The 72,089-nt window shown below is 27.4% G+C and overlaps 2 protein-coding genes across 2 annotated transcripts; both read right to left on the reverse strand.

The window, feature by feature from the left end:
- Window positions 1-7,128: 7,128 nt before the first annotated feature.
- LOC145835467 (uncharacterized) lies at window positions 7,129-39,117 on the reverse strand. Its single transcript, XM_082943073.1, has 38 exons — window positions 39,004-39,117; window positions 37,413-37,461; window positions 36,488-36,534; window positions 34,223-34,280; window positions 33,083-33,216; window positions 31,708-31,797; window positions 29,743-29,831; window positions 29,137-29,284; window positions 28,369-28,467; window positions 27,861-27,983; window positions 27,468-27,614; window positions 26,857-26,931; window positions 26,464-26,643; window positions 25,417-25,530; window positions 25,046-25,156; window positions 24,055-24,279; window positions 23,495-23,659; window positions 23,135-23,257; window positions 22,652-22,820; window positions 21,914-22,065; window positions 20,730-20,861; window positions 19,138-19,401; window positions 18,249-18,446; window positions 17,831-17,968; window positions 16,963-17,118; window positions 16,327-16,474; window positions 15,950-16,032; window positions 15,013-15,153; window positions 14,613-14,669; window positions 14,024-14,162; window positions 13,452-13,673; window positions 12,728-12,933; window positions 12,048-12,181; window positions 11,262-11,391; window positions 10,486-10,665; window positions 9,396-9,479; window positions 7,709-7,740; window positions 7,129-7,444 (listed from the first exon to the last, which is right to left on the reverse strand). Exons 1-37 carry the CDS (start codon window positions 39,067-39,069, stop codon window positions 7,732-7,734), a joined length of 4,785 nt encoding a protein of 1,594 aa, XP_082799199.1. The 5' UTR covers window positions 39,070-39,117; the 3' UTR covers window positions 7,129-7,444; window positions 7,709-7,731.
- Window positions 39,118-39,431: 314 nt separating this feature from the next.
- LOC145836009 (uncharacterized) lies at window positions 39,432-40,700 on the reverse strand. Its single transcript, XM_082943792.1, has one exon. The coding sequence runs from the start codon at window positions 40,693-40,695 to the stop codon at window positions 40,033-40,035; it is 663 nt and encodes a 220-aa protein (XP_082799918.1). The 5' UTR covers window positions 40,696-40,700; the 3' UTR covers window positions 39,432-40,032.
- Between the last annotated feature and the right edge of the window lie 31,389 nt (window positions 40,701-72,089).

Consider the following 72,089-nt stretch of genomic DNA (forward strand, 5'->3'; position numbering starts at 1 on the left):
AAACTTATGATTATAGATGAGTCTAGAAGTATTTCAAGACAGAAAACTAATAACGAAAACAATCCTGGCTTTAAGTTTCCGGATGAAAAGAGCAACGAACCTAATGGAAACATTCTATCTCTCACTAGTTGAAGGACAGGGAATACTTGGCTAACACTTGCCAGTTAAAAATATTGTAGTAAATATTCAACTTTGCAAAAAATTTGACTGATTATCGATGAGTCGGAAATAATTTCTAGCGAGATATCTAATAACGAAAACGGTCTTAGCTTTAATTTTCGGTTGAAAACGGCTTCTACATATAATAAAAAACAAACTGCTGGTTTCAGAAGCTATAATTTTCATAGCTCATTAAAAAAGAGATTTTTTTTCCTGTGCACACCAGCTAGCTAATAATTAAACAAAAACATCGAGTATTTCTAACGCTCAGACTCCTAAAATAACAAATAGCACAAAGTCCAAAGATTCAAGCACAAATGTGAGATTCAACTCTGCAAGAAGTTGGACTGACTATCGATGAAAAACATCTAGCAAGAATGAACCTTACGACAAACATCCAGTTTTTTTTTCTGATGGACAGGTTTTGCAGTCATGTTTGATTTTCCAAAACAAGTCATTAAAGTAAATGCTAATGGTCGCAATTGAACCTTTTAAAGTACAATCTGTTATGAAAACGGCTCTTGCAAAATTGACTTCTGTAAATAAAAAGTTATATAAAAGAACTCCAGTAAATCAAAGAAAAACCAAAAGATGAAACGATTTGTAAAAAGAACTAAGATGCTTTTATACCGCTTGTGAACTTCTAAAAGCTTTGAAAACTTTAAAGAAATCATTAACGAGATTTATACTACTTTCCTTCAGACAATAAGAATAAGTAAATCTTTTAATGATGTCTTTTATATAATGTCCATAGCATCACTGAAAACTTTTTTGTTTAGACGTTTTTCAGAGTAAGATAATATACTAGATAAAATAAACTCCAAATAAAAGTGTATTGTCAAGTCCAATGAAATTAGATTACAAGAAAGTTAAAAGTGAGATGAAAAAAATCTATTAAAATAAAATTTAAAAGATATCAGAAAAAAATGTGTGTGTACAACTTTTTTGCCACTCTGATAACCTGTTGTTATTAGATAAAACTTGGTTGGAGAATTTAAAAATTCATGGACTATTCAAGTGAACACAGATTACAGAGTTTCAACAACAGTTTTGTCTTTGTTGTTACAATGAAAAAGTTTTAGAGAATATTTAAATTTAAACCAACCATATTTTGTATCTTAAATAGGAACATGATTAGTTCAAATTCCTATTAAACAACAAGTAAGATACTGTTGATTCTCTACAGAAGACATCTTAATTATTTAACCTTTATAAACAAACCCTTTACGTTGGAAAACAAATCAGATTTTTCATTGATATTTTCCAAAAACAATAAGACAAAAAGATTGAAACTCAGCTTAGTAAACAACAAATAAAAAACAAACAACTTTACAACCAAGACTTTCAAAATAAACTGATGTGTAAAAGTTTTGAAGACCAAAACAGCTTTACTATTATTACGTAACTATATTTTTTTAGCAAAAATAAAATCAAGTTTGAATATTCAAATCACCCTTCTGTTCATTAGAATTAAAATGTTAATAAGTACTATCTAATTATATGTTATTCTTCAATATATTTTATTTGGATCTTAATAAATAGATTTAATTCACTAGTTTAAACTGAACAGCATTAATCTATTTCTTTTTTTTAATTACGTGCTTTGTAAATGTTTTAAAAAGGTAGATTAATATTCATTTTATTTTATACAGCGTAAAATAAATAAATTAAAAAAAAATAATTAATAATGTTACTAATGAAGTTAAACGTTACTTTCTATCAAAGTAACTGTACACACCTAGTTTGTAGGTATCTACATTTTTAGTCGAGTTATTTTTTCATGTTTAAGGAAGCACAACTTAAAAAACTAAAACTTTACTAATTCTACAACTTCTTGTTCTTTTTTATACTTCGAAAATTGTTTTTAACTTTTTAAGTACTCCTTATTGTTTATAGTTAAAAAAGCAGGTTGAAAATTAATTCAAGTTATAAACAAAAGTATGTTTTAATTATTTTAAAGAATATTTTGTTGTAGAGTCTTATTTTATAATATTACTTAGAAATAAGCTTTACATAAAAGATAATACATAGTGGCTTTATTAGGTAGTATTGATTGTTAATCGCAGGAAACTGAATGACTTTAATTATAGTATGTCTTAAACGTTCAAATGCAGTTGCAATTATATCATAAATAAAGCTTTAAGTATCTAGCAATGGTTTGTTAAAAATCAAATAAGTTTCTACTTAATTTAATTTAAATTGAAATCACTTAGTTGTAGTGTAACACAGTTTTTTTTATGAGTAGAAACTATTTTTTTAATGCAGATTTTAAGATAGTTTAACTACAAGTTTTAGTACGTTTATACTGAAAATTTTTCAAAATACCTTATCAACGTGTTTTATCTAACTACCTTTATTAACAATTTCAAGAGAAATTTATCTAAACAAACGTCTTTCACAAACAAATTTTATTTTAAAGTTTAGGTTTTGAAAGAATACTAAAGTATAAAAGTATATATATATATATATGTATATATACAATAAAGTATATACTGAAAGTTCTCAGTTTAAATGAAAATATACAGACTAAAAGCAAAGTTGTAAAAAAACATATAATTACTTAATTTAAATAAAACATATATTAAACAACTTTAGTTTGATCATTGTCACTATTTATTTACCTTATTTTAAAAAGTTTTGTGTTTCCAAAGTAGCTACTACACTTTGCCCATAATGTTGTCAACTATTTATGTACAATCTTCTCTAGGGACACTGAAATTTCACCCGAACAAGAGGAAACTTGAACCATTTCAACTTCTGCAGTAAAAATGACCTCAACTGTGATGACAAACCTCCTGACCGACTCGGTAACAATTGTAACATAACCAGCACGATTTCTGGCCTTCCAGCTTTTTAACCGAACCTTTGTACGTAAAAGAAAGCTTGTTTATTCTTTCCTTTGACACGCGACTAATAGTCTGAAGACCTCTTCTTAATATAATTTCTAAGCTCCTCGTAATTTTTGAATTTTGTTTTTATTTTTTCTTTATCTATTAGAAAATATGACTTAAAGAACGCGCAAACGTGGTTGGAAGAAACAAACGAAGAGACACTCTTTAGTCCTGAACGAAACCGAACTGGTAAACGCAGTCGGAAGGGTTCCTTTGAAGGTAGTGTTTCGTCAAGTTCAAAAAACCGGATGTGAACTTCCAGCTTCATAAAGTTTTCAACACCGTCGCTGTGGTTCATGTAAATGGTGTTTTTGGTTTATGGTGTTTTGGTTTATGGTGCGTCCCTTCTCGCTTTACTGCCACGCATCACAGAACTGCTTGCGGTTGTTCAGAAAGTCGTGGAGCTCCTTTTTGACGGGCTCGTACTTTCTCTCGTTCATCCCTGACTCACCGTCCCCGTTGACTGTTCTGTTGCAGATGAGCCGCAAGAACTTGACGTGGTTGTGGATCCAGCAAAATTCTCTTCACGTAGGATCCACGTCTTTGGAGCACATCTTGTTTGTTACTGAGTGATTGTGATTCTGAGAAAAAAACAAAGCTTGTTACTTGTTTTATACAAAGATAAACTTAATTAATGGATACATGTGGTTAAACTAAAACAGAGTTTAAAATAAAAAAAGTTAAATTACACTTATATTTTTATAAACTTTTTATACTTACTGATAATGTGTTATGGTTTAATAGAAAATATAAAGTTCAAAATACTTCAAGAAATAAAAACGGTCAAAGCTTGAAAATCAGTCTATAACTAATTTAAATAATAAATATTTCTAAAAAAAATAGTTCTACAGTAAAAAAAAATATATAGTTTGTTTTTTTATAGTGTTTCAATTTTTATTTTTTTATACTTTAAAATATAACATACTTTTCGAGCACCTTTAAACACAATTTAAAATTGTTGAGGATAGTTTATTACTAAATAAAATAATGTTGTGAAAAGTTTGTATAATACTCTTTCATGACTACCAAGTTTTTACACTATATATTTTTATATTAGTTATTTATTCCAACTTTGGACAACGAACTAAAGGCAAATCAATATTATATCATTACAACATAAGAAAAATGTTAGTGCAGCAACTGTTAATAAACAACGTTTAACTTTAATATGCTACATTTTTTAATCAATACTAAGTGAAAACCTTTAAAGTTTATGTATTGTAAGTTATTTGGTAGTTAGATAAACTATTCGCATAGTTAGTTTACTATAATTCTGTTGTTTACGTGAAACAATGTTTTACAACAAACTTTATTTAAATAAGACTATAGACTAATAATGACATTTTGAAAAACTTTCTGAACTTTATGTAGTTAAGTTTGTTTACTTAAAATTCTTCTTTAAGAAACATTCAGTTAGAAGTAAACCTGACATTTTTATAAAAATTTAACAATTTATAAAATCAACAACAAAGATCAGTATTGCTTAAGAAAAGTTTTAAAAAGATAACTAATTACCAAAATTGAAATCAAAAACTTAGTAACTTTATAAAAAGATATATATTTAAAAAAAGATTTTAAATATTTCATTATTTAAATACTTATAAAATTTATCATTAATTTTGAAATATATTTTGGCATAAGCCTACTACAGACACAAACAGTTTAAAACTTGTTAACTTTTTATATTAAAGACTAGTTTAATTTAAAAAAATATTATTAAATCACCGGTTTTAAGTTTAGTATAAAACTTTTGGTTGTGAATCAAGAAATTTCGTTTATTACTTAAAAAACAAAAAAAAAGTGTAATTACCCTTTTTTTTTTGGCTCTGTACTTGTAATGTAAATTCTAATTTTACAAACACATTAATTGTAAAAAATTCATGTTTAGTTTTTTGTTGTTTACAGTTAACAGGACATTGTAAAGAGAATATGATTAAAATTATATATTTGAAGAATATAATATAAGTAATTAAGAATAAATAATATTATTTGAAATTATTACGAAAGCAGGGACAAAAAATTGCGATAACATTAAAAAGCAAATATATTATAAAAATCCTAAACAACTTGATATAAAAAGAACTTGCGTATTTTAAATATATTTTGATATGAGCACAGATTAAAATATAACTTAAATTACATTAAACGATTTTTTATTTATAATTTCATTAGTTCTTTACCACTTTTGTTTTGTTTTTTAAATAATAACCACCAAGTATTAATGATATTTTATAAAATACTAATAAAAAATCAAATTACCGTAAGTTGTAAAATAAATAATTAAAAGTAAGGTGTTTTGAATAAAGAAAAAATACAAAAATCAATAGGGATAAACTTTTATGTTACAACTCAGAAAAAAGAACTACGAAAACGTGTTAAAATAAAAATATAGAATAAGACGCTATTATTTAATCAGTTCAACTAAAAAATGACATTAGGTATATTTTTATTTAAAATGAACACAAAACCTCATTTAAACGTCATATATAGATCAATTTTTTAGTATGTAAACATCAAAGTTTTATTAAAAGATGGTTTTATGAGAAGTTAATGGAAAATATAAGTGTAAATGGAATTTAACGTCCAAACAAACACGAAATCACATTAAAAACATTCTAAATTCTGTTTATAACCCTTTAATATATTAATAACAGAATGTTAAATATATGTTCAAAACAGATTAAAATAGTTAACTAGGTTAATTGTGCGATCTTTTTTTTAGCCTTCCGTGCCTCGAAAGCTCCGCTTTCTTCGTTGTTTTCGGTGTTTGACGGATAAGATTCAACATTATCTTCTATCATCTCTGCTTGATGAGGGTTTTTAATATTGCAACTTTCATTCGTGTGCATTTCTTCTGTTGACTGCTTGAAGATTCCAAACCAGAAAATACAAGGTTCTTGATAGGCACTATAACCACAAAGGTTATATTTATAGTATTAGATATGTTTAAGTCTTAATTACGTGGTCTCCATTAACTTAATAAACTGACTGCTTTACTTACGAGTAGCTTACAGTAATAAAGTTACAAAACGTATTCTTAAGTTATGAATAAAACACACTTTGATCGATGTAAAGTACTTTTTATTAATATACCAATAACAACAAGCCTGAAAAAAAAACTGTTTAAATCACTACACAAACTGTATAATAAATATTATCAATCGTAAAGTTCTATACTAACAGCTTTGACGAATTTTGCTCGCAATATTATATTCTTGATTCTCGAAACCAGAATTTGAGTTCGTCTTTTTTTTAATAAATATAAGTTATGTAAAACCATTATTATTCAGTTTTTCTAACCTCTTTATTAAAAATAATAAAAACAAAACTAAGTAGTTTATTATCTCACAAATGTAATCAGAATTGGTAAACAGCCATTAGTTCTAATTTATAAAAATAATATTTGGTATAATTTTCAAAAATAAGCTTTGAATTTACCTATGAAATTCTCTATAGTACTAAAATATTTTTCAACCCAAACCATGTGTTTTTTATATTAAAGAAATTTAAGAAATATTATTTTTATTAAGTTAACAGTTTGTTACAGTAATACTTAAGATAACATAAAACACAAATAACATAATTCAAAATATCATGTTTTTATTTACTAAAGAAATTGCTATAGTATGTTCCAAAAACTATAAAATCTATATAAAAATTAAAGTTAGTTCACAATAAATAAATAAAACGAAGTTTGTTCAGTAAAGGCATTAAAATGTAAATATGTTAAATTAAAACAAAATAAATTAAATATAAAAAGGACTTAAAAAGGAATAAACAAAAAAGACTGCAGTTCTATTGCACTAAAAACATCCACATAATTATTATTTTTTTAATATTTTAAATTAATGCTTAAAACACCGTATAATTAAAATAAATAAAGTTAGTTTTCAAAATATTTTGGTTATTCAATTAAAAGTCATAGAAAGCAATAAAAAATAAAAACATCATTATCTTATTATTAATTAACTAACACATCTTTAATATTATAGTTTGTAAAACCTTTATGTTGAAAAATACAAACTTTAGTAACACAAAGTAAACGTAAAACTCAAACAAAATTAAACAAAAGGTCTTTTTTTTGACATAAATGAGTAAAATCAAACTTAACTAGTTTAAATAAAAACTTTCAAATATTTTAACCATATTTATTATAAGTTTGGTCAAAAATATTTGAACCGTTTCAATAGTTACAAATAAATTGCATAGTCAAGTTAGTGCTTCTTTTTGTTTTATTATTTTTTAAATATATAAAAATAAAGTATATAGTACTTTGCTAAAATAGTTAAAAACATTCTCCAAATAACACAAATAATAAGTGAAGAAAATAAACAAGATTTTCATCATTTTACTTGTAAATTTTTGAAATCATCTAAATCTTCGTGGACCCAATTCTGCAAAGTGTTAAAAATAATTTATATATTGAACTTTAATATAGAAAAAAGTAAAAGCAGTATTTTTTGTACAGAATTTTTATATTATAATCTTTATATCTTCGCTACGAAGATCATACTTCAATTTTTTTTTAATTTGCTAGTTGTAAACTGTTAGTGCAAATTTGATAACTAAATAAAAACACTACTTGGTGATTAAAAATTAATCAGTTTGCATATTTATACAGTCAACTGGTTTAAATTAAATAAATTAAGCAAACATACTTTTTTTATTGAAAATTTCCTCACTACGTAGTCTTCATTGTCAAGTGACATGCAAAAAAAAATTAATTAATATTTATACTTAATTCATATAAAAATTTTTTATTTCAATAGTAACAAATTATAAGATAAAAAAACTTTGGTGATTCAAAACAAAACTGTGATCATGAAAATAAATGTTTTTAGTTGTGCTGTTTTTAAATACGTTTTAAAATCAAATACCTGAAAATTCAGACTAAAATTACAGTATATAAATTGTAAACCAAAGCAGTGGTTCTACAAATTGGCTAAAGCTGAGCACAGTAAATACAGGGTTACCATATGTTATTGGCAAATTTTCCAAGGTTCCAAAAATAATTTCCAGGTTTTTAAAGTTGTATGTTTTAGGATTTATTTTTAGTTTAAAATTAAGTTTTAACGTAAAAAATTTTTTAATTAGTAAAACGATATTTTAAAGATACTGTAAAGCTACTTTGAATGTTTTTTTTGATAAAAATTATTTTGATCATGACAAAAAAATTTTATCTACAGGATAGATTTTGTGTGTCAAAACGAAATTTTAATAATAAACTTGTAAAATTTGTTTAAAATTCCAGGATTTTCTAGGTTTTTTAGTCTTTTTGTCCAAAATTACAGGTTTTTTAGTGACTTTTGTTCAAAATTGCAGTTTTTTTCAAAATTTCTCAAATTTCAGGTTTTTTTTGGCCGAAATTGTCAAATTCCAGGTTTTTCAGGTTTTTTTTTTGCTACCCTGTAAATAACTAAAGGAAAAATCTGTGTACACAAGAAATGTGTCGTTCACTTTTGTAGCAATACTATTTTACTTGGTAAGGTTTGATTGTTTTTTGTAATGCGTATATTACTAATACTTAACAAAACCAGCTTTTGAAACAAAAAATACATATTACCTTTTCAGTTCTGTAAACATCAAGCAACTTTATATTTACTTTTACAGTAATAAAATTAATCTTACTACGGTTTTTTGGTTTTTATTTCAAAGTAGTTTATTTACTAACAATAAGAACTTGAAAAATAAAACATACATTACTCATTTATATTTAAATAATTTACCTAAACATTAAACTACTATAAATTAATTCTACGCATACTACTGAGCACACTTGAAAAAAAAATATTAGAGTGTAATTGAGTAAAACAGTAGCTAATCTATTTGATACAGGGTTGACAAACGTTTTTGAAAAATTTCTTCCAGGTTTCTTTATTTCTTCAAGGTTCTAATGAACAAGTTTTTGGGTCTACTTAGTTTAAAATTAAGTTTAAGGTAAAAAAAACTGCCTTAAATAGTAAAATATGATTACAAAGATACTGTAAAACTACTTTAAATGTGTTTGTTAACAAAAAAATGATGAAAACAAAAAAAAAGTTGCCTTTTTGATATATATTTTATGTCAAATCGAAATTGCATAACTTAACATGTAAAACCTGTTTAAAATTCCAGGTTTTTTGTTCAAAATTTATCAAATTCCAGGTTTTTCCAGTGTTCCAGATTTTTTGGCAAAACCTGTTGATAGGATTTAAGATAATTAATAATGCAAATCTACTTGATAATTCATATTTTTAACTCCTATTTAGGTTAAAAGCAAAACTTTATTAAAAGTATAATTTAAAGTAATATATTAAGAAAGTTAAATTTACCAATTTCAAGTAAATTTTACTGAATTGCACTTACCTTGGATATTTTATGTTTTTCTAAAATGTTAGTGGTTTCAGATTTTGTAAAGTCCAAAATTGTGACTAGGACTTTAGCCATCGTCTGAAAGATATATAAAATTTTTTATTACTAATCATACAAAAAAAAACAATAATAAAGCAAACAGCAAAACTTTTTTTAAGAATCACAAAAAAACACATTATGATGTTGCAGATGAAATTTTATCAAAAATTTTGCAAAAAAATTATTTTCATTGTTAAACGTGCGTGTACATTGAAAAATAAATAAAAAAGCTAACCTTAAAATGTGTTGAAACTTAACCTTCAAACAAAACTTTTTTTAAATCAGTTTAAAACAGGGTTTAAATGGTACGGATCATTACTAAGTGCATCATATTAGAGAAGTTTTAATTTAAAAAAAATAAGTCAAACATTGGCTTTTATATCAAAATATTCTCATCTTGAAAAAATTAAATCTACACTTGTTGTTCATTTCATTAAAAATTATTCGATACAAGAAGAAGAATAACAGATAATTAAAAATTTAATAGTTATGTTTTTAAATTAAATAGAAATTTAATAAACAACTTGGCTCACACATGGTTTTCACTCGTTTTATCCAAATTTCTTCCAGGTTTTTAAAAGTACACACTTTTGGGTCTATTTTTAGTTTTAAGCTAATTTCTATATAAGAAACTGTGTTAAATAGTATAAGAACATTGAAAAGATACTATAAAGTTACTTTGAATGTGTTTTTTAATAAAAAACTTTTTGATGATGACAAAAAAATCTTATTTATATGATAGATTTTTTGTGTCAAATCGAAATTTTACTATTAAAAATGTTAAAATTATTAAAAATTCCAGGTCTCTCCAGGTTTTTATTCAAAATTCCAGGATTTTCCAGGTTATTTTTGCCTAAATTGTCGAATTCCAGGTTTTTCCAGGTTTTTGGTTTCCAGGTAAAGTGGCAACCCTACTCACAACCATAACAAAACTGCAGATAAAACATTTTTATTTTGAAAAAATTTTAAAAAAAATTTACATCTAGTATTTTTATTAATGAAGAAGTAAAAAAAAAACATATATCTAATATATAAACAAACAAACTTTATATTCAGACCCCATCATGTACTGGTACAAGACCTGCTTCAAATATTTAACTTTTTCTGGGTCTGCAAGCTTGGACCTCATATTCGATATTCTGCGACTTTCTTCGCACATCAGGGAAAGTTCCCTTTCTCGAGAGTGAGACGACGACAGTTCTTTTGACAGTTCGTTCACCTTTCTCTGTGATGTCATAATTAGATGATTAAAAACACAAATATTATTTTATTTATTAATAATCAAAAATGCACTATTTACTAAAAAAATCGCATTTATAGTTATGCATATGTAAATTGTGAATTAAAAATAAAAATTTATAAACATCTTTTTTTTTTGTTATCTTCTACTCAGTTACTTAAATAGGCCAATAAATTATAAAAACAGGATATTTTAAAGTAAAATAAACGTATGTTTAATATTCTTAGATTGTAAAAAACATCTTTTCAACAGTTTATTACCTATTTTACAGTTTATTTTTTATATTTTGTAAATAAAAACTAACAATATTCTGATCTCCGAACTAAATATGTTTTTTCAACACCACATTTAGCACACATAACATTTAATTATTCATTTATTTTAAAACTAGTTTGAAATTATAAAATAATTTTTTGTTTACTTGCAAAGTACCTTTGAAAATAACAATATGAAAAAAAACCAATAAAGAGCTTTCAAACTAGTCTTTTTAACAATAAAAATACCTCCAAACTAGCCTTTCTCAAGAATTTAGTTTGTATTTTTATTAATTTTTATAAAAAGATTAAATATTAAACAAATACCTCCAAACTGGCGACATCTTTCTCAACGCAATTTTCGTTCAGTTTTTTTTCGGCCACTAGAGCGCGGTACGTGGCCTTGTCCACTTTCTCACTCATTTCAGATTCCCGCCTCGTCAGTTCCTTGTCGTGGCTGTGTGACGTCATAACAGTATTACGCAGAATTAATAACAATAAATCTTTTTATAAAAGTTACAAAGCTTGATCTTTGGGATCTACAATATATCAAATTAACTATATTTGATAAAAGGTTGAGTGATCTCATAATAGTATTAAGTGACGTCGTAATAGTATGACGTATGAATTAATAATAATAAGTTTAAATTGTTTTTTTATAAAGGTTACAAAACATGATCTTTGGGAAAGGCTGTATGATCTCATAACATTATTACTTGCAAAATTTTAATGTCGTCAATTGAGAAAAAATTAAAATATTTAAAAACTTAACTATTATAAACTTAATTTAACTATTTTAAATTTGACAAACTCGACAATCTAAAAGCAAAAATTAGATCAAGAGATACAGTTAAAATAAATATTAAATTAAGATAACATTTTCAGTAAAATAATATTTGTTCAATAACAGTTTAGGTAAAAAACTATAAACATTTAAGTGAAAACAATTAGCAATAAAGTGATTGCCCAAAAAATATTTTGAGGAAACTGGCTAACTTTAGTACTTCATTAACTAAAGTAATGATTAAGAATACCTAAATAACTGAAGACAACTACCACATGAATACAATTATATTATATGTTTTGATTTTTCGAATTACAAACAAAACTAACTCTTCCCTCAGAAATTCGATGTCCTTCTCAAACTCCAACAATTGCATTTGCAGCTGCATTATCTCTTCGTGGTGGTTCTTCCTGGAAACTTCTTCGTTTTTGTGGTGCTTCTGCGCTGCGTTGTCCAATTCCTCCTGCGAGTTAAAAAATATTATCAAAAAAATTTAAAAAAGATAGATAGCTTACATCAGGGTTTTTTTAAGTTGTTTTCACAATAGCCCTCTTGGCGGAAAATCTATATTTACACTTTAAAATTTTTGTGATAAAATTTTAAAACTTTAACTAAATTTTTAAACTGTAATTAAACATATGACCCTGATTTTATTATACATCTCTAAAATAGTTGATAACCCATATTTTTCCACTTCTAACTACTTATTGCCCCTCAACAGCCGCAATTAATTTCACCCAATTTACTTAACTGACTTATTAAATGAACCTTGGTTGATGTTTTAAAGTTTGTTTGTTTGCAGTTAATAATTGCTAAACTTGAGGATTTTTAACGAAAACAAAATCTAGTTTGATTGACAGGATCATTCAGAAAGTACCCAACTCAAACTTCAGAGTAACTAAGAAGAAAATCATCAAAAAAAAAAAAACATTATAAGATTGTTATTACTCATTCACTTCGAAATTATAAAATTAATTACAAACAACTTTCAAATAAAGATCAAACAAACGTGAAATTTCTCCTCATTTTTTTCCTTGTCCATCTCGTACTTTTTGATGAGCAATTTTATTTTCTCCTCCCAAACCTCCTCTTTCTCCCTACTCCTCCTCTTGTAGTCCTCCTCCAACTTCGAAATTTTCTCCTCGACGTTCTGGTCGCTTGGGGTCGCCGACGAGTTGTAAACTTCGATCTGCTGCTTGCATGCTTCCAATTCGTCTGTGACCAGGAATTATAAAATAAAAATAAATACATAAATGATAAAAAATACATAAAAACAAATTAAAATTTTAAAGAATATAAACATAACAAAAATATAATGTAAATACCGGGGATAATTAGTTTTAAACTTTAAATATTAATATTACTATTAAATACTTTTCAAAAAATATTAAAATATCTCTGTGGTGTTTAAGTGTTGTAAGATACCGCATTATTATTTATAATATTTGTTTTACCTTAACCTACTTTTTCAGTTTATAATTTGAACGGTTCTAATGTCTGTGTACGGGTAAAAAAATTATAATAAGATTTAAAAATAAAAATTAAATGAGTAGAACCTTTGGACAACATGTAGAGTAGTTAGTGTTTTTTTTTTGTTTTTGAATATAAAAAAAAATAAAACTGTTGTTAAGATTTGATTAACTTAGTTAATATAGTATAAAACATAGTAATTAAATAAACAATGTGTTATTTTAATACTGGTTAAAACATTTTTTGTAAATAAGTAAATTTACCTTTTAATTTGTTCATTTCTTCTTCGTGAATTTTTATATTATCTTCATTGTCTAATTTCAGTTGTTCCCGAATTTTGTTCAACTTTTCTATTTTCTTGTTAAACTTATCAGCTTTTATTTCAGCTTCATTTTTTTCTTTTGTCAATTTTTCAAGTTCTGTTTTCATGTTCTCTTGATCTTCTAAGTTGATTGATACACTTTCTTCAAAGTTCTTTAAAATAACTGTAAAAAATTAACTAATGAAAGCAGTTTGTTTGAAAAAAATAAAGAACTTTAGTACTAAACTAACTATTAAACAAAATTACTTTTATTTATAAAAGAAGCAACACTTCTAAAAGGTTATAACTACTTGAAACTTTAGTCAATATAAAAAAACTTTAAACATTTATACATTTTTTTTAAACTTTATAAAAATTTTACATTAAAGTTAACTATTAAAGAAATACACTTTCAAAATAAAAAGTGTATAAACTCAACACGTATATAAAAAAAATCAATTTCAATTTTTTATCTAAAATTAAAAATTAATTAAAGCAAAATAACACTTTTACAAACTACTTAAATGAACTGACCATTTTTTTCACTTTCAACACTCTCAAGTTTTTCTTGTAACTGCTTGTTCTTGTAAATTTCTTTCGCAATGTTTTCTTCTACCAACTTTTTCTTTTTACTTTCCTCTTTCAATTCTTGCAATACTTTTTCATTTTCTTTCTAAAATAACAAGACAAACTTTCAAATTATGTTTTACGGTAAATTTTAATTTAGTTAAGCAAGTCTATTTTAGAATACTTACCAAAATTTCAAATATGTTTTAAATCGGACAGTTTTTTTTCCTAAAATTAATCAATATTATAATTTCATCGCGGACAAAAATTCATTTGAAGTATTAAAGGAAAAACTTGTTTAAATCTTGGTTATTTGAAAATTTAATGCATAAATTCATAAAGTGTTTCAAATTATCTTTATCTAAGTAAAACAGATTTGAGTGAATAATCGAAAACAAAAATATTTCAACTACTTATTTACTGCTCAAAAAACTTCTTCTTTTACGAGATAAAACTACGGCTACTTAAAAAGGAGAAGTTTATTTTGATACTATAATGAGTTAAATAAAATAATAAAAATAAACTGGAATAACCAAAATAAACTTGAATAACTCACTTTGAGAGCGTTTTGATTGTTAAGTATACTTTCTGTTTCTTTTTCAGCTTTCAGAATCTAAGATATTTACAATAAAAATAATTACTTGAAGCATTAAATAATCAATTATTTATATAAAAAAGCTAATTATTCTAAATCATAAATTAAATCTGAAAAAATATTCTAGATGCTGTAAAATTTACTGTAGTTATTAGCAGTTTAGCACATTACAAATTATCTAAAAACCTTAAAAAACAAAACAAAAATTAAAACGTCAACTTTTTTATTTAAAAGAAAACTTTTATTTTTAATAAATTATTACTTTAAAAAAATATTCAAAGTTAAATATGAAGTTTAATTGAAAGACATCTATTTGAAATATCTACGCTAAGTACAATATTCAGGAATTTATTTTACATACTTTTTCTGTCGTTTCTGTTTCTAATGCTTTCAGTTGTTCGTTTAATTTTGAAATAGTTTTTAATTTATCTTCTAATTGCGAACTGAAAGTTTCTCTTATTCTTTTTAAATGCTGTTCTGATTTTCGTTTGACTTCATCAATCTGTTTGATAAATATTTAAAATAATTTACTGTATACAATATATACTATTTTAAGTAAAATAAATTATAAAAAATTTTAAAAATCAAACAAATTTTAAAACTTAAAGAAGATATCAAGTTACTAATTTACTTATATAAATATATTTCATTATAGTATAAGTTATAAAAAATTTATCGACTTCGATATAAAAAATAATATAAAACCATTTATTATCAAACAGTGAAGCAATATAGTGAAAATTATTTAATACTAGTTAAAGTTTTACTTGCAAAAAAAAAAACTTTAACCAAGATTAAAAATCCAACTCAGTCTTCAAAAAAAGTTAAACAGCTGCAATTACAATTAAACAAAATAGATATAAGATATTTTAAAGGGTAAGTTTAAAGATTAAAGTTTGATAAATTTAAATATTTTTTGCAGTAAATATTTTCTGGTTAGACGATAATACTGCATTAAGTGATTTTAAGTAAAAAATTAACGTTTTAATAAAAATAAAAAGTGTAATACTTTTTGTAACCCCAGTTTTACTTGTTATGAAAAAAACAATGTTTTAATAAAAATAAATATAACTATATTAGCCTGTGATTTCCGTTAAACATTTTGATAAAAATTAACTTTAAATTATATTATAAAAATGAGTGATAAACCTGGGAAATACTTTCTCTGGAATATTTTGATAAGACTTTTTCAAAATTTTAATCAAAATAAAAAATAAATTTATAAACATGAAAAGTACTTTCTGTTAAAGACTTAGATTTTTTTTAAGTTAAATAAAAATAAAAATGTTTAAATTAACCTGAGATGTGCTTTCTGTTGATGATTTTGATAAAATTTCTTCAACTCTTTTTTCTGAACTATCTTCTAAAATCTTCAGTTGTTCTAAAAAATTAAACTACTTTAAAAACTTTATAACACTTGAAATAAATCATTGCTACTTGAATATAATAAATACTTCAAGTTAGCTATTGTAAATTTATGATGACTATCCAATATACAGTCTAAACATTTTTATAAACACCTATGTATAAACATTTTAACTAAAATTCAAAAGATTGTAGTATATCATAGTAGAAACATTAATACTGTTCACTAAGTAAGATAAAATATTTATGTTTTAAACATCTTTATTATGAATTTATTTTATCAGTTATTTTCAATTAAACAAATACTAACTAGTAACAGCATCGCACTGGGTATTCAATCTTTCAATTTCTTCTTTATTTATTTCAGCTAATGCCTGGAACTTTTCATTATCGCATTTCAAATCTCTGATTTCTTCATCTTTAGCTTTGATTGTTTCTTTTATACTGTTCATTTCGTTCTGTGAAAATCAACTTATTAAAATTTTGAAAAATCAAGTTTTCGTTTTTTTTATTACCCTATTTTTTTTTCTTATGCTAATAATTAAATATTACTAATTTATATTTGTTATATCTGTTAAAACTAATAAACTGGCTTTGTCACACTGAAAAAAAACTAAAACTGTGAACAGAGTAATAAATAGCTAAAAATATTCATCAGAAAATAACTGCTAATAAAATACTTTAATCAAAGCTTTTTTTTCAAAACTCTTTTTTTAATGAAATTCTAGTATTTCAGAGTGTTAAAAGAAAATTTAAATACGAAACCGAAGTACTTTACAGACTTTTGAACTTACAGTAAAATTAGAATACAATCGTATAAAGTTTATAAATACGAAACATATCAAAATGATAAACAATAAAGTTGCAAACTAATGTAAATTAGAGTCTATAACTACAATACCTAAACCAAAACTTAAGTTTGAAAAAATGTTAATAAAATACTAACTTCAGATTCAGTTTTTTGTTTATTGAGTTCTGACAACTTATTATTGTGTCTAGTTTCCATATCTTGAATATTCTTCAAATTACTTTCCTCAATTCTTTTGTGCTTTTCCAAAGTTTTTACTTTTTCTCTTTGCATGTCTTCAATTTGTGCCTCAAGCTAAAATAATGTTTCCAGTTAGTATAAACAAAAAATAATATTATTTTATAATTATCAACGTAATAAGCTAAATACATATGTTCATAAACAAATATACCTTTTATTTAACACAGTTAAAACTTAAATACATGATAGATATAAAAACTAAATGTTTGAACCTATCAAACCTACATGAATGCTCATATATAATCTCATAGTAATGTCCTAATATTTTAATAGTATAATTTCTAATAAACAATAACTAACATTGTATATAAACATCAGTGATATACGTAGTTAGCTATGTGTTGACAATTATGTCAACATTACGTGTTTAACAACTTAGTTCAAGTTAAAAAACAAAAAATAAAATAAGACTAACTGCATAACTACGATTTTAACAATGTTCACTATATTGTATTTCCTTCTAATATTTTTTATTAATTAAAGGATTTGTGCTTTTTTCTAAATTTATAATTTAGCACTACTATAAAATAAACTCATCATTTCCTACTAATACTTAATTTATTTGTTTAACGCGCACTTTTATATAAGAAACTGTAGATAAAAAACGAACATTTGTGATTGCTTAGTTTAAAAAGTAATGTTTATAGAATAAAGATTTTAAAACTATCAATACCATCACTTCAAAAATAAAAATATGATTTCTAGTATAGTTATCAAACAAGATAAGGGTTTAGTTTTGGAACTACTGCATTAACCAAATAAATACCTTTTTGGTTTCTTTATCTTTTTCAGCGTTCTTATTTTCTTGACTTTTTATATCATCTTTCAAACTCTTCACAGTTTTTTCTTTTTCTTTTTTAAATTCTCTGAACTTGTTTTGCAACTGGGCTATGTGTTGTTCCGCCTGCAGGAAAAATCAATTCATAAAAATATTTTTGCAGGTCCATGATAACTTTATGTATTATTGTGTTAGTAAATTTTAGTCAAACTCTAAGCAGTTTCCGATCACTAAAACTAATTTTTGCCATTTAACAAAAAGTTTATTATAAATAACATTAAGTTACATTAAAACCTCAACCTATTATGTACTTTTTCTTGCTAAACTAAAAAACCTTATATTAATATGAAAAACCAAATTATGAAAAATCGTTAAAGCAAAACATTTATGATTCAAAAAATTGTACTTTTTTCTTTATATCATTGTACTTGGTGTTCAGTTTTTCTTCGGAATTTTTTCTTACTTTATTTTCTTCCTCAGTAACCTTACTCCTTACATCTTTCTCTAGTTTCACTTTTTCCTTCTCAAACGACTTGTTCAAGTTGTCTATCTTGTTCGTGTTTTCTTTTGTGAGCTTGCTTATGGCTTCTGTGTGCTTTTTCTCCTGTTAATTGTTTTTTTAAACTAATTTCTAATAGAGATATAAATAAATACAGATTTTTTTATGTTCACGAAAACTTCTAATTGAGAAACTTTAAAGAGTTTTAATTTATTATTTTTTTGTATCTTAAATAAGTTATGAACTTTATGAAGTTTCATATGAAATATACACTTTTGACGTTTTTTTTGTAATAAAATAACAACTTGAAACTTTTTATATACCTTGATATAAAAAAGTTTATCTAGTTTTTAAAAAGATTTTTAAGGTAATTCTCATAATTTCCCGTTATTAGTTAATTACCTAATTACCTATTTACGTTTCCCCTTTATTAGTTATTTAAGGAACCCCTGATTTTATTAGATGTTGTAAGTTCAAAAAAAACTTTTAAACCAACAGTCATTTTCATAATTGGCTTTACAAGATGTTACAAACCTTCCTTTGCTAATTGATTACCTATTTACTTTTTCATTCCCTTACTAGTTATTTGGGAAAACCCTGATTTAATAAACACTTTAACATTAAAAAACATCTTTTCAAACCAACCCTGTTAACATAGTAAAAAATCATGTCAGCATACTTTAAAAACATACATACAAAAATATATCGTACATAAAAACAAGGATTTAAAAAGACTGTACTCAGTAAATACTAATTCATATAACATTAATTAATAAATGTTAAAATTTTAACCAACCATGTTATTTATTTCATCGGTTTTAATTTTCACTTCTTTCTCGCACTTCTTCTTCAAACTTTCAACCTCATTCTCGTGATTTTTAGCCATTTTATCCATTTCCAACTCGAAATTTCTCATCTTTTCCTCGTTGATTTTCACAAACTTGTCAATCTTTTCCTTGTACTTCACTTCTAAATCGTTCAATTTTTCTTCGTGTTGTGTCGTTTTGTTGTCCATTTGAGATTTTAGAGTTTCGACTTGGGATTTGTGAGCTTTCATCAGCTGTTAATTTTTTTTTATTTATCATAATTTAAAATTATATTGATTAAACTTATTTAGAGCAAAGTAAAATTTGTACTATATTAATGTTTTGTGTTTTCTTTGTTTTTGTATTATAACTTTAGTAATTGTTTTTTAAATATTTTTAGTAAAAAATACAAATGTTAGTATTTTGAATAGAATGTGTGTGTGTGTACTTTTAAATGAATTGATCGTTTTTCCAGTATATTAAATAGCCATATTGATCTATAAAATCTATTTGAACAATGTATAAAATTACGAAAGTGTCTTTTTGATATTTAAACTTAATAAATTAACTCATAGAATATACAAATTTTCTTATTAACATTTGCAATTGGTAGATATAAGTTTAATTCTAATCTAACTCTTCAAAAAATATTTCAGATAAAAGTAAGTAAAAACTTAATAAATTTTATAATTTATTTTAATAATTTAGTTATGAGACAAACATAATAAACAGAAATTAAGCTTTGTAAACTAATCTGATTTGAAAGTTATTTTTTACAATTTTAATAAAGGATTTTTAAAGATTTACATAACAATTTTAAAAGAATAAAGATCAAGAATTTAAAAAAACTAAAACATAATTAAACAAAGAACTTAAAACTTTTTAAATAATTTAAATGTTATTAAATTAAGAAATACTTTTGTTAACTTAAGGCGTTTAAAACACTTTTCATTTACTTTTAGAGCTTTATTAACTTTTAACTTTTTTGTATATGCTACTAATAAAATAAGTTGACATCTATAATTATTTCAGTTTATCTATAAATTATAAATTTTAATATAATAATTTTACCGCCTTAATAAAACACTCATACATATGTTTTAAATTTATTGCTTTTGAATAGAAACCATACTAAAAAAATATTTTAAATGTTTACTTAATAGGTGTGTAGGGAACATAGTACAATAAATAAACTCGGCATCTTAAAGGCGAAATTAGATTTTCCCAAACAAACTATTTCAAATTTGTCTAAATAATATAAAGTAGAGTTTTGTTGTTTTTAAACAACTAAACTTGCATCTTAATAAAAATCCAAATAATTCCTAAACAAAATATTTCAAAAGTTCTTAATGAAATGAAGTATAGTATAAATCGACTTGTTTTTAAACAAATAAACTTTTCAATAAACAAACTTTTCATCTTAAAGAAAGGTTTAAATTTTTCCAAACAAACTTAAACTGTACACACTGATGTTATAAAATTTTACTTGTGTTGGAGTTTATTGTAAAATAACTTTGTAAAAAACCTTTACACGTTTGTAAATGTTGGAAAAGTTTAAATTTGTTGTAAAATAAATTATTACCTCTTCAAGTTTGGTTTCGTTTTGAGACAAGTCTTTCTTCAAACTTTCACTCTTATTTTCCACTTGTTTTTTGTCATTTTCAAGTGAATTAATTTTTATTTTCAGAGATTTGTTTTCCTCAATACCACTTTGCTGCAAAACAAAAATTATCATTTTTTTTAAACTAAAGCTTACTAAAAAGAAGTAAATAACTTTGTTTGTTCCATAAAATTTAAAATATTTTGGTAAATATTTAAAAGTAGTATATACACAACTTTTGTTTTATACTGAGTTGTGTTTTTAAACTTTTGCTGACAAATAAAACAATTGAAAGTTTTTACAATTAAAAGTTATTACAAGCATCAAGTGTAGTAATGAACTTCGTTAACATACACTGTTAAAACAACATTAATATTTAATGTCGCAAACTAATTTCAAAACAGTAATGAAATTTTCTAATTAATAATTATAATAAAACATATACAAACATACTAATTACTTATATCACATGTGTAACTGTACGCAGTTTACAAGTTTGCTTTGAGTCTAAGCCAAGTTTTTATGCGGTTTTGTGAACTAATTATTGATTTTAATTCAATTAAGTATTTGCTGTAGTTTTTATTACAACTAGTTCTATTGTATTTTGAAAAATTATGTTTATTTGTAATAAAAGTTTAAACTGTCTAGCCTGGGCTAATGTTGTCTAAATATTTGTTTTTATTTTTTAAGGATGCAATCACCTACTGAGATTTTTTGGAGAAATTTATTAATGCATATATGTAACTGTTTAATTATGTAGTGTGTAAAAAATACTTAACTGTATCTTCAACTAGATATTTATTCAGTTTTGAATTAATCTATTACTTCGTACAAGACAACATTTTCTTTAATTTATACGTAAAAATCTAAGTAACACTTGAAGCATTGAATTAACTTATTAACATAATATAAAACATTAAGTATTATTAATTACTTTAGTAATTAAGTAAAGTTTTAACTAGGAATTATGTTAATTTCAATCATTGAACTAATTAATTTGATTACAAATGCTTTTTGTCAGTAAGAAATATGCATGACTAACTATACTTGTAAAATTATATTACTTAACACTTAACTGAATTGTAATAATTAGTTATACTGTGTAAAATTTGTTACTTTATGGTTTATTATTTCAGTGCATCTTACATAAATTCATAAAATCTAACCGTTTTGTCTTTTTCTAGTTTCAAATCATCTTTCAGTTTTTTCATTAAAGTTTCAGTAATATTCTTTCTTTTGATGTTTTCTGATTTTTCTTTTTCTATATTATTGTTCAAATTTCCGTTTTCAATCTGAAGTTTTTCTACTTGATTCTGACCTGTTTAAAAAATTGTTTAAAAATTTAAGACTTATATTTTAGCTTGTAAGCTTTTACAAAACACAAAAAAATAATGATTTAAAAGGAAAAAAATGGTTAAGCACTAAATTTTGTAATGCAACTATTTTATTGAACACTAAAAAACTAGCATAAATATTCTTATTAGTAGGGTCAACTTAGGGGTTTATAAATCAATTCTATTAATCGAAACAGTTAAAATAAAACATGTTTTCAAGCTTTATTGATGAATGGAATTTAAAAATTAAAAATAAATTCGTATAAGTAAATAGAAAAGTTGAGGTAAGTCTTTTAATACTATGACAAAGTTAAAGTACAAATTTAATATTATATGTTTCGATTTATTGAAAATAATATACAAAGATCTCTACTACTGGAGGAGAATATATATAATTTATAATTTCTAAACTTTAATAAGTAAGCTAAGTTTCTGTCAAAAACCTCGTAGACACTTTTAAAGTACTGATGACGTCTTTGACCGAAGCTTAGTTTACTAATTAAAGTCTTGAAATAATAAATAATATAAATTAAATGTAAAAATTCATAATGGTGTATAAATTAATTTTACTTTGTTGTAATTCGTCTTTAGTAGACTTTAATACATTTTCATAATCTTCTTTTTCTTTACTATGATCTAATTCTTTTGATTTAATCTGCTTTTTAAGCGAGTTTATTTTAGTATTTTTAGCTTCCAAGTTTGATTTTTGAGTCTTGTTTTGCTCTTCAAGGTTTTTCAACTATTAAAAATTAATTATATTAATAAATAAGTAATAAATTAATTAAATAAGTTTTTATTTAAACTAAAACTGAATCTACTTCGTAATACTAATATTATGAAAAAAAGTTAAATTACATTTTATATGTTTTCTATAACATTAACTGATTTTTTTAACAACATATTGATCATACTTGAAATCTTTTAAAAACATTTTAAATAAAATAAATGCTATTCGTATATAAATAGAAAAAAAATAACAACTATAAGAAACTTTGTTATAAAACTTATTCTTTGTAAAAATAGATCAAATAAATTACATATAAACAAACAAACTTCGGTTTCAAGCGAGTCAATTTTATTGGATTGTTGCTGAAACAAAGACGTCTTTTCACAACTCTCGTTGTCATTGCTTGTTTTTATTTTGTTTATCTCCTTTTCGTGCGCTTTCTTTATTTTCTTTTAATATAACAAATGTTATAATAAATTATTTAAAAATCAAATTAGATTGCTTACTGGTATTTAGTTCGTAAACTCTTGAGTTTATTTCAAAACATAAACTTGATCAAGTTAAACATAGGTGACGTTAATTTATCCTTGGCATCAGTTTACAAATCTTGTATTGAAAAATAGTAAAACTATAATTTAATCTAATATATTTGTAATTACTACATCAGCTAGAAAAAAAAATTAAACTTTAATTTTTTCGTCATAACTGTTGTCTATCTGCTCAATCTGTTCCTTGTGACTGGCATCCAGTTTCTGTTTTTCCATCTTCAATTTATTCAGGTCTGTTTCGTATTTACTCTGCATTTTATTTCTCAACTCATTCATCTGATTTTTGAATTTATCGTTGGTTTCCTGAATAAAACAAACATTTTTATAAGGTCTTATTTTATTCATGAAATTCCTAATCGTAAGTATTAAAGTGCTTAAAGGGAGAAAAGTACATCTTTGTTACATATGAAGATTACAGGACTTTCAACTAAAAAGTTATTAAAATACTTAAAATCATTATGTTTTTTTTATCACTTATTTTTGTATTTATTAGAAAATTTAAACGTTACGATAAAATTTAAACGTTATGATACTCCAAAGTTCAGTATTTTTGTAATTGTTTTTTGTAATGTATAAGTAAGTAGTTTTGAAAAAAATTCATTTAAAATTTGTAACATTTAGGTTTAACTTAATAAGTTTTAGAATATATTAAACATTCAAAACAAAGTATTATTTTAAAAATTACAACTAACACCAACCTTCAGTTGCTTCTGTAACTTCTCTTCCTTACTCCTACTCTCCTTTTCCTTCAACTCAACCGTCTTCTCGAGCTCCGTCAGCTTCTGATCCTTCACCTCAATCTCCTCCTTCCTCTTCTGCAGCAGGTTGTTCAGATCTATGTCCTGCTTCTCCAACGCAGCCATCTTGTTTAGCTCCCTCTCCTCAATCGCCAGTCGCATCTCCGAGTCCTTCTCTTCTAACGCCTGAATGTATAAAGATGACATAAAATACTATGTCATCATAAATATTTTGTATAACTTTTTTATTGGAACTGTTATAATACCATTACATAACTTAATGCCTGTTTATTGAAAATATATGTCTAAAATTGTGTGTAATATCTAAGCGCCTGAAAAAACAAAGTCAGATTAAATATATTTTTTGTGTAGAAAATAAATTTTATGCAACGTGCATGTATATACAGATTTATCTTTTGTTTTTCGAGTTTCTAAAATTATTTATAAAAACAATTTTATGTCCATTATCTTTATATAAATCATGTCATTTTATACAGTAATCTCTGAATCCTTCTCTTCTAATGCCTGAATAATGTATAAAGATGACATAAAAATACTCTGACATCATAAATATTTTGTACAACTCAATGTTATTATTCAATGACTGAACTTTAATTTTGTAGCTACTTAGCTAATGCTGCTTTTAAGTAAGACCAAAATGTATTCAAAGGATGAACTTTGCATTTTGAGTCAATACTTTACGAATGAACATCTAAAACAAAAAGTCATTTGATAACAACTTAAAGATACTTCAAAAATCTAACATGTATGCTTTCTAAATCCCTGGTATATTTTTATACACTAATGTGTTGGTTTAAATATTGTTTACGCCATTCTATACAACATACAACCGTTATAATATACTTTTGTTTTTTGAATTTTACCGAAGTTAACTACCATGATTTCAACTTCAAATTGTCAACTTATATGCATTTAGCTAGTATATATTTACCTTTTTGAATTTATTTTCCAGCTTATTCTCAAGTTCGGATGTTTTGTTTTTATTATTTTCTTCAGTTTCTTTTAATGTTTTAGCGAATTCGCATCTCAGTTTTTCTATTTCCTGTAAAAAATATTAGATTTTAAGTTAACTGCGATATCTTTTCACTAAAAAATTCTTGTTTAAATCAGCTGTTTTAAATTTTTTAAAAGTAAGTCTAATTAAAGCAGCAAAACATTTACAAATACTGTATGATGATGATACTAATGTAAAGATTTTTTTTTAAGTTTTTAAAACTTATATAGTCTAAGGGAGATAAGATATACTTTTGACATATTCATAACAACTCAAAAAATAATAATTTATTACAACAAAATAAAAACTTGAATGTGCAGCTGGTCTCTTTCTTGAAGATTTTGTTCAAATTTTTTATTTGCTTCCTCAAGAGCAACTTCTTTTTCTTTGCCTGCTATCTCCAACCTTTCTTGGGATTGCCTCTGTGTAAAAATTACATTATATACATTTCTAAAATTATTATACAACCTACTACAAATTATTAAAAGTTGTGGAAATTGGTAATATTATTGGGTCAGACTTTGAGTTTTAACTTTTATGTTGTGTTTAAAAGGATAAGATTTTTAGATATAAAAATTTTTTTAAATCAATTAAGAAAATTAAAGACACCAAACACTTAGTTTTATAAGGTATGGTAACTTTGGTCAATTGCTTAACTTATTCCAAAGTTTTATGAATAAAATATTTCACTCTTAAAAACGTAACTTATAAACAATAAGAGCTGAAAATTTTATTTCAATAAAACAAAATAAAACGCAACCAAGTTTTTCAGTTGATGCAGATTGGTAAACCGTCAATTCCAATCTAAAAATAAAAAACATGCATTCTAAATTATTATCAAATAATTGTTTTCAAGGTGTTTAATTTAAAAATTGTGTTTCTAACTAAATTACGTTTTCCAAATTAAGGTAGATTTCAAAAGCTTTCTTTTACTTACCATAATAATAAAAATTATAAATTTTAATATAGTTTTGTATTTAATAAAAAATAATTTTTACACCAAAAATAATATTTTGCTTTTATTATTTAAAGTTCAGCCATCAAAATAAAAGTCATGCTTTAAAACCAAAAAATTAAAACTCCACAAAAATTTATGATAAACTTGAATTTTTAAAATCTTTATAAAAGTCTTTTAGATTCAAACGACTTTATGACTTTAAATTTCAAATTTTAAAACCATTGTGAATTTTATGAAAGTAAAGACTTTTATTCTAAGTATTTTAGGTTTAAAAAATCTTAAAATTACAAAAGTTATTATGACGTCATAGTACCTGCATCAGCTTCAAAACTTGGGCCTTTCCCCTGCTAACATCTTGTATAAGATTTTTGCGTTCCTCATCCAAAGTTTTTTCTACCTGTTTTATTTCTTCACGCATTCTTTTCTTCACTTCTTCTGTTTCCTTGTTGGATTTTTCGATTTCTTGTTGCATCTTCAATTTGATTTCTTCCTTTTCTTTATTGGCAGCTTCGATGTTTGTTTGGAGTTCTGAGTTCTCCGATTCCATCTTTGAGATCTTAGCTTCAAGTTCTTTTCTCTGTGTAAATATGTGTAGTTTTTATGATTTATTCTTCTAAGTTGTCTAAAATTATTTTTATGTTGCTTGGCACTTTATAAAAGAAGCAGAGTAATTTATAATGTGAAAAAATAAAGACTATCTTTACTTATGTTTTGAGTTTATTTTATAGTTTTTGATAAAAAGTTTTACACCTTAAATTTTATATAATTATATATTAAGACAATTATGAACCAGTTTATTATTTTCTTCTTGATTTTTTGCCATTTCTTTTTTCATTTCAGCAACAACAGATCTTATTTCAACAACCTAATTTTTTTTAATAATTTACTAATAATTTATTTTCTTAGAATATATTTTTTAAATATTTTATAAAAAACAATACTTTATTTGGTCTTGTAGTCTTTTAACTATTTTTTTAATTTTACAGATAAATGATTTAATATATACAAAGATTAATTATTTAGTATCTTATTTAAAGAAATCAAATACTACAAACCAAACTTTTTTAAACTTATTATACATAAAATTTCCAAGTTGATAAAAGAGACTTTGTAGTATTAACAATAATAATACTAACAAAAATAAAATAATTTTTTTAATTTTCCTTAGTTTACTAGAACATAGTTTGCAAACTTTGCTATATACTTTATACAAATAAAGATATCAAAATAAGTACTAGGCTTATTCAAAGACGTTAAATATATATCATTTATGTATATCAAAAATATATATCGTTTGTATAAATATCAAGTTGCGATTTTAACCTGAATTGTACTGTTTAAACAAATACATTATAAACAAGGTTAACATAATTTTAAATTAATACATTTAATTTCAATTACTTCGTTATCTTTTTCCAGTATAGTTTTATGATTTTGCTGCTTAGTCTCTGCAATTGCCATTGTTTTTTCCTCGGTTACTTTTAAAACTTGCTCTTTTAAATTTTCTATTTCTTTTTGCATTTCTGACTTTTGCTGGGCTGATTCAGTCTAAAAGTGATTTGATTGTTTTTTAATTAGTTCTGTACTAATTTCAATTACATATTTCTTTAGAATAAAAATATTCAAGTTTTTTAAACTAATTATTACTAAATACTCTATTTTAAAATTTGTGACTATTTTTATTTTATTACTATAGGAAACAAAAACATCAGACAAAAACTTTAAAAATTTCATAAATTAAGCATTAAAAACAAAAGATGTTATTTACTAATTTAATGGACAGAAAAAATTTACCTCTATCTGTTCTTTTTCCTTTTTAATACTTTCAAGTTCTTCAGGTAATTTAGGATCACTATTTTTCAAATTTTCTTCCAATTTTAGTTTCACTTCTTTTTCACTGGTCTTCAGCAAATGAATCTACAAAATTTGTAGGTCATAAGCTACTTTATTAAACAAGCCACTTAAATAAAAAATCAAGTAGAAGCTTAGGGAACTTTTTTATTTAAAAAAATATTTTTTCTAACATAACTTGTTTCTGTACTATAATACTTCCGAATAAAAAAACTTAATAAAATAATCTGTTGTTGAAAGTAGCATAAATGTTTAGTTTAAAAGTTTTTGTTTAGAAAAGACCAAACATTTTTTTTTTGTTGATACGAAAAGTATAAATAAAAACCTTAGCAATTTTTACTTGTAGTAACAGTAGTTAAACGTTAGATTTATTATTTACTTTTTATTATTTTAATGTGCACACTTGTAAAACTTGACTATTTTGTCTTATTTTTCTAATGTAATTAATTACTTGTGTTTGTAGCACATCTATGTATTGGTCTTTTTCTTCGATTGTGGCTGTCATTTCTTCTTCTAAGTGCATTTTTGATTGTTTCTCCAAATCTATCGTCTGTAAAACATTTAAATTAAATATATTAAATTAACAGTAGAGTATACGAAAACCATTTAAGCTTAAGATTTAAATTTATACGAACACTTATAGCTTGAGTAAAACTGTAAAACAAATTAAATTTTTTAATAAATAAAAATATGTTATATATTTAACTATCAAAGTTTTCTATTTATGTCCTCTACATAAAAACAAGCTTATATTCTCAATTTTATTAATTTATATCACCGCATTTATTGGCTTGTAATTTCGTTAAACCTGGTTTTCCAAATTTTTTTTAGAAGGCCCACTTTAACGAAATTTCCTAAAAAATACCATTAAATGCGCCTAAGACCTTTTTTTTGCTAGTCATTATCAACTTCAGACTATCTAGCGTGAGATTTAAATCATAGCCTTGTACCCTTTACACCTTCTAGCCCCCTAAACTTCTAAAATTTTCCTACCATATCTAGCTTAAATTCAAAACTTCCCTTTAAATATAATTTTTTTTTGTTGTCTATTTCAACTCCAAAATATCTAGTGTAACATTAAAATTCCTCATGCCCCCTACAGACCCTTTACTACTCACGGTCCTATTCACACATAGTTTTAACAGAAAAAACTAGTCTTACTACTGGTATACCTTCAGAAAAATTAGACCTAATAATAATTTATATTATGACATCATACTTCAGTGACGTCGTTCAGCTTTCTCTTCATTTTTTCTTCCACCTGTTTCACTTCGATCTTTGTTTTTTCGTTTTCCTTCAGCAACCCCTGAAATTTGCTCATCAGTGTTGAGTACCTCGTACGATACTTGGCCATCGTTTTCTCATTTCTGTTTATAAAAAAAATATTGTATTTGTTAATTAAATATATAGGTTATACACCTTATCGTTGCTTTCTCGTTTCTATTAAAAATAAACAGATTAAAATCATAAATTGTTTAATTTTCATTTAAGTTGTTAAGATTCTTCATTTTGCCATTGTGTTTTTGTTTTTAAACTTTAGTATTTAAATAAATATAAATACAAGTTTTTTTTTGTTTTCAATGTTCTATAGAAAGTTAAAGCTTATATACAAACAAAACTAGTCATTATGTATTGAATATTATAGAAATTTAATGAGAAATTACTTTTTGTTAACATCAGATTTTAAAATGTACATTAATCACAAAATATAAAGTTGTATTGAAGTAAAATACCATAAAACTTTTGCTTATTAAAACTTAATAATTGTAAATTTGTAGCCTACTTTTCATAAATATAACAAATATATAAAAAAATAAAAACAAACTGAAGTATTTTTTCGATGAGTTGATCTTTTGGTATTTCTTTTATATCAACTTCACTTTTGTTAGATTTGCTGTTTGAATTGTTTGTAGCCTGTAAAAAAAAAACTTAAAAAAAAAAAAAATATATATAACTTTCATAAAGTTCAACTTTTTTTAAGTTATAACTCTGACTGCATAACACGACAATCCTATATAATTTGTTTTGTACTTAAATTGCAAATATAGACAAAGAAATAGTTCCTCATACAAAATAACATTCTCTTCTGCGGTACAAATTTAACATTTTAGTATAATAAACGTATAATAACCAAAAAAAAGTTAAACTACATCACTTGTAGGACAATCGCCTTAGTTAATAAAAGTTAATAAGTAGTTTAAACAAAAACCTTTTAAAAATAAACATGGTCACATTTTTAAGTTTAAAAGTTTTCAAAAGAAAAAACAAATATTTTAGTGTTATTTAAAGCTTGCTAATTGACCACATAACCGCATATAAATTATTCGGAAATATTGATTTTTTTATTGAATTAAAACTTACTCAATGCAAAATTAATTACCTAAGAATAAAGTTTAAATTTGCATAAAATTAATCGATATATTTGTGCAAGTAATTTATATACTATTAAACTTAACCAGCTTTTTACTTAGTGTTTTAATGTTGAAATTTAGTAATAATTACAAATATTAATGACTTATTTTTTTTCTACAGAATGACAAAAAAAATCAAATTATTGGAAAACATAGACATTTAAAAGTCTAAAACAATTTACAAGCTAATCATAGAGTTATATTTTAAACTATATTTGATATTTTTTATACTGGACCGACTTAAGTTAGAGTTATATTTAAATTTTTAAAAGCTTGTTTTCAGTTTTTAATAATTTTTAAAAGTTATATAAAGTTATTACAGGTTTAAGAAAGCTACAACTCAATCAAAATTTTGTTATACAAAATCCATAAGGGGGTCCACCTTGTTAATTACAAGTTGGTGTTTAACATCATCGTTTAACTTGGTTATCCTTCACTTTTAACTGCCCAACATTACTCAAAGTATTTTTTAACATACACGCAACTAGAACTGGCGTGTTCAATAGGTTCCTTTTGGAAATCGTAAACTAAAAAGGCAAGCAAATCTTTGAAACTTAAAATATATTTTCTCTTTAACTTTTAACCCATATTGTTTATTTTTACAACAAGTCTATTGTTAATATTTAAATAATTTTGGCAAAGGAAATGTTTTAATTTTGAAAAAAAAAATTCTAGAAATATTTTAATTTGTGTAAGCAGTATGTACTTCAATATGCATTAACATATTATCATACAATAAAAAAAACAGTTATTTAATTAAGTCTATTCATTTTATTTCACACAAAAAACCTAAAATCCAATTTAAACTACTTAATAACGAAAATATTATAAGCACAACACTATATGTTGTTGAGTTGGCGAATATAATTACTTAATAACTAACATTAATATTAATCATAACATACCACATTGTTACCAGCTTGCTGTTAAGGTGATTTAATTTAGTACAGTTACATTATAAACAATATTAGTATTTATTATAACTCACCAAACTAATATTATGGTTAGCTTGTTGAGTTGGCGATTTAATATAACTATTAATAAATAGTATCAATACTCATTATAACGAACCACACTATTATTAATTTGTTGAGTTGGCGATTTAATATAACTATTAATAAATAAAACCAATATTTATTATAACATACCACACTATTATTAATTTGTTGAGTTGGCGATTTAATATAACTATTAATAAATAAAATCAATATTTATTATAACATACCACACTATTATTAATTTGTTGAGTTATCGATTTAATATAACTATTAATAAATAATATTAATACTTATTATAACATACCACATTGTTACTTGCTTGTTGAGTTGGCGATTTAATATAACTATTAATAAATAGTATCAATATTTATTACAACATACCACACTATTACTTGCTTGTTGAGTAGGTGATTTGATATCTTCCATCATCGAACTGATAGATTCTCTACTTTCATTCAATTTCGCAGCCATCTGTAAATTTAATGTTTGTTGTTATTTAACACAAATTATTTATTGTACAAAAATGATGTCAAAAATTTTCAAGTTAACTAACATTAGTGGTCTACCAAAACCGGCCTTTTTCAACAAAAACAACATTTATTCAACATTATTGTTATATTTCAATTAATCTTTCAAGGTTAAATTACCATAAACCATGATTTCCCAAAGCGGGCCATAAACTGCAAAGAGGCCAAAGGGGGCATGACCAGGCCATAAGGCCACAATTTGAATGTGCTTTCTGGACTTATAGATTCTAGAGTTCGAGATGAAGATCAAAAAAGACCTTATGCGTTTTAAAGGGTAGTTTTGAAACTTACATTAGGTGTTGGAGGGGGAATTTTAAATATGTTCAAAGGGAGCACTACAAAATAGCTTGGGTAACCCTGTCATAAACATTACCTATAGCTACTTTGTTATAAGGTTTTAACATAACTTGTATTTTGTTGACTTGAAATATGTAAGCAACTGTATCTGAGCTTCATCAAACTAACACAATAGCTCTAACTAATACAATAACACATAACATGTTTTCTTTTTGGTTGTCAAGTTTTGAAATTCTGTGATATAATAATAATTTTTATATTATTTGTGGTTACAGATTTGTTTCAAGGACTGCTTTTAACTTAAAGCTTCACAAATTTATTGGCAATATATACTTCTTTAAACCATGTTATTATAGATTTAATTATGAGCAAACAGTTCTTTTTGTTACACTTGACAAAAAACTTGATTTCAAATTTAATCTACTCACTACAAAACCTAACTTTAGTGTTTCTTATTAATTTTTAGATGATATATGTGCTGTTAGTATTGTCAAATACATATTTTTTTATAAAACTGGCTAATAGAATAGACCACACCACTGTCCCAAAAAATCCCAAAGATAGTAACATAATTTTCAATGAAATAGTAAGAACGTTTAGGAACAATTGTAACCATTTCAAAGTAAAAAACGCTCAATATTTTTTTAAATGAAGTTATAAGTAACCTGATTTTTCAATTAGGTTAATATAAATTATAAATCTTTAGAAAAAATAAATTTGTAATGATTTAAAATAAATATAACACTTTTGTAATCATTACAGGCTATTTTTAAACTATTAAAATCTATTTTTCTTTGTTTCTTGATTTTTTTTTGTGTTAATATGTTTCAATGGTATGATAAATTGAATAAAAAAGTTACAAAAAATAAGTATTTCTTTGAAATGTGCACAATTTTATTATTATTAATATTTTTATTACAAATAATAATTACCTGATCTTTCAACGGCGTAAGAAACTCGAGTCTTTTGAAGAACCCGGTTGAAGACTGTGGAGCAGCGTGGGATGGAACTTGCTGTGCTGGAGTTTGATTGGCTGACGAGTCTGATTCCGACTCACTGGTGCTGCCTAGCGGATGGAAATAAAATTATTTTAATATGTAAAATGTTTGAGTGAAAAGCAACTGAACAGAAATCGAGATGGCTTTCAAATGCCACTTGTAAGAATGTGCTTATGCTTAATGATAAATATAAATCAAAAATATAATAAAAACATAAAATTGCTGATAAATTTTGTTTTGAAACTCTTTACATAAAATGCTTCAATAAAAAAATCACTCTACACATAATAAAATTTTTATAGCAATATTTACAAGAGTATGGATTAATAAAAAAAAATATCTATAAATATCATTATTTCAGTAAGCACTGCAAAAAACACCAAATGTTTAAAATGTTTTTTATTTATTACTAGTATAATTAAAAGTGTTGTACCATTTAAAATATACTAAAGGTAAACCTTATCAATTGTAAATATGTAAAACTTTTGTCCCAACTACATGTTTAACATTTTATTTAGAAAAAAAAACATATAAAAAGATTTAAAAGTACAAACAACTTCTTGGGATTTGAGACAACAATCCTTTTGAAAACAACTATTGAAATAATTAATTTTATATATATTTAATCATTAATAAATTTTTCATATAAACTGTTTAAAACTTTTATTTTGAAATTCTGTACATAAAATTTTTCAATAAAAAAAATCACCCAATACTCAATAAAGTTTTTATTCCAGTATTTACAAGCGTATTGATAAAATAAAAAAATATTTGTCATTACTTTAACAAGTATTGCAATAAACACAAAATGTTTAAAAAACATTTATTTATTGCAAATATAATTAAAAGTGTTGTATCATTCAAAACATGTTGAAGGTAAACCTTACTAACTGCAAATATGTAAAACTTTTATTCAAATTACATGTTTAATTTTTTCTTATTTAAAGGTTAATAAAAATATATATAAAGATTTAAAACTACGAACAATTTCTTGTAATTTAAGGCAATGATCGTTTTGAAAACAAACATTCAAATAATTAATCTTGTTTATTATTTAATTAACATCAAACTTACTTTTTCCATTCCCATTTAAACTTTCAGGTTTTGCAGGAGCTGGATGCTTCGGTTCGTTCTAAAATATAAAACTAAAATTATGTATAGTTTTTTATTGAGAAAACTATAACAAAAAGTAAGAACAACACAGAAGCTGTTTTGTACAATCACGCAATATTTTGAAACCATTCGAATGTAAAAATTATACAGCTCCGTAGAGGGGGTCCAACTTATTCAATATACCAGATTTCCCTAAAACAAAGGGGGATAAAGAAAAAAATCGCTGACGTAGAATCAACCCGAAAACACTATTGTGCGATATGTCCACCTTGATTTAAGGTTTGCGACTAGGTATTAGTGCAACTTAAAAAAAATCCAAAAAATTTACTTTGAGATAAAAGAGAGCAGAATAAACACTAAAGAGCTTTTTGTCAAAGAAAGCAAACTAAAAAGGCAAAAAGACTTTCCGAGAGATATAAAACATGCTTATTACAGTAGCCTTGAAATTGTTTCTTTTTTTCACAAAGTTTTTCGATATCCTTATCAATAAATAAAGAAATTAAATTACTTTATAAGTAAAAAAAATACTTTAGTAGGCATAAGATTTTGTGAAAAAACCTTTTCACTATATAACATATAGAACATATGTATTTTGAATAATCTCTCACCTTTTCCAAAACAGTTAGTTTTATTAAATTAAAACCTTTTTTTAATAATAATAATCTTATTTTATAAAATTTTACTGAAACATTTAGATCCTTAACTCTTTAATAGATAGGATGATATATATTTTAATGAACTTTTTGTTTTCACATAAAATTTAAAATTAAGAAATATAATTCTTAAGTTTGGATAAAAAAGCTTTTGCAAAACAGACTTTAACTTAAAAGTAAAATTCATTTTTTAATTAAAGTAAAAAATAGTTTATAGTTCATACTTTAAGCTTCCATTAAGTTCAAATGTCAGTTTTTGTGGAAAAAAACTGTTTAACCTTCAAGTTATAAACAAAAACTAATTTTACATAAAAAAAGTAAAGTTATAAAAAATAAAACAACATTTTCAGACACTAAGTCTTTTGATAGGTAAATTTTTTTAGATTATGAAAAAAATATCTAAAATACATTCGACTTTATATTAGACATTTACATTTTACATTTGTTCGAATTTATTTTTTGCAAAAATATTTTGTAAAATTTTTATTAAACTTGGGTTTTCCTGTTATCGCATCGCTCAATATATCTTGATATTGTTCCTCGATATTACAACAATTTTGACCGCTCTTAATGCTATATGCTGTCAAAATCTGTATCATATTGACAAACAATTTGAAGCTATTAAAAGATGCGATGACAGTATAATTTAAAGAACAAAAGCAAAGAGAAAAACGCGTTTAAGAAAATTTGATTCTTAGTAAAAAAACGCGTTTAAGTTTATAATTTGATTTTTTTTCAGGTTTTAATTTGTTAACAAAGTTTTTGGTTAAAAATTATATTATATTAAAATTGCTAACAAAATTATTTAAATCATGAAACATCAACTTAATCTTATAAGAATAAGTATTGTTTTTTAAGCAACAACTTAAAGCCTAATTTTATAAATTAAAAGAAAACAACTTAAATACAACAATTAAAACTTTTTTTTTGTTATAACTGTACTTTTTTAAGTTAATAAAGTCTATAGTACTTTACACCTAAGAGATTTTTTTTTCTATAACTTCAGACAAATAACTTTACTCTTTTTTTTTTACTTTTTATTTATATATACAACACATATTTGTAAAAATTCTAGATATTTTAAGTTTAGGTGCAACATATAAATAAAATAAAAACTGTTATACAATTATAAAAGCTAGAAGTGAACAACAGTTAGGCTTATCATAAGTTAGATAAAATCTTCACTATATAGTATAAAAGAATATAAATCTACTTTATTGTTAATTATAGATTCATTTATTAAAAATGTAAGCAAAATTAAATCCTGAAATTTACTAACTTATAGTAGTTTACTACTTAGTTTCTTAAAATAAATAATTTAAACAAATTTTGAATTTCCTAGTAATTTCAAAGTAAAATTCTACTAAACTTCTTGACTCATTACGTAGTCATTATACAATAAAATTCCTTCAAGTTACTTTAGACTTTCATTAATAAAAAAAAAATTATATGTATAAGATCAAAATGATATTTAAAGGTTACTTGCTTAAGTTAAGAATAATTATAAAAAAGTTTAGAAATACAAGTTTAAAGCTTGCTTTTAAATAAGTTAAAAGTTGAATTTAAAACTTACTTTTGGCTTGGATGAGTCATCACTAGTTTTTGCTTGTAATTTAGCACCTAAAAAATGAAAAATAGTTTATATTTTGTTGCAAAAAATTTAAAAAAAATACGATCGATTTTTAGATTAATTTCTTACCTTTAACTAAAAGTTAGTATTAAGTTTGCAACTTAATAAAATTATTCTAATAACACTTAAAACAATAATAAATATAAACATTTAACAATAATTTCAAAGCTTTCAAATCATTTTAACTATAAAAAGTTTTAGGTTTGCAAATTAAATACTATAAGGAACTCGTTCAAAATCCACCAGCGATCAAAATTCACGCTTACTGATCAAGGGTAAGGGTTAGGGGTAACAGTGATATGAAAATAAATAATAAAAATTCAAAACATATATAAAATATATTAATAAATATAGAAAATTATTTTAAAAATAGGGTGGATTTTGAAGGCGGGTGAACTTTGAGAGTATACCAAATATAAACAAAATTATTTTAAACTACACTTAATTTTTTATAATAAATATGAAAATTTCAAACCTTTCAATAACTTTGAGTAAACTAAAATTTTATGGATTAAATAGTATAAGTATTTGATAGTTTACACCAAAAATATTAAAAAAATACTATCAACATTGCAGATCTATGTTAAAAATTAATTAACATTGCTTAGGTGAAGTAGCTTTTTATTTAATTATGAGAGATAGTTTTCGGCAATTGAAAACCAAGTAACTTTCTAAACTATTTAAATAACTATTTGGCCAATTTCATAAGTTTTAAAGTTAAAATGGAATTTAGCATACCTTAATTTTAAGTATGAACAACTGTAAAAAAACAGTTATACATATACAAAGAATAAAAATAAGCTACTGAATGATTATAGATACACTCTGAACTTATTTTATATTTTAATATTTTCTTCCACAAACATACCTGATTTTTTCTGGGCAGGTGTATTCCCATCGACTTTTTGTCTTTGTTGCTGTGATAAAAATAAAATGAATTTATTAGAAATAAACATGGGTAAATTATTCTATCTTTCTTTAAAGTTTGTTGTGATAAGTTCTGTTGTTTAAATAAATACACAAAACTTTACTGTCATTGTATTGTTTCAAAACTAACACAACTAATTCATGCCAATATATTTCAAAGACATAAATGTCTTTTTTTTTAAACTTCACAAATTATTTTAAAAAAAATGATCTAGTCAATTTAAGTGTTACACCAGAGAACTTAATGACAACGCATAAGCTACTATGAGTAATTTAAGTGCTAATATCAGGTTGTCAATTTTTTTGAGAAATTTTTTCAAGGTTTTTTTAATTTCTTCCAGGTTTTTAAAAGTACACGTTTGTATTCTATTTTTAGTTTAAAGTTAAGTTTAAGGTAAAAAACTTTGTTAAATAGTATTACAACATTAAAACGATATTGTAAACATACTTTAAATGTGGTTTCTAATAAAAAAAATTCAATGATAAAAAATAATTTCATCATAATAGATTTTTTGTATCAAATTAAAATTTTACAACTTATTATTAAAAAATTGTTTAAATTTAAAGTTTTTCCAGGTTTTTTTTTGTGGTTTTTGTTCAAAATTAAAGGTTTTTTTCAAAATTTCTCGAATTCCAGGTTTTTTGGTGACCCTGTATAAACATAAAAGCACGAAATAAATTTATTAAAATAAGCAAAACATATGCCTTAAAATTGAAAAAAAAAATTATGACTAATTTGCGTAACAGAAAAAGTTGCATAAGTTACAATTAAAAATATAATTTTAGATACTAAGTAAAGGTATTTCAAAAAACACAATAAAAGGTAATGTTTAACAAAATTCAAGCTTATTATGCATTTAAAAAAACATTTGATAAAATTTATTAGTATTATGCATATATTAATAAATATTAAAAAAGTGTTTCTAATAAATTTTAATTATTTTTCGAAAACATAGGTTTAACAAATATTTTTTGGATACATTTGCCTTATGCAGGGTTGCCAAACGTTTTTGGAAAATTTCCTCCAGGTTTTAAAAGGTAATCATTTTTGGGTCTAATTTAGTTTATTTAGTTTAAAGTTAACTTTGAGGTAAGAAACTGTGTTAAATAGTAAAACACTGAAAAAATACTCGTAAGCTACTTTAAATGTGTTTTCTAATAACAATATTTTTGATCTATATGGTAGATTTATTGAGTCAAATTGAAACTTTTCTACTTAAGATATCAACATTTTTGAAAATTATTTTTCCATTTTTTTTTTTAATTTCTCAAATTCCAGGTTTTTCCAGGTTTTAAGGTTTTTTGTAAACCCTGATTATGTGATAAACTTTATTTGCTATTAAATAATCTAATGGTTTTATAGCAAGTACTTACTAATCTATGTAAAATACTAAACTAAAAATATTATTTTGTTGTTTTATTTAAACAAAAATTATTTAGTTTTTCAAAAGTATAAAACTTTTTTTTACACTCAGTTTTTAATAAAAGAGGTTATGTAATTGCCATTATTTTTTAAAACAAGTGAAACTAACTCTGGGTTTTTGAGGAGTTGCAGCTTTTTTTTCAACTGCGATTTTATCTTTCAAACTTTTGAACATTCTCAAATTTATTTAACATTATCTGCAATAATATAATCCTACCACTTAAAATAAAACACATCAAAATGATTAACGCACAAAAGGTAAATCATGATTGGTAAATTTAAATTACCGAGCACAACAACAGAAACAGCATAAAACATTTCAAACTTTTGTGTACTAGTTTTTAAGCAAATAATTATCTTTTTTTTCTAATTGAAGACAGTGGTGATTAACTTAAACTTTGAGCATAAAACTGAAAAAAATTTCAAACAGTTGTACTTTTTTATTAAAAGTATAAACTCAAACATTGTTGCTAAAAGTAAAATGACTTTTGAAACTTAAAATTTTGAGAAAGAACTCTAAAGTAAATGGCCACTAGCTAAAACAGTTTGAATAAAAGCATGTGTACAAATTGAAAAATATATATTTTTAACAATTACCCTTTATAAAACGTTAGACTTGTAAAAACATGTAGATCAAAAGTTAACACCTAAAAACAAGATTCATTTTTCTTTATTAAGTATAAATTAACAATAATTAAAATTAAACCATGAAGCTTTCAACACTATTGTTTTTTTATCAGTAGTTATTCAGTAGCAGTAGGTTTAAGTTATTCACGGCTTTTTTGTTTTAACTATTTTGATTTTATAAAAATGCATAGAAGTATACTTAAAAATGTTTAGTCATCAGTGCAAAACAAAGTCATAAATAATCAAGCAAACTCAGTTATGTTGCTATATAAATCAAGCATAATTTGATTAGGTTTTATTTAAATTAATTAAAATGATACCCTACTCTAGAGAAACAATTAAAAAGTTTTAAAGATTTTACAGTACATGTGTAAATTTTTTGAATCCAAACACAAAACTGAACACATCAGACAAAAAAAAAAACATGTGTGCAAAATACAAACTTCAATTAAAAAAAAAGTTTCATTAATTCTAAAAAGTCTTATTCTATCTAACAAAAAGTACTTTGTGTTCACATCGGCAGTCTGGGCTGACTGAACAGTCGCAACCTAGGAGGGCCCTGGACCATTATCATGGGCCTCATTTGCATATTTGGGGCCAGGTGCGTCCTGGCAGGCAGGTTCAGCATCTGGGGCCTGAAAATGAAGGGGGACTGCTGAGGCATCCTGATTATCTGAGGTTGCCTGGTAACCATCCTGATGTTCGGAGCTTTCAGGACCTGAGGTGGTTGTCTGGTGGTTGTCAAGATGTGGGGCCTGGTTGTCAGTATTTGTGGTCTTGTGGACAGCAACTGCGTCCTGGTGGTTAGCAACTGGGTGGCGTTGGTGACCACTTGGGCCGGTTGGGAGCTGATTATCGTGGGTTGGGATGAAGCAACAAACTGCTGTGTTGTCACGACAACCCTTTTCTTTTTTGGCGGAGGTTCGGGTTTCTTGCTGCTGCCGCACACAGGCTGTGAGGTCAGTCCGGGCACGTAAGTGTTGTCCAAAACCTGCCCTTTCTCAAAAGCCCGCGTGGTCTTGTTGACCATCTCCTGGGCCTGCTCTTCCACCCACTGCTGGTAGTACAACCTGACGTTGTCACGGTGCCTCCTTCCCCCGCAGTGCGTCTTCCTGACGGAGGGCGAGTCGTGAGTGAGGTAGGTGTCGCAGTAGTCGCAGAAATATTTTGGCATTTTACTTTTCTGAAAATTTGTTTTTTGTTATTTTTTGTTAAACTGTGAGAAAAAAAAAACATTTATAATTGATTGTCATGAAGTATTTTTTAGAGTTTCTGAAGTAATAAAACCTTTTTTTTTTGTATAAATCTTTGTTTAGAAAAGTTGTATAAAAGTTTTATAATAAACAACTTTAATTTATTTACACCTATTTTATAATCTTGAAAAATAACATTTTAATACTACTGAAATACACCTGTGCTTCAAAAAATCTTAAATAAAAGTTCAATAACTTTAGCATTTAACTTGAGAGAAAATAAAACTATTTAAAGTAACAATAGTTTTCTTGCAGAACCAATATTTTATTTAGCTTGCTTACCAAGTTAGTAAATTTAGTTAATAAAGGTCTAAGAAGTTGGATTTAGACTCAGCCTTTATACTGGTTTTTCTCCAAATGAGCTCAGTAGTATGTTTTATAGTAAAAAGAAAACTTGATTGAAGTGTAATAAAAAATTCTTAATGTTGTTTTAAACTAGATCAGGGCTGTCATTCTTTGAGGCAAAATAGCCAAGCCAATAAGCATAAAGCTAGCCTGAGCCCTCCTGAGTTAAATTTAATTTAGAGCAAAACGCAAAAAAAAAAAGATAAATAAATTTATAAAAACTATTCTTATAAACAACTTGAAACAATTAAAAACTAGTCTAAGTTTCAAGAAAGTTTTCAATTAGTCTGAGTTGTCTGTGTGTTTGTCTGATACTCCTGAAAAGTCACAGTGTGTATCATTTAACAAACTGTAAAAATTTTAAAAGTAACTCACTCAAATTTCAACAATACTTTCTATATTTTTATTCTAAAAACTTTTGTTACTATTCATAAAAATTCTTATACAATTTTTTCTATTAGTTTATAAAACTATAGAATTGCTTTGAAATGATTAACTTTTATATGATAATTTCTTCTCAATTTTTTAATGTGTTTTAGTATTAAACCTAAGTACTGCTTACTTATGCTTAACTGAAATCTGTATAGTTTTTTTGTTTTATAAATTTATTTAAATAGTATGTTTTGAAATAGATATGTTTTGAATTTGACTATTGTGTCGAAAACTGCTTAATTCTTTTATAATTTAAGCTAAAATTCTTATTTTACTAAACTAGGGCCTCTGTTTGATTAAAAATCATTAATATAAAAAGATTCTTTAAGTTTTAAAAGTACCAGTTCCTAGATTGATTAAAGATTTTAATTTAGAAATTTAAAATTGTATTTTAATACAAAAAACTGAATGAAAACTAAAAATGTAAGGTTTGATTACATCAAACAAATTACTGAATTGTTATCATTAGACAAGTATACTTTTAGTCATTATTATTACAGACATTAAGTTTACAGTGTAAGTAACTCAGGAGTCTGAGAGTTTCTAATTTCCTGAATTGTAAAACAAATTTCTCAACCTGTCTTTTCTATAGCAGATATTTTTTAAACATAATTAAGTGCATAGCAGTAAAAATGAATAACTATAACAAAACTTAAATATAACTAAATTTTTCCAACTGGTAATCAATTCATTTCTCAAGAACAAATTTGTTTGAGTAAAAAAAACTATAAGGTTGTTTCATGAACTTTAAAAAAAAAATGCCAACAACTTTAGTCATTGCTAATGGCTTTTTATAACTTGGTTCTTATAGATATCTTGCACTTGTTTACAAAAACATTTTCATAATGTTTTTTTAAAACATATCATTCCAAAAAGGTGAACTATGACTGTGAGTGTGTTTTTTCAACTAGCAATAAATTATATATTTTATTCATAATAAAAATGCACCCATTTGATGACCATTTTGTTTTTCATAAATTGATACAATCTACACTTTATTATTAGTTTATAGTAAATCATTAAAGCATTATAAGAAGGATTAATTACAAAAAGTTAAAAATTAACAATTAAATTAAAAATCATCACATTGACCTATTTATCAGCATAATTTTTCTTAAAACTCATTAAATAAATTTATTCAGCAACAATAACAATTTGATTCAAAAAGCATGCATTTAAAATGTAGATCAGCAAAGCTTAAAGCAGGTTTGCCAAAGATTTTTTGAAAAAAAACAGGTTTTCTAAATTTCTTCCAGGTTTTGAAAGTACAAGTTTATTAGTCCAATTTTAGTATAAATTAAATTTAAAGTTATAAATTTATTTGCTACTTTAAATGCGTTTTATAGTGAAAAAATTCTAAACAATACAAATTTTTTGTACATGATAGATTTTTCTTATCTAGTCTTAATTTCTGTTATTCTACATGCAAAATTTATTTAAAATTCCAGGTTTTTCCAGGTATTTTTGCCTAAATTGTCAAAATCCAGGTAGTTCTAGGTTTTTCCAGCTTTTTTTGGCAATTCTGTTAAAAGTATCAATTTAAATTAGGAAATGTTTTTAGTTTACTTATAGCAAGGAATTTTGGGTAGCAGTTCAGGCTTGTAGGCCAAATCAAAAGGAAATAGTATTTTGGTGGAGAAGTTAATTAATGTTAGTGAAAAATATTGATTCTTACTCTTCCCTATTCAAGATAAATGTTGTGCTGATTTCAAACTTTCATCATTTCATGATATTTAAGTAATTTCACTTTTTATTTTTTGATGTTTTTACTTAAAGTATCTGTATAGGAGTAAATTTGTGATGAAATAAAAAAACACATACAGCACTGTTAACTCACAAGAGAAACATAAGCATATTTGTTATTTTTCATTAGAAAACTTAAAGTTGCTCATTTTACATTAGTTGTATTTAAGCTAAAAAGCACCTCACAGACCAAAAATTTTTGCAGAAAAAACAAAGTTTGAAAAACCCGACTTATAGCTTTAAAATAAAATTATTAAGATGATTTTTTTGTAATTTTTAAAGACTGGTGAACTTGAATATTGCACATTTTTAATCATTAGAATTACATAAACTATAACTCCTTCAAATTTGTTATTTGGGAAATGCTTACAGCAAACCATACTACCAGTTTTACTTTTTGTTTAGGAAATAATTTTCAAGCATGTGGATTGCTTTAAAATGTAGAGGCGCTAAAAAACGTAACTACTTTAAATTTTATATACTTTTCTTTTTTCTTAAAGCGATAGTGTAGTAGTGCTGAAGTTTTTTAGTTTTAAAATTGAAAACAAACGATCGAAAAAAAAATACTTGTTAGATAGGTTAAGAAAAAATAGCGGTATGTTTAAAAAATAAACTTCGAAAGTAAACTTAAACAATATATTATTTAACAACTAATTTATTAGCTATGAATTTTGAAAACTTAGGAGTGTATTAAAATTTTAAAATATTTTAAAATTTTAATTATTTTAAAGAAAAAATTGTAATTTTTTTTTTCAAAACACCAGTATATTTTCATCAGTTTAATAACAGTAGCAAACAAATAGGTATAATGCTGTCTAAACAGTATTTTAATAGGCTTTAAGACAGTTATTAAATATTAACATATTCATTTTTTACCAAATTATGTGTTTTCTAAACAACTTAATGTGATTTTTCTAGTGATGTTGGTTTGATTTTCTTGTTGGTGAACATTTGCATGGGGGTTTGAGCTTCATGCTTTTCCCACACTTTTTGGTTTTTCGTTTTGAAATTTTAGCCTTGTGAGTAGGTGATCTCCAAATGGCGTGTCAACCAAAAGTTTTTTATAAATTTAAAATATAGATTTTTTTTTTGATAACTTAAATTAAACAATAATAAGGCAGGTAAAATTACATATGATGTAACACACTAGCTTTTCCCAAAAATAAAACGTTTAACGTTGCAAGGGGTAGAATTTAAGACTAATGTTTTTTTATTATCAAAAAATATTAATTTTGTTTTTAATGAATTTGAGAATATAATACAAAAAAGAACTTCTTTATAAATTTTTTTGTTTATGCTTTTACTAGTACAAAATTTTAGAAAATAGTACGCTTGTAGTCGTAAAATTCATTAAAAAAATGCTTCCAAACATCAATAGTGTACTTTTATATTCTTTGAAAAAAAAGAGTTTTTTTTATTGAGTTATGTTTAACCAAACAAAATCCTTAACACAAAAAAAAAGAATTTTTTATTCTATCTTATTTTTGTTAGCTATGTTTGTTTTGTTTATTTTTTAAAATGTAGCTAATGACCTAGTTTAAGGAAATACTCTAGACCAGACTTGGTAAAAGGTAAAGTTACAAGTGTTAAAAAGGCCCACGGCAATAAGGTTTAATTAAATGAAGTAAGATTAAAATATTTTAATACTTTTAACATTACCTTTTACCAAATCTGCTCTAGGATTTCAATTTGGTTCAATAAAAACAGCCTCTGTAAATAAAAGTGATGTGTCTGTTGTTAAGGATAAATAATTTAATGTATCTATGAAAAATTAAATAAAAGGTAATAAAAGTAAAATCAACCTTTACGACAGTTGCTTTTGTAGTATAGTCAAACAAAAGCTATTTTGTAAGACTATAATACCCCTAGTAGAGGACAAATTGCTGAAGCTAAAACAATTTTATTTTACTATCTTCTACTTTTAAACTCAAACACGCTTTTATAATATAACAACCCTTATTAAGTTTAGTACACTAGATACAGTTTAATTTTTTCGCCTTCCACTTAGGTGGAAAACGGTTTCACACCTCGAATAAAATTCAAGACTAGTGCCAACATCTTTTTCAAAACTTTTGATTACGGAGATGTGGTATCCTACATCTCTTAACTTTAAATAATTAAATAAAGTTTTGTTTTGGAATAAGAAATATCTTGATACAATTTTTTTTCTTCTAATACAGTTCTAGAATTTAATTATTTAGCCTCACAAGTCTACCATTCAACTTTTTCACTTAGATTTAAGTTTTACTAATTTAAAGTATATAGTTTTTAATTAGGTGTTGCTTAACTCTAACAAAATGATATTTATATTCGATATCTAATCGAATAATTTTCTTTTGAAATATACTAGTTACAAATTTTCAAAAGATTGTTAAAACATAATGTTTATTGTTTTGGCTTATAACTAGCAAAGTTTCTTAGCTTTTTTTCAATAACCAACTTTTGAGTTATGAAAACTTTAACTACTATCCAAACTTGGTGTCGTTTATAATTGCAAAATGGTAAGGTAAAGTTTCGCAGATATAAAAAGTAAAATAGTTGGATTTTTAACAGTTTTTGTACCTTCATTTTATCATAGTTTTAAATATCAATTTAAATCTTGAGACTTTGTAAGCTTAAAGTCAAAGAATTAACTGAAAGCTAGTTGACTTTATTGCTTTTATACTTTTATCAAATAAAAAAGGTGTACTTATGACAATGATAAACAAATGTTAAGGAGTAACAAAAGCGTTTGATTTATAAAATTAAGTGAGAAATTCTTAGAAAAAATACTATATGTTCAGTATACTAACTTGAAAATTAAATGCTTTACTTACTTTTGACAAAAAAAATCTTTTTTTCCGAGGAAACTCGACATTTTAACATAAAAATAAATGGAATAAAATATGTATTGCAGGTCAATTTGTTTAACTTAGTAAAAGAAAAAGTTAGTTAGAGACATTATTGACACAATAATTCTACATAACTTGCGAAAGTTTGTAAATATAAAAGTATATTTTAACAAATAAACTAACTAACTTAATGTTAGCCTTTACAATTAAATAAAAAAAATAAAACAAATATAACATTATATTTTTTAAGCTCTTACATATTGAAGGCTTATAACTTTTTTTTTATATAATCTTAAAAAAAGCAAACAAAAAATCAAAGCAGTAGTTAGTATAACTACTGGTTATAACCATACCTATATTTTTTTACTTAGCTTATTAAGCCTTTATACTCCTTTTTTAAGAGTTGAATGCTTAAGTAGATAAATAGAAATAAAAACATTTTAACTATTGTTTATTGAACGACAAAAAACTCTTAAAATATTTGGTTCTAGGACCTGGTAAACTATTTTTTCGGTTGTCGAGTAGTACACCACTTTGAAACATTTTACCTTCTTGTCCAGAATAAAAATATTTAAAATAAAAGGTTATCAAAAAAATTATAAGCTAAAACTTGAACCGAATTAAAACTTATAAAGATATTTTTAACCGTTTTAGCGATGAGTTCATTGATATAAATTCACTGTTAACAAACTTTTTGTATGTAATTGCGAATTACTTGCAAAAACATGTCTTTCTAAACTCTTTTTTACAATTTTCGAGTTACTTTTACTTTTTAGACTCCGTAGAACCGTGTTTTTACAGAAATTGTCAATAGTTTTGATAAATTACTTTAAAATAGTTTGTTTTATTTTATTCTAACTAAGTTATTTTTTCGGATATTTAAAAAAAGCATAGGTTGTAACTAATATTTTAAAAACTTTATTTTACACAAACTTAAAAGCTATTGATTCTAAATATTACGTTTTTTAAATAGAAACTTGAATAATAGTTCTTAAATTAAGTATGATTAGTATTAAAAAGTGTCTTAATATTTTAATAGTTTCGTTTTTACAGTTTAACAATTTTGTTTTTATAGTTCTACTAGAATAAACTTATTTTAGTTATCTAGAGTAAAACAAAATTTAAATTTATTATTAAACTTTAAAACTATTCTAATAAAAATAAATCTATTAGTTGTTTTTCATATTAGTTTCAAAACTTCTTAAAAGTCCTGGTATAAAAGTTTTATGATAGTAATACAATTATGAAGTATTGTCCATTCAATAGCTTAAACAAACTGAAATAACACTTCTACTTTGAACTAGTTTAAGCTTTTTCATAGCGATGTTGTGTCTTTAATTTTTAAATTGGTATTTACTTAAAAAGTTCTTTGTTTTATAGCTGAAACTAGATAACTACAAAAGAAACAAGTTCAAATGCAAAGTAAACAATTTCAAAACTAAACAGAGTAATTCAAATTTATTTAGAAGCTTTTTTATTATTACGTCACTATAAGCAGTTTCAAATTTGGAGATAACAATTCAGTTTTACTTCAGTTTAGATTGAAATTGTTGCTTATTATACAAACTTCTAAATTAAATGTATTTGAAGTACAAAAGTAAAATAAAAACTTTCTGGATGGAAATAATTACTTAAAATGGATCAAGTAAACTTATAAAAGGTTTGTGAAAGTTGTTAACTGTATAAAATTGATTTTTTTTTTAAGTAAACATAAGAGAAATAGTCTACTTGTCTTAGTGTGTATTAGTTTAAGTATAAAACTAATACAAGTTAACCAATAATTGTCTAACATAGTTTTTTATCAGTACAAAGTATAACTTTTGCAGTCAAGAGTTCAAAAATGGCGAGTACTTAGGTATTAACATAGTTTAATTATAAATTTAATGTTATGTTAAAATTCTTTTACATTCAATTAAGTATAACATAATTAGTAATACTTTACACCCACATTTAGATCTTTTTTACTTATTTCGCAGCTTAGTTTTTACAAATTAAATGCTAACTTCTATTAGTTTTCAAAACTATTTTTAATAAAAGCAAGCTGAACACATAGACTCGCATATAAATTAAAGTGTTCGTCTGCTGCATTTCGTTCAAACCTATTTTAAACTTAACTTTTAAAATAAGAAAAAGTTTAGATCATCAATTTTTCTTAATGTAACCCAAATTGTAGACATGCCCTAGATGTATAGCAATATGTGTAAGGTTTAATAAGTAAAAATTTAAATTTATTCAGTTAATCATAGTTAGCTTAAATGCATTTGAGTTTTGCACCAATATTATTACATTTTTGCTTTTCAGAGAAAATAAAAGTTTAGCTTTCCTGTAAGTAACTATTATATTTTTTAAACTTTATTTCATATTCATTTGTAGATAGATTATAAAATTTATTTTAATCAATACCATAATAAGTTTTCTGAAGTTCCAAATCAAGTTTATAGAGCTTGCCATTTATTCACTGATGCAACTATAAAATACAATAGATAAAGATGTTCATAATTTAAAGCTTATTGAAATTGATACCAAAATTTAGCGATCACAACAGCCTTGTACTTAAGTGTCTTAGACAAAAGCTCAATATTTTATTACTCTAGTTATAATTTTATCATTCTTAAAATAATATAGAAGTACTATTAGTAATACTTGTGCTTACATAAACATTTATACTTAAACTGTTAATTTTAAGCATAATAAATGGTGAAGTAGTTTTGTAAGGCAAGGCTCCTACAGTTAAATTTCTTAGTTTGAAATTTTATTTATCAGAAAACTATGTTAATATTTTTTGCTATTGTTGACTCATGCTGTTGAAATCAATCTTAGGTCTTTTTAGTTAACTTATCAACGTCGATATAACACTGAACCCTACTAAATATAGAAATACTTATTTTATACGTTTTTAAGCTGACTGGAACTATAGTTAGTTTATACTTTGGTATAAGTTATGTTGTCATAAATAATACCTGATACTGTAAGTAATAAAACAGAAATTTATTAAAGAATAAACAAGATTAGAAATAAAGGAAAAAATAAAATAAATTAAAATATACTAGAAAATCGTAGAGAAACAACAAAAGAAAACAACAAGGAACAAAATATAAACATTGAGTGCACACCATTAGGTAGTAATTAAATTTTAGATTATGGGCATTTCAACCTAATAAACTTTTTAATAATTTGTTTAAATTCTATGTACTAATTGGCTTCTATTGATCAAATATAATTAGTCTGAACACTTTTCACATGAAAACTGTTTTAAAGAACAAGATTCACGTCAGAAATTAGAATAAATAGTTTTGTAATATTTTATATAGGATACATAAGATAAGATATTCCAAATAAAGTTGTGCACAGCTGGTTGAAGCATCTAAAAAACTTCATAGCATTTTATAAATTAGTTCCTTCTTTTCCTCCTGCCCTCTCTGCGCTTCCTCCGGAGGCTCCTGTTGTTTTCAAGGCGCTGCCTCCACCTCTCCTCAGTTTCTCTCGGCTTCCTCCTCTTCCACGTCTGCCTCTTGTTCCTGCTGTTCCTCCACTTCTGCCACCTCGCGAACGACCATCCCTTCCTTATCTCCCGCAAACCTCTCCTCTTGGCCCTCCTTCTGTTCCTCCTCTCAACTCTCGCGTTCCGCTCTTCCGCCGTCTCGTTCTGCCTCGTCACCTTCAACGCGGCTCTTCTCTCGCTCCTCAGCTTTCGCTGCTTCACCCGCCACTGCTTCTTCTGCTGGTGGAGGCTCGGGTCCGAGGTGTCCAGCCCGCTGCTTTCGTCCGCGCTGTCCGAGCAGATGTCCACGTCCAATTCGGACTCAAGTTCGGATTCTGAGTCGTCTCCGGAGCTTTCCGAAAGTTCTTCTTCTGTACCGTCGTCATCTTCTTGCGAGGTGGCAACTGCGTCCCTCCTCAACTTTCTTCTGGTTATACGCGACCGTCCCCTCGCCGCAACTCTCAGCCTGCAGTGGTTTTCACTTTCGTTTTTCCTCCTGCCTCGCCACCTCCTTCTTCTGATAGCTATCCGGTGTCTCCTTCTCCACTGAACTATGTCCTCCCCTTTTCTCTTAAGCCTCAACTGTCTTCTCCTGTTCCGTCTCAAAGTTCTTTTATCAATCCTGGCCGTTCTTGCTTCTGCAGTTTCGTTTGCTCTGGCAAGTTTCAGTTCTGCTCTTCTCTGGCTTCTTATTTCTCTTTTCTTCTTTCTATACTCTATAATATCTGCGTGCAAAGACGTGTCTGTGATGTCCAAACCACTGCTTTCATCATTACTGTTGGAGCAGATGTCAACATCGAAATCTGTTTCCAAATCGGTTCCACTGTAATCACTGTCTCCGCTTGAAGAACTTGACTCTTCAGTGATTTCGTCATCTCTCGCTATACCTCTTCTTCGTCTTCTGATTATTCTTCTGTTTCTGCGGCTCCTTCTCTTTCTTCGAAGACGACGCTTCCACTTTTTATCTGTCTCATTTCTCCTTCTACGCCTCCATCTACGACGCCTCAATCTTCTTTTGTTTCTTCTTCTCCATTCTAATAATGAGCAACCTTTTCGTTTTAGTCTCAAGCTTCTTCTCTTTGTTCTTCTACGAGTCCTCCAAGCAATTCTGACTTTTCTTTCTTCTTCAGCTTCGTTTTTACGAGCAACTCCCAGTTTGATTCTTCGCTCGCTTCTTAGTTTTCTTTGTTTTGTTCTCCAGTCAATGATCTCTTTGTGAAGACTTGTATCTGTTATATCAAGTCCGCTGCTTTCATCGTTACTGTCAGAACAAATATCTACATCAAGATCTGTTTCCAATTCTGACTCGCTATCATAACAACTGTCTGAATCAGATTCGTCATCATTGAGACCTTCTCTGAAATTTCTCAACCTTGTTCTTCTGTTTCTGCGTTTGGTTCTTCTCTGCTTAATTCTCAACTTCCAGTGAGTTTCAGTTTCATTTTTCCTTATCAACCTCCATTTCCTTCTTCTCAGTATCTTGTTTTTGTTTCTTCTCCATTGAACAATCGTCTGTCCTTTCCTGGAAAGTCGCAGAGTTCTCCTCTTAGTCCTTCTAAGAGTTCTTTTATCAACTCTAACTGTTCTGACGTCAGCAGCTTCGTTTGTCCTGTCAACTTTCAACTTGGCTCTTCTTTCGCTCCTGGTTTTTCTCCTCAAGGTTCGCCAATCTTTGATTTCTTGATTGAGATTCGGATCATTGACGTCCAAACCACTGCTTTCGTCATTACTGTTGGAACAGATGTCAACATCAAAATCTGTTTCCAAATCGGTTCCACTGTAATCACTTTCTCCGCTTGAGCTTGAATAGTCAGTGATTTCGTCATCTTTAGCTAAACCTCTTCGTCTCCTTCTAATCAATCTTCTGTTTCTTCGACTTCTTCTCTTTCTTCGAAGACGACGTCTCCATTTTCTATCGGTCTCATTTCTCCTTTTTCGTCTCCATCTGCGACGCCTCAGTCTTATTCTATTTCTTCTTCTCCATTCTAACAATGAGCAACCTTTTCGTTTTAGTCTCAAACTTCTTCTCTTTGTTCTTCTACGAGTCCTCCAGTCAATCCTGACTTTTCTTTCATCTTCAGCTTCGTTTTTACGAACAATGCGTAGCTTAAATCTCCGCTCGCTTCTTAGTTTTCTTTGTTTTGTTCTCCAGTCTATGATTTCTTTATGAAGACTTGTGTCAGTTATGTCAAGTCCGCTGCTTTCATCGTTACTGTCAGAACAAATATCTACATCAAGATCTGTTTCCAGTTCAGACTCGCTATCATAACAACTGTCTGAATCAGATTCGTCATCATTGAGACCTTCTCTAAAATTCCTCAACCTTGTTCTTTTGTTTCTGCGTTTGGTTCTTCTCTGCTCGATTCTCAACTTCCAGTGAGTTTCAGTTTCATTTTTCCTTATCAACCTCCATTTTCGTCTTCTCAGTATCTTGTTTTTGTTTCTTCTCCATTGAACAATCGTCTGTCCTTTCCTAGAAAGTCGAAGTGTTCTTCTCTTAGTCCTTCTGAGAGTTCTTTTATCAACTCTAACTGTTCTGACGTCAGCAGCTTCGTTTGTCCTGTCAACTTTCAACTTGGCTCTTCTTTCGCTCCTAGTTTTTCTCCTCTGGGTTCGCCAATCTTTAATTTCTTGATTGAGATTCGGATCATTGATGTCCAAACCACTGCTTTCATCATTACTGTTGGAACAGATGTCAACATCAAAGTCTGTTTCCAAATCGGATCCACTGTAGTCACTTTCTCCACTTGAGCTTGAACAGTCTGTGATTTCGTCATCTTTAGCCAAACCTGTCTTTCTCCTTTTAATCAATCTTCTGTTTCTGCGGTTTCTCCTTCTTACACGAAGACGACGCTTCCACTTTTTATTAGTTTCGTTTTTCCTTTTTCGTCTCCATCTACGACGCCTCAGTCTTCTACTATGTCTTCTCTTCCATTCTACTATTGAGCAACCTTTTCGTTTTAGTCTCAAGCTTCTTCTCTTAGTTCGTCTACGAGTCCTCCAGGCTATTCTTACTTTTCTTTCATTTTCAGCTTCGTTTCTACGAACAATTCGTAGTTTAAATCTTCGCTCGCTTCTTAGTTTTCTTTGTTTTGTTCTCCAGTCAATGATCTCTTTATGAAGACTTGTATCAGTTATGTCAAGTCCACTGCTTTCATCATTACTGTCAGAACAAATATCTACATCAAGGTCTGTTTCCAGTTCAGACTCGCTATCATAACAGCTGTCTGAATCAGATTCGTCATCATTGAGGCCTTCTCTGAAATTTCTCAATCTTGTTCTTCTGTTTCTGCGTTTGGTTCTTCTCTGTTTAATTCTCAACTTCCAGTGAGTTTCAGTTTCATTTTTCCTTATCAACCTCCATTTTCGTCTTCTCAGTATCTTGTTTTTGATTCTTCTCCATTGAACAATCGTCTGTCCTTTCCTAGAAAGTCGCAGAGTTCTCCTCTTAGTCCTTCTGAGAGTTCTTTTATCAACTCTAACTTTTCTGACGTCAGCAGTTTCGTTTGTCCTGTCAACTTTCAACTTGGCTCTTCTTTCGCTCCTAGTTTTTCTCCTCTGGGTTCGCCAATCTTTGATTTCTTGATTGAGATTCGGATCATTGATGTCCAAACCACTGCTTTCGTCATTACTATTGGAACAGATGTCAACATCAAAGTCTGTTTCCAAATCGGATCCACTGTAATCACTTTCTCCACTTGAGCTTGAACAGTCTGTGATTTCGTCATCTTTAGCCAAACCTGTCTTTCTCCTTTTAATTAATCTTCTGTTTCTGCGGTTTCTCCTTCTTACACGAAGACGACGCTTCCACTTTTTATTTGTTTCGTTTTTCCTTCTGAGTCTCCATTCACGTCGTTTTATTCTTCTACTATGTCTTCTCTTCCATTCTACTATTGAGCAACCTTTTCGTTTTAGTCTCAAACTTCTTCTCTTAGTTCTTCTACGAGTCCTCCAGGTTATTCTTACTTTTCTTTCCTCTTCTATTTCGTTTCTACGAACAAATGTTAGTTTGAGTCTCCGCTCGCTTCTTAGTTTTCTTTGTTTTGTTCTCCAATCAATGATCTCTTTGTGAAGACTTGTATCAGTTATGTCAAGACCACTGCTTTCATCGTTACTGTTAGAACAAATATCTACATCAAGGTCTGTTTCTAATTCCGATTCTGTATCACAGTAAGAATCAGAGCCTGATTCGTCACTAAACTCTGCTCTAGCTTTCTTTTTCTTACGCCTTAGTCTCTTGTTCCTCCTCATGACCTGCTTTCTGTCTATTCTCTTCTTCCACTGTTCTTCAGTTTCGTTCTTACCTCTCTTTCGCCATGTCCTTCTAACTAACCTCTTATTTATACGTGTTCTCCATCTGGTAATACACTCACTTTTCCTTGAAACACGCAACTGCTTTCGTTTAACTCGTCTGCGGTTTCTCCTGGTAATCCTAACACTTCTCTCACTTTCAGTTTCGTTTGTTCTCGTAGATTTAAGCTTCAACCTTCGCTCGCTTCTCATCTTCCTCTGCTTCACTCTCCACTCTCTAATTTCTTCATTCAAATTCTCATCTGAGATATCTAGTCCGCTGCTTTCGTCTGCGCTATCAGAGCAAATATCGACGTCCAAATCTGTTTCCAATTCAGATTCTGAGTAGTCGCTGTCTTCACTCGAGCTTGTTACATGTTCTGCGGTGAAATCTCCGATCTTTACGGTTTCTTTACTTACTGTCTTCTGTTGCCCTCTCGTGCTTGGTCCACACTTGCTCCTGCGATCCTTCCTCCTGTTGCTCAGCCTAAATCTCAACTCCATATTCGTTTCATCATCCACCTTCACCTTCCAAGTTCTTCTCTTGGCCTGCCTCTCCCTTCTCGCCCAACAGAGCTTCGCTTCTTCCTCCTTCCTCTCTTCTCTCAGCTGCTTTCTCTTGTCTCTCCTCCTAGTTCGCCTGATCTTTCTCAGCTTCTCCTCTTCCTTGCTCTCGTTTTTGCGCGTAACAGCTAAGACTTTTCTCCTTTTAGAGCGAGTATTTCGTTTCTGAGTGCGGAACTCCTTCTCTGCACTGGTCAAGTTTTCATCATTAATATCCAAACCTTCGCTTTCGTCTTTACTCTCCGAACAAATGTCCACGTCCAAGTCTGTTTCCAACTCCGACTCGCTGTTGTCGCTGTAGCTGCCGTCGGTTACCAAACCAGACATTCTCTTCACCTTCCTACGCCTCAACCTCTTGGTCCTGCGTTTGGTTCTCTTCTTCAAAAGTCTCAGCTTCCAACGCTTCTCAGTCTCGTTGGACCTCCTCAACTTCCAAGTTCGCCTTTTAACTCTCCTTTCCTTCCTAACTCTCCACTGCTCTATGGTTTCTGATTTTCTATTCTCCCTCAAAACTGTTCTCTTGCTCCTTCTAAGAGTTCTTCTTTGTATCCTCACATTTCGCTGTTCTTCTGTTTCAGTCTTCCTGACCGATATCAGCAGCTTTCTCCTCTCGGAACGACGCTTTCGCTCTTTGATTCTCCAATTTTTGACTTCCTCATCCAGACTCGCGTCTTCAATGTCGAGTCCCTCACTTTCGTCTGCGCTGTCGGAGCAGATATCCACGTCGAGATCAGTTTCAAGCTCGGACTCGCTGTGGTGAGAATCGCCGCTTGAGGAGCTCGACACGTCAGCAATGTCGTGTTCGTCGCCGAACAAATTGAACATAGCAACTCCGCGACGATTGCTCATCCTCTTGTACCTCTGCTTGATCCTGTTCTTCTCTAGCCTGAGCTTCCAGTGGTTCTCGCTTTCATCCTCTCTCTGCAGCTTCCACTGCCGCCTTCTCAGCCTTCTCTTGTTCCTGACTCTCCACTGCACTATGGTCTGTCTGGTTCTCTGCACTCTCAAAACTCTTCTCTTTTGTCGTCTCAATGTTCTCCTCTTCACTCTCTCAGTTCTCTGTTCTGCAGTCTCACTTTTTCTGACGATCTTCAGCTTGGATCTTCGCTCGCTCCTCAACTTTCTCTGCTTGACTCTCCACTGCTTTATTTCGGCGTGCAAGCTTTCGTCGTCAACGTCCAAACCTTCGCTTTCATCCGCGCTGTCCGAGCAAATGTCCACGTCCAAATCGGTCTCCAGCTCGCATTCGCTGTGGTCGGAGTCCCCGCTGGAGCTCGACTCTGAGGTGATCTCGATGTCCTCGTCAAACTTCACTCCCGCAATCACCCCCTTCCTCCGCAGCCTCTTGTTCCGCTGGCTGATCCTCTTTATAGAGCATCTGAACTCCCACGCTCCCGAGTCCTCGTCGGTTCGGATCTCCTTCCAGTCGTGTCTCTTGTTCCTTCTTTCCAGCCTCGTCGTCCACTGCTCGATCGTGTCTCCCGCCTTCTGTCTCCTCAGCCGCACCTTCCTTCTCATCTCCCTCCTCGCGTTCCTTCTCTCGATCCTGATCTTGCGCTCTTCCTTCGTCTCATCCTCCCTCTCCTCTTTCAGCTTCAGCCTCCTTTCGCTCCTTTTGACCTTCTGCTGGTTTCTCCACTCCCTTTTCTTCTCGTGCAAAGTTTTGTCTGACACGTCCAAACCCTCGCTCTCCTCTTGGCTGTTGGAGCAAATGTCCAGGTCGAGATCAGTTTCCAGCTCCGACTCCGTCCAGTTAGAATCTCCGGTTCCGCTTGAAGAGCCGTCGGTGTCCACGGATATGACCGTTTTTACGTCGGCTTCATCACCGTCTGTGGCGTCGCTATCACTTCCAAGTATAGATCTGCTTCTGTGGCTGGCCGTGTTGGAGATGCTGGTCGCTTCCTCGATCTTTTGGAGACGTTTAATTCTGCGTATACGGCGGATCTTCTTTCTCTTGACAATCCTGGTGTTCCATTGCTCTGTAGTTTCTTCACTTCTCTGCAAGTACCATTTTCTCTTCTCCGTAATTTCACTCGTTCTGGTTTTGAACTCCTGTACTGTTTCGCTTCTAAGAATTCTTATCTTCCTTCTTTCCGACCTTCTCATCGTTCTGATCTTGATTCTAAGAGATCTCTCTTCGGCTGTTTCCGTTTGACGCGTTACCGCCAGTTCTCTCCTTCTCTGACTTCTGGTCTTTCTAAGAGTCTTTCTCCATGTTCTCTGCTCTTCAGTTAAAGCTGCATCCGTGGTGTTTAAACCTTCGCTTTCATCGTTGCTGTTGGAGCAGATGTCATCATCTGTATCAACTTCTGGTTCAGATTCGTCTGAACTACTAGATTCGTCTGAAGAAAGATCGTCAAAGATGCTTCGCTTGCTTTCTGTGGTTTCTTCCTCGACTTGGAGACGTTTAATTCTCCTTATGCGACGAATCTTCTTTCGCTCGGTGACTCTAGTCTTCCACTGCTCTGTGGTTTCCGTACTTCTTTGCAAGTACCACTTGCTTTTTGTCTCTATCTCGCTTGTTCTGGTTCTGAACTCTTGTATTGTTTCGCTTCTAAAAGTTCTTATCTTCCTTCTTTCAGACCTTCTCATGGTTCTAATCCTGATCCTGATGGATCTCTCTTCAGCTGTTTCGCTTTGACGCGTTATTGCAAGCTGTCTTCTTCGCTGGCTTCTGGTCTTTCTTACAGTCTTTCTCCACGTTCTCTGCTCTTCAGTGATCGTTTGATCAGTGATATCGAGTCCTTCGCTTTCATCGTCGCTATTGGAGCAGATGTCATCGTCTGTATCGACCTCCGGATCTGATTCGTCACTACTTGATTCATCCGAGGAAAGATTGTCAAATATGCTCTGCTTGTTTTCGGTGGTTTTACTGACGGTACTTTCTTGGTTGATGTTAGTTTCAGTTGTTGTTTGTTCAGTTGTCTGTTCAATTGTCTGTTCTGTTGTAATTTGTTCAGTTGTTGTCTGTTCTGTTGTTTCAGTTGTTGTTTGTTCTGTTGTCTGTTCAGTTGTCTGTTCTGTTGTTTCAGTTGTTTGTTCAGTTGTGGTTTGTTCTGTTGTTTCAGTAGTTGTCTGTTCTGTTGTTTGTTCTGTTGTCTGTTCTGTTGTTTCAGTTGTTTGTTCAGTTGTATGTTCTGTTCTTTCAGTTGTTGTCTGTTCTGTGGTTTGTTCAGTTGTTTGTTCTGTTGTTTCAGTAGTTGTTTGTTCTGTTGTCTGTTCAGTTGTGGTTTGTTCAGTTGTTTCAGTTGTTGTTTGTTCTGTTGTCTGTTCAGTTGTTGTCTGCTCTGTTGTTTCAGTTGTTGTTTGTTCAGATGTCTGTTCTGTGGTCTGTTCTGTTGTTTCAGTTGTTGTTTGTTCAGTTGTCTGTTCTGTTGTTTCAGTAGTTGTTTGTTCTGTGGTTTGTTCAGTTGTTTGTTCTGTTGTTTCAGTAGTTGTTTGTTCTGTTGTCTGTTCTGTGATTTGTTCAGTTGTCTGTTCTGTTGTTTCAGTTGTTGTTTGTTCTGTTGTTTCAGTTGTTGTTTGTTCAGTTGTCTGTTCTGTTGTTTCAGTTGTAGTTTGTTCTGTTGTTTCAGTTGTTGTCTGTTCTGTTGTTTCAGTTGTTGTTTGTTCAGTTGTCTGTTCTGTGGTCTGTTCAGTTGTGGTTTGTTCTGTTGTTTCAGTTGTTGTTTGTTCTGTTGTTTCAGTTGTTGTCTGCTCTGTTGTTTCAGTTGATGTTTGTTCAGTTGTCTGTTCTGTTGTTTCAGTAGTTGTTTGTTCTGTTGTCTGTTCTGTTGTGGTTTGTTCAGTTGTTTGTTCTGTGGTTTGTTCAGTTGTTTGTTCTGTTGTTTCAGTTGTTGTTTGTTCTGTTGTTTCAGTTGTTGTTTGTTCTGTTGTCTGTTCTGTTGTGGTTTGTTCAGTTGTTTCAGTTGTTTGTTCTGTGGTTTGTTCAGTTGTTTGTTCTGTTGTTTCAGTTGTTGTTTGTTCTGTTGTTTCAGTTGTTGTTTGTTCTGTTGTCTGTTCTGTGGTCTGTTCAGTTGTTGTTTGTTCAGTTGTCTGCTCTGTTGTTTGTTCAGTTGTCTGTTCTGTTGTTTCAGTTGTGGTTTGTTCAGTTGTTGTTTGTTCAGTTGTTGTTTGTTCTGTTGTCTGTTCTGTGATTTTTTCAGTTGTCTGTTCTGTTGTTTCAGTAGTTGTTTGTTCTGTTGTCTGTTCAGTTGTCTGTTCTGTTGTTTCAGTTGATGTTTGTTCAGTTGTCTGTTCTGTTGTTTCAGTTGTGGTTTGTTCAGTTGTTGTTTGTTCAGTTGTTGTTTGTTCAGTTGTTTCAGTTGTTGTTTGTTCTGTGGTCTGTTCTGTTGTTTGTTCAGTTGTCTGTTCTGTTGTTTCAGTTGTTGTCTGTTCTGTTGTTTCAGTTGTTGTTTGTTCAGTTGTCTCTTCTGTGGTTTGTTCAGTTGTTGTTTGTTCAGTTGTTTGTCCTGTTGTCTGTTCTGTTGTTTCAGTTGTTGTTTGTTCAGTTGTTTGTTCTGTTGTTTCAGTTGTGGTTTGTTCAGTTGTTGTTTGTTCAGTTGTTGTTTTTTCAGTTGTCTGTTCTGTTGTTTGTTCAGTTGTCTGTTCTGTTGTTTCAGTTGTTGTTTGTTCAGTTGTCTGTTCTGTTGTTTCAGTTGTTGTTTGTTCAGTTGTCTCTTCTGTGGTTTGTTCAGTTGTTGTTTGTTCAGTTGTTTGTCCTGTTGTCTGTTCTGTTGTTTCAGTTGTTGTTTGTTCAGTTGTTTGTTCTGTTGTTTCAGTTGTGGTTTGTTCAGTTGTTGTTTGTTCTGTTGTTTGTTCTGTTGTCTGTTCAGTTGTTGTTTGTTCTGTTGTTTGTTCTGTTGTTTCAGTTGTGGTTTGTTCAGTTGTCTGTTCAGTTGTTGTTTGTTCTGTTGTTGTTTGTTCTGTTGTCTGTTCAGTTGTTTGTTCTGTTGTTTCAGTTGTTGTTTGTTCAGTTGTGGTTTGTTCAGTTGTCTGTGATTCAGTTTGTTCAGTAATTGTTTTTGTTTCAAATTGTTTTGATATTTGATTAGAAGCATCAGATTGGTGATATGCAGTCTGTTTAGAAACATTTGTGCTAGATTGCTGGAAAGTTTGATCACTGAACGAAACTTGCTTCTGCTGCTGACCCTCAAACCCGATCGCTTTGAAGTTGTAAACATCGCTCTGCCTGATCAACGCCCCGCACCCGCCAATTCTGTGTCTCATAGTCTTGCTCTTGGAACACTTGTACTTGGAATAAGCTCCGCAGCTCAGATTCAACCCGGTGCTCTGCTGGATCTCGTTCCTCCTGATCATCCTCCGCACCAGCTTCTCCTGCCTCCTCAGCATCTTCGACATCGACCTCTCTCTCCTCTGCACCCTCCTCAACCTCCTGCTGTGGAACCTCTCCCTCTTCTCTCCGCACCTCACCTTCCTCTCGTGACGAGTCTCGTTCACGTTTCTTTCTGTTCTCGCCACCAGCTTCCTGTCTTCTCTCGCTTGCCTCCTTCCAAGCTTCTCCTGCCTGCTCGTCTGCTTCATTTCAATCCTCAACTTGTTCCTCGCTTCCCTCTCTGCTCTTCTCTGTGCTTTTAGCGCTTTCCTCTCTGCCTTGTAATCGCTCGTCTTTTTCAACCTTGTTTGCTTTTCTTCCTCAGTTTCGTTTGCGATCACTTCTTTCATTATGCTGAGCTGTAAAATGATAATACGTTTTGAATAAGGTTTTTAAGTTTTTTACATATTTTATATAAACACAGTAAATTATTTTTTTCATCCTCTTTTTTCGAAAACAGATTTTTTTTCATGTTAAGTGGTGTTGTTAATTATAAGTTATTAATTCAAAAATTCTCGTATAAAATAAATTTTTTACTCAGCTAATTATTGAGATCCTCATTTACTTTATTGTTTTCTTAATTAGCTCAACATATCAACCTACCTGTTTGAAATAATTCTTTTCTTCCCTCATTCTCACCACTCTCTCGTATTCTGTCTCGTTTTTCATCACTTCTCTCACTTCCCTCCTCCTCTCTCGTCTTGCACTTCTCCTTGCAATTCTCACTCGCCTGTCTTCCGCAGATTCGGTGCTTCTCTGTTGCGTCAGCTCATCTCTTCTCTTTGATCTTTCCTTCTTCTTTGCCATGCGTAAAGTTTTCGTTTCAACGCTTATTGCCTCCTGGAAAATGTGTTTGCTACGTTTGATTTTCTTAGAAGATATTTTTATCATAACGTGCATTACGTCTCTTTGTATAAGTAGCTTTCAAGTTTAAAAAGTAATTAGAAATTAAGCGCAGGTATCTAGTTTTGATTAGACTTGAAGTGTTTTGTCAATAAGTTTTGAAACTATATGTTATTCAAAAAAAAAACTCCAAACAACATTTCTTAATAAACTTAACACACAAACTTGTAGGTAATCATGGTAACTGTTTTGATGTTCATACGAATTATTTTTAGTATTCTAAAGACAAATAAAACTTATAAAAATACTAATAGGACATATAATCTTGTAAAACAAATACATGTTGTAAAAACAAGCTTATAAATTAATTAATAATTGTGATCTAAAATGTCCTAAATCTGTCTAACTGGATTTTTTATACCAGCTTAAAATTTTAATATTTTAGTTCAAAATCTATACTTTAAGTAGCTTTTTAAACATAAGCTTTGTAAATATATACACTTCAACACCCACTAATTTAAAATACTATGATCATACTTGCTTAGACCTTCAAATAAATTAGAAATATTAGCTGATATTTTTATGAAGTTTTCTATAAATTTAATTTTTTTGCTTAAGACCTAAATTATGATAATAAATAAACTAAAAACTTCTAAAAGAAAATAGTTGTAACAATGTTGTCAAGTAGCAATCGCAATTAGTTTAATGATGTTTGTTAAAATTGAAAAATAAAAACTTAACTTTTAGAAATAACTTTCTCATTTAAATATTCTATATACAAGATGTGACATACTTTAAAGCGAAATTGAAGTTCCATGTTTAATTAAAGTTCAAAAGTTTGTACTATTTTAGTAAATGTTTGTTTATTTAACAGGTTCCTGATTTAAACATGGCTTGAGATGTTAAACTCACACAGCAAATTTTTCAAAATATAATGAAACATAATACTGTGTTACTCTATTCCCACCATAGTATGTTTCATTTTTTCAAACTGAATGAATTTATATCTATATTGTTGTATCAGTATGAAAGGAATTTTTTTTCTCCTAGCTTTATAAATAAAAAAAACGTGATGAAGTTTGGCTCTTTGATCAGCTAGGTTTATCAATGTTTTTAATAATAAGTTTGTAATTATTTAAAATTTTGTATACTATATTTTTTTAATGACAGCTCAAAAAGTTCGGTCGAACGACCTAGTATACAAAAAACCCTTCAGTTAGCGATCATACAGCTAATTTCAAATCTGTACTATGTTTGTTTATACAAATTTTTACTTAGATATAAGTTATCTATGTTTAGTTTTTGTTGATAAATTAACTAACAGTTCTAAAGGTAATTTTTTAGTAGATGTTTTCTTGATAAACATAGTTTAATCTAAAATAATGAACTCTAAAATACGATGCCGTGTAAAAAACTTTAAAATAAAAAATGAATTCAAAGATTTTTGTCCTAGACCTAAAAGTGTAAGTTGTAAAACTTATTTCACGGCGTTTTAAAACTTTAAATTTTGCTAGAGTTTTTTTAAATAGTTAATACCATTTCGTTTATTAATGCAGCATTGTATATGTTAAGAAAAAGCTTTATGTAATCAAAACAAGTATTAGTTTAAAAACAAAACTAATTATGAAGTCATAGCATTAACTCATCAACCACAAGTTCTGTCTGTTTTGGTTTTTTATTAACAACTAATTTGCCTTGTTTATCATAAGTTACTTAATTAAGTATAAGTTAATTTAATAAAGTTACTTTATAAGTATTTTTTCTTACAACGAGTTTTACAACATTTGATAACTTTAAAATATTTAGCATTTAATACCAACTTAAATTCTAGGTTTATGTCATATGAATAGTTTTAACAAAAACAACTTAATATTAATTTTGAGGACATACTCAAAAGTTATAAAATAACTAATATCACATACTACAAAATTTGAAATTAATTATTATTTTAATAATTAAAATCAATTATACTTTCAAAAACAACCTATGTGCGTTACCTAAGTCACTTTGCTTAAGAAACAAAAAATAGGTTTTCCTGAACTAATGCTAATTTAAAAACTTTATAAAACACTTTAAAATTTTCATAACTTTTATTAGAAAATGTTGAGCTAATTTTTATCTACTAAAGACTAAACTTAAGTTTTATACACTTCTATGACAGAATATTTATACAGTTATTTAAAGTACTTATGAATTTTTTTATTTTCTCAAATCTTAAAATTAGATTAAGATGTTATTTACTCATAACTAAATCTGATTTTTACTTCTTAGGATTAAATTGTTTTTGAATTTCAAAAAATACCAATTTAACACGAATTCATAGCCAAATTTATTCTTACATGGCAAAAAAAAGTATAGTTTTATTGCAAAATGTAACTTGAGTTTCAAAGCAGAATATTTAGAAATAAAGCAAGCTTATGTTCAGCTGTCTTTAAACTTAATACTTATCAAAAAAAAAATAATAAATATTATTAACAATTCACCTCATCAACATTACACCCTTCGCTCTCGTCCTCACTGTTACTGCAAACATCATCGTCAGTTTCACTGTAACAATCAGACTCTCCGCTAGACGATGACGAAGAGAAGTCAGTGCTTGAAGTTGACGATGAGGAAGAGGTTGAAGATGATGACGAAGACTGAGATGAGGATTGAGAGCAGTGAAACGACGAAGATGAAGAAGATCTCCTCAGTCTTCGGGTGAAACTGTTTAAGTTTTATATTACGACAAGATAATAAACTAGTCTTTCATTAGATCCTAAAACAAACTACATATGACCGAGAGACTGATAAGTTTTAGAAATTTTAGTCTTGCCTCGCTACTTAGAAATTGTAAAAACTTTTTACAAGAACATTTCTACTTCCTCAACTCAGCAAATTAGCTCCATTTTTTAGATAGTCTTATACTAAAGCATTTTAAAAAAACTACACTTAAAAATCATTACACGAAAATAGCATTTAAGCATTTAAAAGTTTGTTGAAAAATTATAAAGAAATTTAATTTGTTTGTTACCCATTTATGGAACGACTACTAACCTGCTAGTTTCAGTAACTATAAGGTTTCTGTACTCTGATATTTCCCGATCCAGGGAAATTTTAATGTAGTTAAGCTTTTGAAATCTTACTAAAAATTCGCTCAAACTCTGCCTGGATTTAGTCAGCTGTAATCTCAACGATTCCATTTCCTTGTAATCATATTCGTTTGTTGATTCCAGTCGAAGTTCGAGTTCTGAGATGTGCTTTTCAAGAGCCAGTTTCTGTTAAAAGTAAAAATTACTGTAAATGGTCTAAAACCATACATTAGTATTAACTCTGTTCTAAAAATTAATAAGCTAAGAAACTATTACATTTCAACAAGTTGCTTTCATTATAGTTTTGTATTTAACTAACATCATTTCCAACGTGTCAAATAAGTGCAGCTATATCGTAAAAACAGTTGTTTATGTTAAAGTATTTTTACAAACCTTTTCTCTGAGTGGGCTCAGTTCAATTTCGATTTTGTCCAATTCGTCTTGTTTTTCTGAATTTTTCCCTTGCATCACTTCTAACTTCAATTGCAACGTTTCCAAGTGCTTCGTCAGGAAACTTACCTTCAGATTTAAATTGGAAATTTAATACAGTAGTAATTATGTGTGATATTTGAAAACGAATTAATTCATCTATAAACAATTGATAAGAAGTACTTAAATAAGCATAATAGTTTCTCTAACTTAAAAATGCTAATTCCTAAAAAGCTAAAAATAGATCGTATTAAATTTAGTAGAACTTCCAGTTTGTTTTATACTATTATTAGATAAATTTTAGTGCTATATAATAACATATTTTGTATGAAGTTTATCCTACGTGATTTATTAAAATCTTTTATATCTAAAAAGGGATTTCAAACCTTTTTCTTGTAGTATTTGTCAAGTTCGTTGAGATATTTAGCATTAAAAGTTTCGTATTCCCTTCTTATATTAGCAATTGATTCTTGTAAGTAAGGAGCCATAGAAGGTCTGACACCTTCCCAGATCGATGCACATTCACAAGTTAGTTCTTCTCTCAGGGTTTCGATTTCCTTTGATAAGTTAACAAGAAATAATAACTGCTGTAATCATTTAAGTATGTATTTGCGCTATTAAAATTATTTTTACTTTTAATTAGTTACTTGCTATAGTAACAAAAAAGTTCAAACATTCTCAAAGTGGCATTTATCAAAAATAAAAGTTTTACAGCTATTTCTGCAAAACAATGTTAGTAAACAGTAATATTTTAATACTCTTGCATAAAATTTTTAGTTCTTTTTTAATTTAACTATTAGTAGATAATTTATTTTCTTGCTTTTAAAATTTTTAAAAATAGGTTGCTTTTAAAAAACCGTTTTAAAGTGCTTTTTCTGAGAAAGTTTTTCAAGTTAAAGGTATAATTTTAAATATTACCTGAAAAATAGAAACTTTTAGTTCACAGTATACAAAAATTATGTCTTTTTAATTTTTATAAAAACTAACAGTTCTGTGAATTTCTTTTTCTTTTCCGATTTGAATTTCTAAATTTGCAATTCTTGTTTTAAATTCGTCTGCATCAATAACTGCTGCATCACTATCCTAAAAATTTTTGAAACCATTTAACACTAATATAGTTTAAAATGTTATGCGTTTTACTTCTTAGTAAACAAATAAAGAGATTTCAACTAATAGAATAAAAATATAATATTTATTCTTTCAAGACTTTATTATACAATTAAGTTTCGGTCAAAGACCTTGTCAGTGCTGAGAAAAAATCTAAAAAGATATTTAACAGCAATGAAGAATTGTATTTAAACAATTAGATAAAAATAAATTTTTACTTTAAACAAATTAAAATTAATCTTAAGAATAAATTTATGGTAAAGTTTAAATTTTAGTTTCGAATTTTTTTCAGGACTTTTATATGCAAACTAAGTTTCTTGTCTCGAAACTTTACCATAAATTTATCCTTAAGATTAAAATAAAAGTTGTTTTGTTTTTTTGCAAAGATTAATTTTTATTCAGTTGTTTAAACACTATTTTCCATTGTCACATATCGTTTTATATTTTTATATAAGCACTGACGGTGTCTTTGATCGAAAATAAGTTTGCATAACAAATTTTTAAAAGAATAATATAGTTTTAGTTGTATCAAAATTGTGAATAAAAAGTTGATAGATATAAAATCAAAAATGTCAAACTGTTTTTATTACAGTTTAAGGTTACAAAGACTAAAAAAGTTATTTAACTTGAATAGAAATATTTTTTATTATTTTTAGGCTAAACATTAAGTAGTAAACTAAACCTTTGTAAGTCTATCTATTTCTCGTTTGTAAACTAGAGTCCTGTTCTTCAAAGTTCCAATTCTGAAATTATTTTCATTAAAAAAGTGTAATTTAAAAGTACTAGTCATAAGAAAGCAATACATATATATATATAAATAATAACACTGAGTAAAACTTAAGAGTTATTTCCAAACACTACAACAAACTAATATTTTAACAAAAAGTACTTTTGAAGAATTTCTTTGACTTTGTAATCTTTATTATCTCTATCGATTTGAACTTCACTATTCAGAACTTCGAGTTCAGTTAGTTTGTTGCGCAGATTCTAAAAATAGATAAAAAGTTATACTTTTTATTTTAAGTTTGTGCTTATGGCTATCTAAAAAGATCTACAGTTTTACTTTTTGTACCTTGTAAGCACACATTTGTAGTTGAGTTGAAAAAATCGAAAACTTTAATCAAGTTTAGATTTTTTGTACTTTTTAGCTTTGAATTCATTTCCAAAATTTAAACTTTTTACACAAACTCAAATTTAAATCGTGTTTGTAAATATATTTTACTAGTTTCAAATTTTTTATTCTCTAGTTTCAAACTTAACTTAACATGTTAATTTATAAGCTTTCAAAGACTTACTTTTAAGTTTTTCAGTAAATTAATTATATACATATTTCATATGTTGTTAAACTTGGAGTTTAAATGGTTTTATAAAAACTCACTTTCAAATCATCCTTATAAATTGAGTAAAAATCTAGTTCCAAAGGTCCTTTGCTGCACTGTTTATAAAGTTTCTTGTTTTCGGCCGTCAACTTTTTTATCATCAGTTTAAGTTCGTGAACTTTGTCAATGTAAGTTGCTAGTGAGCAGTTTAAAGTTTGTAATTGTTCCCTACCTCCTACCTCTATAGTCCTAAAAGTTTTGATTAAACTAAACAACCAGTTAAATTTCTCAAATACTTTTAACATTTTTCATCATCAATGTAGTGATAAAATAATATTATTGTAAGATGTCAAACTTACATTTAATTATAAATAGTATAAACTTATAATTTCTATTCAGTTAAAACATTTATTTGTAATAAAATAAGTAAAATATTTTAAAGTTAGAGTTTATAAGTCTAAAGTTTTAAGTTGTATCTTCTAACCAGTATCTATTTCGGCCATCATCAATAAAGTTGAGATGTTCGCGCCATCAATAATAAATAATTAATTTCAACCAAACAACCAACAACAGCATCCGAATTTATGGAATTAGTCCTAATAAGGACGAAACCGGTCGTAGGTTGCCTCGGATGCTGTTGTTGTTGATCGTGTGGTGAAGTTAATTATTTATTATTAAGTTGATTCTTTCTAAGTCTTTATTTCGTATAGGGTTCCATAAACACAAAGTTTTGTATATAAGTTAAATAATAGTAAACTGCTACTTGATTGCCTAAAAAACTTTATGTAGATACTGAATAGATTAAAAACAGTTATGACGTAACATACCCGCCAATAGTGGCGTCAAATTCCTCGACGGAGTAAGTCCTGTAACTGGACGTTCTCGCTTGGAGTTGTGTTGTGGTTGCCATGGTAACTTCCTCCTGGTTGCTATGGAGTATGTCCCTGTTGCTAGGGAGCACCTCCCCACCTCCGACCCAGTAGCAGGTCGCCTCCGAGTCGGAGGAGTAGCTGTCTGAGCTGGAAGAAGATGACATAAATGTCTAAACTACCAGCTGTATTGAAAATTGAATCGTTTGAATTTAATATGATATATATTTATACACCATATTACGTATGTCTATCACACAAACTTTGATAGTCTATCAGGATTTCTCAAACTAATTTTCAAAATTGCCTCCTTGCTAAAAATTTTAAAAATATTAGTTCTTATTTATTCGATATTGTCCTTTTACTACTTTATTACCATTTACTATTTTTAGTCGCCGTACGCATTTGATAATATGGTCCTGGGATATTTTGATCGTTTTTTTGTCGTTCAATAGAAAAACAGTAATAAAAATAACGACAACCTTAATTGCCCCTAAAGGAGTAAATAATATATAGCGGTATTTATTGTCTAAAACTCAACTGTAACTGTCAAGAATTGATTTACAAAAATGTAGGTATTAAGCTTTAAGCAGATACAAATTATTGAAATTTTTTTATGTGATAAATATTTACCGAGAACTTAAACTAATTTTGAATTTAAAAAGAATCATTTAGTAAGTACTTAGTTAATTATATTGGTTTTTGAACTATTTTTGGTTTTGTAGTTTAAGATTTTTTGAGTACATACTTTTGTTCGTAAATGTTGTAGTTATACAAGTTTAAATGTTTTGTATAGTTTATGTAAAGTTACTCCATCTGCTAAACAGAATTTATTGTTGTTTGTAAAACTTTTTTAATTAATAGTTTAATAAAACTTAAACAAAGCTTAATGTTTTATATTGCTCGATATGAAACTCGTACTATATAAATTGTTTAAAAATGTTTCAAGTCAAGGGATGCTTACTTTTTATTATTTACATTACAGTATCTAATAAATTTAAAACTGAATTGAACATAACAATTGTCCAAAACTAGCAATAGTTTAAACATTTCTAAACATCAACGTATTTTGAAAAATTTAAAGCTTTGAATTCTTATATTGTTTTCAAATATAATTTACTTGTTGTGTTTTTAAACTAAAAACTAAAATAACCGATGTTTGATAAGTAAAATTTTTGTATAATTTGAAATTGAAAGTTTTTTTTGCGTGTATGAAACTATAATTTTAAAACACGTATATAAAAATGTATGCTTTATAAACTTAATTTTATCTGAATTTGACAAATATATTTTGCTATAAATACTTCATACAAGTTATAAACATACATTCTGAATATTTTACCCATTTCTAGAAAGCTTTATTTAAAGCTTTTTTTTGTAATTAATTAAAAGAAAAAAGGTAACATGATAAATCTTATAGGAAGATTTCCTAATTTTTAAAACTCATTTACACCTATGAGTGGCTGTTTTGTAAAATACTTAACGATAAATTATCTTACAATAAAAGATTAAATCAAAATTTCTAAACTGTAATTATAAAATCTAGTTTCATAGCAAGTTTGTAATAAGAAAACATTCTTTTTAGTTGATTTTATGACATTAAACTGTCGTTTTAGTTTTACTTATAATTTTAAGTAACGAAAAAAGCTTTGAAACGAAGTAACTTATCTTATACAATTAAAAAAAGTACTATAAAAACTTTAGTAAACTAAATTTTAAAGAAACTGCTTAAACAAACTCTCAGAATCTTTATAACTATTTTGAAGTGATTTTAAAACTGAAAAATAAAAATTGCCTATTTTATTTTTTAATCTATTATAGAGTTGATAACAACTTAGCTAATCAAAGTTAAAACTTTCAACTTAAGTTTTGGTTGTTTAAGTTATTTCACCAAGTAAAGTTTGTTTTTAAATGTTATTACTGTTAATCTAATCTTGATTCCACCATAAGAATACAATCTAACAACTAAAAAAAAAACTAGTCAATCTACTTTGTCTACGCTAACTTTTTTGCTGTAGTTTGACTAAATACAGTGTAACTGTACTGTTTGTATATGATATAGACTAACTAAAAGTTTCAATTAAGTGAGTGGGCTCTTACTAATACATGAAATTCTCATACTCATGCATTACAAGTAAACAATAACAAATCTGTATTGCATTACTGCTTTGTAGTGTAATGAATTACTGTTTTTTATAAATTTAAAAAAGTTATTGGTTTAAGCTTTAAAATTACAACTGTTAATCCAATTGTTTACAGTCTTTTTGTTTAAAAAAGACTAATAAAAAAACAAATCTTTGTATTTTAGTAGTAAATTTTAAGAATTATAATTTATAATATGGTTTAGATTCAACTTATTTACAACTGGTTTTAGTAAAGTAAAAGAAACAAGTTAAAAGTTATGGCTGCTACAAAATGAAAAACCAGGTATTAAATTTTCATTAACTTAATTTTAATTAACATTATTTTCGAGTGCATTAAAAGCATATTTATACTTTTATAATTTTAATTTTTTTACCTAAAATTAGTCTGTTTGTTTTTAGCTAACACTAGCGTTTTCAAAACGTTAAAATTAAAAAGCAAATTTAAAATTCATGTACATATATTAAAAAAGTTTTTAAAACTAATAAAAAGGTTAAAAAATGATAACTTGAACAATAAATTTAAAAAAAAGAACTATATATCAAAATCTTTCGAAATTTGATTTGTTTAGACTTTGAAACTAGGTTCTACAAAAAAAAATTATTAAGATTTAAGTTCTATCAGACAATGCACTAATATTTCAATGAACAAACGTGCTTGTAGATAACTAATTATAGAATGTTTCCTGTTGAAAAACTGCTAGACTAAACAGCGGTGAGATAGACTTAACAGTGTTTTGATAAAATTTTAAAAACTATTTTTGGTTTAATACTAACGTAAAACTTATACTTCAAATTAGTTTTCCTAATTTAATTTCAGTAACTTTAATTTTAATCGAACATAATCATTCTTATATAACCCAAATACTCAAGCCTCACAAAATTATCTTTATATCAAAAGCACAATAAATGTTGCTTTATGCATTAAACAGATCGATTGCAACAATTTTGTATCACAAGTCGACTTTCTGTATTTATCTAAAGTTAAATGTACACAAAAACATGTTTAAGTTATTAACTTTTAAACTTATCATGCTTTTTATTAATTACATTTTTTAATTTAATATATCACACTCGATCTTGACCAAAAAACAATGGTTTCATAATTAAGCTTTAAGATTTACAGTCAGTTAAAAATTGTTTTGTCAAAAACAAAATATCGATGTTGTAACAAAAATTTAGGTAGTTGTAATAATTCTGTTATAGAATATTATTTTTTCTAGCTAGATTTTTTTTACTTAAAATAGTTTATTAAGTATTTTAGTTATTAAAAAAGTTAGCATTCCATTTATTTCCAGTACTAAACTTCATATTAAGTAATAAGTTTTCTAAGTTTCTAATTTGTTTAGTAATTTTAGATACGTTTGCTACATATAAATAAGTTTAACACTGTTTTGAAATGTAACTAACTGATAAAAAGTTATACAAAAAGTTTAGTTGTAAAACTTTTTTAAATATTTCTAAAGTACTAAAAACTTTCTATACAAAAGATGTAGAAATAAAAACTGAAAAATTATTTTTATTAACTTTTTCTAAGTAAGCGATCGTTTGTAAAAACTTACTTTTCATGTATTTCTATAACTAATCTATAATCAATATAAAACGAAGAACTTTTTTCTTAAGTATAAACAGTAAACTATTTAGTAGTTAAAGGTTTCAAGGTTCTTTTAAATTACATGACGATTATTTGAATTACAAAAATTATTTTTCTCCCAACCAAATCTTTTAAACAAAGTTGAGAAGAATTTTTTTATTGGTAATCTATTTAAAAAAAATAGCTAGTTTTAGAACCAATACACTATTTTATAAAACTATTTCTACTAAAATAAAAATAAAGGTCACTTAACTGGAAACTCATGGCTACATTTGTTAGTGCTCAAAAGTCCATTTGTAACTGACAAAAAATACATTTTTTTACTACAGGAGTAGGTTTTGCTTGAAAACTATAACAACTTTTTTTGAAACCAATAAAATTTTAAAGCATATAATATTTCAAAACAAGTTAAACTGCAATTTGTCCATAAAAGTAATTAAATACCAAATTTGTAAAAAATTAATTATTTAGTTTGGCAGTTAACCACTAACTTAAATGTTTTTTTGGTAAAACAGTACTCAATTCAAAATTCCAGTATACTATGTTTTATATGTAATATTAAAACTACATTGGTTAACTTTTTGTGTTATAGACAATCTTTTTTTAGGTAAAAATTAAATAAAAATCAAAAGCAATAGCTGATAAAATAATAAAATATAAACTTATTAACAGAATAGTTTTTTAAATAGTATGTTTACTAGTCTGTTACAAAACAAAATGATTTTAAAATTTTACAACTAATTTGAAGCTTAAGTAAGTAAATCCAAGAATAGAATAAAAAGGATAAAAAATAATTCAAATAAACTTGTATAGTTAAAAAAGATAAAGCTTGATTATACGGTCTTAGACTTAAAGCTTACAAAATGTAGCAGGGGATAATTTCGATCCATCGACCTTTCGGTTATAGCCCAACACGCTTCCGCTACGCCACTCTGCTCAATT

This window comes from Thalia democratica, chromosome 5 (assembly GCF_965202585.1).
Source record: "Thalia democratica chromosome 5, ktThaDemo2.hap1.1, whole genome shotgun sequence".
NCBI lineage: Eukaryota > Metazoa > Chordata > Thaliacea > Salpida > Salpidae > Thalia > Thalia democratica.

Bases quoted from the DNA above. Each gene is read 5' to 3' on its own strand.
- LOC145835467 (XM_082943073.1), bottom strand. From the start codon at position 39,069: ATGTTCAAAAGTTTGAAAGATAAAATCGCAGTTGAAAAAAAAGCTGCA. The intron at 23,660-24,054 runs GTTGGTGTTAGT...TGTTTTATTCAG, and splicing joins AGTTACAGAAGCAACTGAAG to GAAACCAACGATAAATTCAA. The intron at 22,066-22,651 runs GTAAAATTAATT...TTTTTTAAACAG, and splicing joins TAAAGACGAATTACAACAAA to GTCAGAATCAAGTAGAAAAA.
- LOC145836009 (XM_082943792.1), bottom strand. From the start codon at position 40,695: ATGCCAAAATATTTCTGCGACTACTGCGACACCTACCTCACTCACGAC.